At 55.1% G+C, this 71,058-nt stretch overlaps 1 protein-coding gene across 1 annotated transcript; it reads left to right on the forward strand.

The window, feature by feature from the left end:
• Positions 1–24,198: 24,198 nt before the first annotated feature.
• On the forward strand, positions 24,199–28,928 carry Irx2 (iroquois homeobox 2). The gene is made up of 5 exons (XM_042695206.1): positions 24,199–24,488; positions 25,587–25,989; positions 26,174–26,869; positions 27,457–27,532; positions 28,271–28,928. Exons 1-4 carry the CDS (start codon positions 24,237–24,239, stop codon positions 27,507–27,509), a joined length of 1,404 nt encoding a protein of 467 aa, XP_042551140.1. The 5' UTR covers positions 24,199–24,236; the 3' UTR covers positions 27,510–27,532; positions 28,271–28,928.
• The last annotated feature ends 42,130 nt before the right edge of the window (positions 28,929–71,058 follow it).

The raw sequence follows: 71,058 nt of genomic DNA on the forward strand, positions 1-71,058 counted from the left end.
ACCCTGCGTAAAATTAAAAGCTCTTCGGAGGGCCTCGCAACCACACTACCGACCCTGCCCCCAGCGCCCAACGCAGCTGCCACATTTCCCGGGGAGCCTTCCTTTGTAATCACACGATTATGCACTCCTTCACCTTCCCACCCCCGCCATTCCACCTAATGGTCTGAAAGGGAAAGGAAATTACTTGTCCTGGCAGCCAGCACTTGACACTTTTATGGGTCATTTGTAATGAAGCTATTCTTTGACGTTAATGGGGACCTTGATTCTGACCATGGTGAGTAATTGTCAGAAGGTGATTAATTAAATATTCACCACTCCCCTATAAAATTGATCAACATATTACATTACACTGCTCCAAAAGTTATTTTATTTCTTCATTCTCCTTCCAATTCTATGCATTTAAACAAGCTTTAAACTGGAGCCGTGTAATTTACTGCATATTAATTATACATACTTACTGACTAAAGTAAGAAAAAGGGTTTTACACCTTTTGTTAATTCCACAAACACAAGCGACCATTACTTAGAGCCCTGGGAAGTTCTGTCTTGAAAATGAAACATCCCATAATGTCATCCCAGGAGTGTTTGGATCAGCCGGGCCAGGAACCAGGTTCAAGGCTGACTAGACAGTGTAGCTTAACCTGAAATCAACTGCTAAGCCAAAGGTGCTTGCCCCGCTTTGTATGCAAGTGCATTTGTTTGAGGTTTAAACCTGTCATCTGGGGGTAAGACAGGACAGTGTGGTCGGAACCCCCTGCAGGCTTGGGGGGGGGGGGGACAAGGGAGTGCATAGGGCATGGCCAGACTGCGAACTTGACATAGAAGGAAGGCGGAGCCTCGTCCCCATCACCGCGGTGGCTCTGGCCTGGCAGTTGGCGTGAGCATGCAGGTGACCTGCTGCCCATCCCAGTCCCCGGCCTCTGCACGCGCCGTGGCTCCAAAGGGGCAGGTGGAGATCCTGCAAAGACGCAGCACCTCTCAGCCACGGCCAGCTGTCCCGACTGCTGTGGAGGAAGACATGGGAAGATTCGAGTCAGGGGGAGGGGGAAAGAGGCCCTCCAGTGATACAGCACCTTCTAGCATTTTCCATGCTCTAGGCCTCATCCCCAGAACCTTCCCACTCACCCCCCAAAATAAGAACCAAACAGCCAGCTTTCTAGAATTACACTCGATCTGAGAGAATCTCCTTGTAATCAAACCAAATTTTATTAACAAGGATAGGTGATGTGAGGCAAGGAGCTACATTAAAACCCATGGAAGTAAGTTTAGGGGAAGATTATGTAAAGTGGAATCAAAGTGACCTGGTTTTCTGTGGTCTGTGTTTGCTCACTCTCAGAAGAGCTGGCAAGGCTGGGAGAATGACTGCCCTGCCCACATGTGGGGGGGGGGCGACACACCCCCACACCCACACGTGGGCACGCGCACACATGCGTGTGTGTGGCACTGGGCCCTAGCGGAAGGGCACAGTTTCCACTGAGGACTCCCGCAGCCCACGTAGGTGCCCAGGCCTCCAACGGTCAACGTCTGTGTGGATTGTTCGAGGAAATGTTTTGAATGCAGATGACTAATTCCCTTGACCTAGTCTGCCCAGCTCTTCCGTCCTCCCAAGCTGCTAAAATGTCACAGAGTGGACATAGCAGATAAAAAAAAAAATGATGAGCAAAGCCCTGATATTTCAACTTGAACAAACTTGCTATCTGTCGGCTGGCCTGCATGTGTGTGCTGCGGAGGGGACGGGTCCACAGCACCGCAGGAATGAATCCCACAAAGGGGCTGAGTTTAATCATCCAATCCCAGACGGTATTGATTGGAGGGCTACTAGCAATGACTATATAAATAAGCCATTTCTCTGCAACTGTAGCTGCAGCCGGTCATGAACCCTAAACCTTCACAACCTGGCCCAAAGTGAATTATGCCCTGCAGAAATAAATTAATAAAACTAACACAACCGGGCTTCTCCACCAACTTATTTTCACGTTTCAAGAGCTTAAAAATATAAAATCAATAATCATTTAGTCATAAGGGTAAATGAAGTGACATAACATCAAAGTATACCCTTTAGCCATTCAAGTCATCGTAGGTAATTTATCTCATCAAAAGGCAGGGCAATCATCTTTTCCACCCCAAGACAGCCTGCCACACCGCTTCTGTATTATCCCAGAGTAAACAAGGTGGGAGAAAATATTAAAAATCAATATCTGCTTCCTTCTATCAGACCAGATGGTATCCATCATAAATCCGCCAGGTAAAGAGTCGGTACCAGGAGTGGGAACACGGGGAATTAACAACATGAAATGGAGGTGCGGCTCGATAGGACGCACGGGCCGTAGTTCTTTAAACATGCAAGGTGTTGCAATTGCGAGATGTTGCTGAAATTATAAGTACAGGAGGGGAGGTGTGACTGTTGTCGCTATAGGGTCTGGAGAGGAAATGATTAAAAAGTGGAACTGCAGACGGTAGCTCTCCGCGTGGCTACACTGGTTCAGTTGTGTGATTTGTCCATTGACCCGTCAGGGTCTCCAGCCCTGAGACTCACATCCAGGGCACCACACTGACCTGGCAGCCTGAAGTCTTCCCTCCGACACACCTCGGGGAGTGTGCACCTGCTACGGGCTGACCACCGAGCCCCACACAGGGGCCCAGCTGCGGCAGCGGAGTCCAGCAGCATGGCTGCGATGGTCCCCACAGAGGTGTCCTGCTCCGCTTCTTCGGCCCTGTGGGCAAGCACCAGACCCCATCCCTCCTGTGCCAGATGCCGCTCAGTTAACGTTAATGGAGCAGGTGCTGGGAGACCCCTCTCCAAACCAGATGACCCCAGAGTTGGAGGAAAGGGCTGTGTTTTATGATTTCTGGAGAGCGGGAGGCCGCAGAGGCGCCTGGCGAAGGTCTTGGGTCACCTCTGCCTGTTACTGAGGTGTGGGTTCACACGCACTGATGCTCACTGTCCACAGACACTTCAGAGCTGCTAGATCTCGGCCACCTTCGCTCTCTGGGAAGTTCACTACGTAGACAACACTTGCTTGATGAACCCTCTCCACCAGTTCCTCTTCATCTGCTCAGCTCAGCTCGGCCCACCACCAGCCTCAGCGTGGGTTGGCTTTCCACACATGCGTCCCCAAGCATCTCTCTCCATGGTGACAGAGCAAAGCCCTGCCCATAACAGGTCATGGGAAAACCCCAGTCTTAATTTTTAGTATGGCATTCTTCTGTTGCTTTATTTTTCTTCATTCTCTTCTAATACTTGTGCAGTTAATCACATCCATTTATGTGTGCAATGCTTCCTGGCTCCGTTTTCACATACATGCATGAGTCTTTGCACTGTGTTCATCCATTCTCCGTTCATCCCTACCCCTCCATCCAACCTCTCCCTGGACCCCATCCTCCTCAGAAAAGACGTGCTTCAGCTCCCTAACACTGGTCTTGTGAAACTGCTGGTTCGTTGTGCCGGGGGCACCACAGAGGCTCACCCGTGTACTCTGCCCCATAGTCAGTCTGAGCATGTGCAGGTGTCTGGCCTTTCCATGCGCTTACGTTTTAGGTCTGACTTTGGTATATGAGAGAAAACATGTGCCCTTTGTGTTTGGGGGCCTTGCTTACTTCATCCAATAGGATATTTTTCCAGATGCATCCATTTCCCTGAAAATAACATAATATTATCAGTGTAATATAATATATTATTTTTCTGACTGATGAATAAAATTTAGATATATATGATATAACAATTATAAAGATATAGTACCTATAAATATATATCTCATATTTTCCATATGAGATATAAGTTATATATGGTATATCTTCCCATGTATTCACATATATAAATACATGTGCATGACATTCATGTGTGTGGGCATATGCATACACATATTTGTATGCGCATATGTACCTAATATAAAGTATATATAAATAAATGCATATGCATTCACAGACATATTTTTGTCTCCATTTTCTTGTTCTCTGTCAGCTGAGGATCATCTAGCCTCTGTGCACAGTTCTTCAGTGGGCAGGGATGCACGGGTGCAGTCACTGTGCCCTGACTGACAAGTCTTTCCCAGAGCCGCGAGGAGGGGCGTCCGTGGATCACGTTGGTAGCATTATTGTCATTCTCTGAAGAACCTCTATACTGGCTTCCACAGTTCTTGCGTTAATTTGCATTCCTATCAACAGTGTGTGAGAGTTCATTTTTCCCAAATCCTCACCTACATTTTATTGCCAATATTCGTGACCTTCTGACTGGAGAGAGATAGAATCTCGATGTTGTTTAGATTTGCATTTCTTCATTTATGGCCAGGGGTGTTGAGCATTTCTTCATGTGTTTATTGGCAATTTTTATTTCTTATTCTGAGAAATGCTTCTTTAGCTTCTTTGCCCATTTATTAATTAGGGTGTTGAGTTTTTAGGGGCTTAAGTTTTCAGCGTCTTGTATATTCTGGTGGTTAGACTCTCATCAGCTATACAACTGACAAAGATCTCCAATCCTGTAGGTGTCTTTTTAGCTTGGTGACCATGTCTTCTCTGTTCAGTCTTGCCATATTCTGATTATGCCAGGTCTCGCAGCCTGACCCACAATCATGTGGGACCTGTACAAATGCTGTAGGTGTCTACAGATGCTCACGGGTTTGGAGGTCTTCCATGCTATCAGCGCGCCTATGGGCCTTGCACACCCCTAAGGTGTGAACGCATTTGTAGATACAAGCATGCACACACAGGCATTAGTTATGTGTCTTCTTGCACACACTTTGTCCCCAGCCCATGTGTGAGGCTATAGCCCCTGCTAGGCACAAAAAGCGGAGACCATTACTTCCAATAAACACAGCTGCATGCATGTGGTAAATGAGAAAAACTTACAAGCGTGTTTTAAATAAAAAGTCATAGAATCCATTGTTTTATTAAAGTTACAAATAGCAATGCTTAGAAAACTAGTGTTAAATCTGATGAGACACAAATAATGTAAAAATAGAAAGGCCTCCATATCTATGGGAGCACAAACGTGTATCTATCTGGGTCTTGCGTACGTATCTACACGTGCATCCATGTATTTAGATGATGAGAGCTGCTTGGAACAATGCACAAGCTAATTGTGTGGCTGGGGGATGGTTCATTGAGCGGATGCTTCCGTTAATATGTCCAGTGCCTCAGGGTTCATGACTGGCCTTTTTTAGATGAAGGGTCCTATCTTAGATGATCCTGGATTATGAAAGTGAGTCCTAAGTCCAGCTGTGCTCACAGGGGACAGAGTGTATCCTGGGCAGAACGGGACCGGGGCAGAGCCAAACCGGGGCAGAGCGGGTGCCAGGTTGTGCTGTGCAGCCCAGCCTCACGGCCAGGCCTCCTCCGGCCAAGAGGAGGTGAAAGGCTCTCCAGGATCCTCCAGAGGGCACTGTCCTGAGCACTGCCTGGATTGGACCTTGGGCCTGCAGACGGTGGCCATTGCTTTAAGTCACCAGATTTGTGGTAACTTGTTACGGCATCCACAGGAATCCTATCTCTACCAATTATCTACAAGCTGTTTGAAAGGCGATATAATCAAGTGGAAGTTAGGTAAGCAAACGGGCATGCTTTCACAATCTTCTGTGGCTTTCTGTTCAAGGCACAAAGCCAGAACAATGATTCACCCCTTCTCCTGCTCCAGGATCGAGTGGGATGGGGGCTGGTTCTGTGTAGACAGTACCTGGGTCTTGGTGCTGCTCATCCCCGTTGGAGGAGCCTGCCCGAGCCCCGGGGCCTCGCCATCACTGCATCCCAAGCAGACCAGGACACAGGGACATCCTGCCACCACTCATGAGAATGCCACCGGAGAGCACCAGACCCTTCGCCCAAATCCTGCTGCGTGACATGACCCCGCTTCACAGTAAGGAGTGAGGATGGAGGTCCTAACCTTGGCGGCCTCAGCTGAAGCCAAGGTTTTGCTGCTGTGGTGTGGTGTTTGGGGCCTGCTGATTTTGGCCTTTGGGGCAGGTTTGTGGTGGCAAGAGACTGGCAACCAGAAAGTGGGAGGAGCTGGGATCCCAAGAGGCAGACTCAGCCAGGAGGGGCCCGCAGAGGCCCTCCCTGAGCTGGCCAAAGAGAGGCCACACTGGGACACCAGACGGCCCAGCCCCCAGTCCTGAGAACCAGCCCTGCGCAAGACAGCTGTGTGCACACACAGAGGCTGTGTGCACGGAGGCTGTGCACACAGGGAGGCCGTGCACACATGGAGGCTGTGCACACACGGAGGCTGTGCACACATGGAGGCTGTGCACAAGGAGGCTGTGCACACAGGGAGGCTGTGCACACGGAGGCAGTGCACACACGGAGGCTGTGCACACACTGAGGCTGTGCACACACGGAGACAGTGTACACACAGAAGATGTGCACACGGAGACTGTATACACACATAGGCTGTGTACACACGGAGGCTGTGTACACGGAGACTGTGCACACAGGGAGGCTGTGCACACATGAAGGCTTTGCACACACAGAGGCTGTGCGCACGGAGGCTGTGTACACAGGGAGACCGTGCACACACTGAGGCTGTGCACACGGAGGCTGTGCACACAGGGAGGCTGTGCACACATGGAGGCTGTGCACACATGGAGGCTGTGCACACACGGAGGCTGTGCACACACAGAGGCTGTGCACACGGAGGCTGTGCACACACAGAGGCTGTGCGCACGGAGGCTGTGCACATAGGGAGGCTGTGCACACACGGAGGCTGTGCACACAGGGAGGCTGTGCACACATGAAGGTTTTGCACACACAGAGGCTGTGCGCACGGAGGCTGTGTACACAGGGAGGCCGTGCACACACTGAGGCTGTGCACACGGAGGCTGTGCACACAGGGAGGCTGTGCACACACGGAGGCTGTGCACACACAGAGGCTGTGCACACGGAGGCTGTGCACACAGGGAGGCTGTGCACACATGAAGGCTGTGCACACACAGAGGCTGTGCACACGGAGGCTGTGCACATAGGGAGGCCGTGCACACATGGAGGCCGTGCACACACGGAGGCTGTGCACACACTGAGGCTGTGCACACAGGGAGGCTGTGCACACACGGAGGCTGGGCACACATGGAGACAGTGTACACACAGAAGATGTGCACACGGAGACTGTATACATACAGAGGCCATGCACACATGGAGGCTGTGCACACACAGTGGCTGTGCACACACAGAGGCTGGGCACACACGGAGGCTGTGCACACACGGAGGCTGGGCACACACAGAGACAGTGTACACACAGAAGATGTACACACGGAGACTGTATACATACAGAGGCCATGCACACATGGAGGCTGTGCACACACGGAGGCTGGGCACACACGGAGGCTGTGCACACAGAGGCTGGGCACACACGGAGACTGTGCACACAGAGGCTGTGCACATATGGAGGCTGTGCACACACAGAGGCTGTGCTCACACGGAGGATGTGCGCACACGGAGGCTGTGTGCACACGGAGACAGTGTACACATCGAGGCTGTGCACATACGGAGGCTGTGCACACATGGAGGCTGTGCACACACGGAGACTGTGTACACACGGAGGCTGTGCACACACGGAGGCTGTGCACACACGGAGGCTGTGCGCACACGGAGGCTGTGCGCACACGGAGGCTGTGCACACATGGAGGCTGTGCGCACACGGAGGCTGTGTGCACAGAGGCTGTGTACACATGGAAGCTGGGTGTCCACAAAATCTGGGTGTCCACGGAAGCTGGGTACACACGGAAGCTGGGTGTCCACGGAAGCTGGGTGTCCACAGAAGCTGGGTTCCCGTGGAAGCTATGTACACTCGATGCAGAGACACTGCCTGCTCAGGGTCAAAGCTGGCTGTGTCTTCCCTACTTCCCACATTAGGCTTTTGCAGACATGCAATAATAAACACCTTATTATTCACACTTGCCTTGGGAACATTTCCACCACTTAAATTTCTGGGCACAGAATTGTCATATTAGAGATTCTGAAGACTTTAAATTTTGTCAAGGGTTTCAAAAGGGCCCCAAGACCACATCACAAAATGACATGAACCCACATGTGTGATTTCTGTGTCCTCCGGGTTTGCCAGCACACACTGACATCACACATCAGATCGGAGTCATTCCGTGTGTGCTTTGATACTATTCTTCAGTTCTATTTGGGTCATCTGAATCATCATTTATGACACTCTTATGGCCTCGTGGTCTGGTTTAATTTTGAGAATTACAAAATAATCTTGCAAGGCATTTGCAGTCTTTTATAATTTTTCAATGAGTTTCATAAACACACATTTTGTTTATTAAAATTTTACATACTAACATGAATTGTATATATAAATTTTTCTAAAAATATATATGCATATACTAATATACTAATATATAATATGTATGATCTTTTATACAATAAATATACGCATATACATAATTATATACAGATACATATTTATGTAAATATATATTTATATACAAATATTTACATAGATGTTTACATGTTTATATATAACTATACATAATGTAGCCATATATAATTATATTTAGGTATATATACATTGTTCCATTAATATATAATATAATATAATTATATAATATATAATATATAGCTATATGTTATATAATATAATATTAATACACATTAATATGTAATATTAATATACTAATATCAATATCAATAGAACATAATACATTATAAAATATTAATAGTTGTATTAATATATTAATATTGATATTATATTATATATTATATAATGTAAAATTATGTGTGCTACATTCTCTTATATAATATGTTAATATAATATATTATTATATACCATATTATGTATTGATAATGAAATAAAAGAAATATATATTTATATACATATAGACTAGTATATGTATATAAATATACAATTAATATTCATGTATTATATTATAACTTTATATTACATGTTAATAAAGCATGCATATATATTATTATAATTGCTTTATTATATGTATTTATATAATTATATGTAATGTTATATTGTTATATAAATCATACGATTATAGAATTATATATAATGTAATAAGATAATTTATAAATATATAATTATATACGTATAACATTTTAAATGTATATCTATACATACTTGCATGTATAAACATAGTCATAGATTTCTATGTGAATATATGTCTATATTCATGTACATGTATGCACATGCATGTATGTGCGCATGTAACAGGTGACACATGGACCTCTGAACAGTCATGTCAGCTCAAAGGCTTCTTAAGTGCCAGGTGGTGGTGGCCTGTGATTCTAGCTGAGAGCTAGATCTCAGGAGGCTGAGATCTGAGGGCTGCAGCTTGAAGCCAGCCCAGGCAGAGAAGTCTGTGAGTCTCTAATCTTCAATAAACCACCAAAAACAACCTGGAAGTAAGGCAAAAAAAAAGTCTCAAGGACAGTGTCCAGTCCCTAGGACTGTCACCGAAAACAAAATAAAACAAAAACAAAAATAAAACAAAAAAAACTTGTTAAGAAATTTCAGGCAGGCACCAACCAATGGCTCATACCTGTAATTCTAGCCATTCAAGCATCTGAGATATTAGGATTTAGGTTCAAAACCAGCCCAGGAAGACAAATCCATGTGACTCTTATCTCCACTTAAACAACCAAAAGTCAAAAGTAGAGCTATGGCTCAAGTGGCAGAGTGCCAGCTTTGAGTGACACATCCAAGTAAGAGTGCCAGGTTCTGAATTCAAACCCCAGGACCGTCACCAAAAGTAATAAAACACAATGAAATAAAATGGATTGTAGTCTAGCAGTTTGGCTGTGCATGGACGGCTCCTCAGCAGGCTTCTGGTCAGTGGTTGCTGGACTCTCGGGTGCAGATGGAGGACCTGCTTCCGTGGGGGAGGGGGTGCAAGGCAGGGAAGGGGCGTCAGGGGAGGGGGACCCATCTGGGAAGAGCAGAACAGGAAGTAGCTGGTCTGAGAGGAACTGTGGCCTGGTAAGATACAGGTCCAGGACTGAATTTGAGACCACCTCTCCCTCGCCGTAAACCGGGCCCACATCTCCTATCCCTTCCCCTAAAGTCAGGACACTGCGTGAAGGATAGGGAGCATGGGTTGAAAGCCGCACTCCCGAGGGAGCGGGCGCCCGCTGTGCCCAGCCCGGGGTCCAGGAGGCACCCCATGTACAGGGCTTCCCTCCAGGGAGAGTCTGGCTAGAAACAGGTTGGACCAGCTGTGCAGGGCTGTGCTTCTCACCTGCATCTGAGGTGAGTGAGACACATTCCAGGTGAGTGGACGCATTCCAGCAGGGCTGCAGAGGTGGGGGCAGCGCGGCAGGGCCGGGGGGCAGGGGGGGGTGCTGAGCCCAGCAGCCAGAGCATCACACACCAGGCCAAAGGCAAGCCCGGGCCTCCCACAGATCCCAGGACAGGCAGACAGGCCGCCCCGCCAATTTGTCTCCCAAATCTGAGCGGGAAGTCCTAAGGCCAGCCCCTTATCAGACTGGGAAGGGCCAAGGGCCTTGGGCCAAAGTGAGGTTGGTCAGGATGACCAGGGTGGGTCCTAGTCCAGAGGAAGAAGTCAGAGAGCTAGTCAGGGGAGGGCAGGGCCAAGCACCTCACACTAGAAACAGAGCTGTACCCCACCTGCCCACAGACCTCAGGAGGAGCTCACCCAGCTGACCATCAGCCAGCCCACACATGCCCTGGCGTGTGGCTCTGTGGCAGGCCTCAGCAGTCCTGTGAGGGTGCTGTCAGCACTGCTCCCTTAGAGAATAGCAGGATGGGGTGCTCTACCTCCCCCACTTCCAGCTGGGACCTGCGGCCTGGGCCAGGGGTCAGTGAGAGGGGAGGCAGGGGCTTGTCCTCAGCCAAGGAGGGAGCTCAGAGCTTGGGCTGCCCCAGGCAGCATGGGGCTGGACCCTGGGAGGAGAGGAGAACAGGGAGGGCAGTCCCCAGAAGCCAGGACAGTAAAGAGAAGGGTGGGAGGCAGCCTGGCAGGGCCCACCGTGGGCGGCCTGGGTGTGCTGATGGCACAGCTATTATCCCTCCCAGGCTTTCTGAGTCACCAGCCCCGGTGGTGAGGTCACAGTGCGCGGCCCAGCCAGGAAGCGCTGCGTGGGGGGGGGGGGGGATGCAGCTGCATCCCTCCATCCCTCCTCCTCACATCTGCCTCCCACACCCGGTGCTGCTGTAGCTGAGCCCCCCCCCACCTCCCTCCCCACCCAGCCACCTCCCTCCCCACCCTGCCACCTACCTCCCCACCCAGCCACCTCCCTCCCTACCCCGCCACCTCAAGATCCATGGGGCAGGGAGTTTGCTGCGAATATGACCACACCTGGAAATGGGGGCTTTGTGGAGAGCTCAGTGACATGTCCTGAGCGATGATGGCACCTCACAGAGGCCACTCAGCCCGAGGAGAAGGCCCGGCGCACGCAGAGGCCACCCGGGACACGTGAGGAAGCCTGCGGCCACTGGACCAGAAGAGGCAGGAGGAGCCGGCCCGGCCACTTGGAGGAATGAGGACACCTGGACTTCAGACTTGAGGCCCAGAAGGAGATTCTTGTTGCGCCAACCCACCTAAAATGTGGCCATTTACCATCACTCACAGGAACTAACACCCTGTGAAAACACCCGGTGGACCAGTGTACGGCCACTGTAAAACATGGAGGGGGCGGTCCTGCGTCCGCGGACACACCGCCCTTCCCCACCCCTTCCCCACCCCTTCCCCACCGCCCTTCCCCACCCCTTCCCCACCCCTTCCCCACCGCCCTTCCCCACCCCTTCCCCACCGACCCCCCCCTCCACACAGGCTTCCACTCAAGCGTCCCCTTTAGGAAGCGGGGTAGAGACGTTCCGAAGGCTGCCACAGGACAGAGAGCAGCGAGGAGAAGCCACAGGAGACACACCGGCAAAGTCACTCCTGAGTGAAAATGGGCTTGCTCTCTTAGCATTACGAGATCTATGAGAGCCGAGCACTGATGACGCAAGCCTGTAGTTCAAGCTTCTCAGGAGGCTGAGACCTGAGGGTCATGGTTTAAGTCCAGTCTGGCAGGAAAGATTCTTGGCTTACGTGGTAGAGTGCTATCCTGGAGCAAGAGCTCCAGCACAGCTCCCAGGCCCTGAGTTTAAACCCCAGGACTGTGCATGTACACGTGTGTGCACACACACACAGAGGAAAGAAAAACACACCAATGAATTTCAGAAACAATATGTAAAACCAAATTTACATCTAAAATATTATAACAAATGTGGTAAAGTATCAGCCCAAGAGAAGTCTTCTAAACAAGAGAGAAATCCAGGTACCTGAAAAGAAGAGAGAGCTACAGCAATAGCCAGCGTCACACGGCTGGCGATGGAAGCTAGAAAAGAACACAAGAGTTCTTCAAAGGGATGAGAGACAAGGCATCTGCCTGGATCAGGAAATGAAACTGTCCTCCCGTCAAAGGAACAAAGCAACAGCAGAGCAGAGCCACACCACCAAACACAGGCCCAATGTCTGCTTTTCAGAAGGAAAATCACCCCACGAAGAACAGCTAAGGAAAAAACACAGCATAAGGAAGGCATTCCAGGCCTACTCTAGAATTTGAGTGTCATGCTGGAAAGTTCACTCACGGGCTGTGCCTGGCCAGCAGACCTGGGGAGGAAGGCTCAGAGGAAGACCAAGCCTATGTCTAGAGGGAGGGGTACTCGTGTCACGGGTGATGTGACCTCAGGCCTGAGCTCGGGGAGAAGGCTGCATCGTCGCTGTGATCTTTCTGTGAGGCTAAATGTATTTCAAGACTACGGGGACATTTTTTTTTAATTCAGCAGGAAGATTACTTATATTCTTGAATTCTAAACTTTATCAAGAATCAATAAGATTGTAGGGTAAATATAAATACCTTGTCAGGCTTTCAAAATCTCGAAATTTATTTCTGGTAGCCTGTCCTTCTGCAGGTTGGGGAAATAAGAGTGGAGACAGGGAGGGGGAGGAGAGGAGACATGGGCTGCAGGGGGAACCCAAAGCTGGAGAGATGTGCAGCGAGTCAGTCAGGAAGAGGGGAGCTGGGGCTGTCCATCTGCCCAGCAGCTGTATATGAAGCTGGAACCCCATCAACTCAGGAGGTAGGCTTGACAAACAGGAGTTCAAGACCAGCCAGGGCAACGTATGGGCCCTACCTCAGAATAAATAAATAAAAAGCCAGGTGCTGGTGGCTCACGCCTGTAATCCTAGCTCCTGGGGAGACTGAGATCTGAAGTTGGCGGTTCAAAGCCAGCCAGGGCAGGAAAGTCCATGAGACTCTTATCTCCAATTCACCACCAAAAGTGGAGGTATAGCTCAAGTGGTAAAGAGCTAGCTTTGAGCAAGGCCCTGAGTTCAACGTCAGGACAGTCACACAAATAATAAATAAGTAAGTAAATAAATAAGTAAATAAATGGGCCAGGGGAATAGTTCAAGTGGTAAAGCACTTGCTTAGGGAAAAAAAGGAAGAAGGAAAGAAAAGGGAAAAGAAAAAGAAACAGCAAGGAAAAGGCAAAGAAGCTCTTCTGGGACAGACAAAATGTTCCGTGTACCCAGCGATTTGGAAGCATACTGACTCGCAGTGCTTCTGTTTAGATTTGAGCTAGTTAGGTATAACCTCCTAAGAGCTGAGGGAAAGGAAGAGCAGAGTCACTGTTAGTCCTTCCCGTCCAGTTGGCCCCTTCCTGGTTGACGTCTCCACCGATGGCGCCATCGGGAGCCAGGACTTGGTATTTGTCTGCTGAAGCAGTTAGAAGGTGGTGGCAGGTTGGTGTATGAAGGGGCGAGGTGTGTGAAGGAATCTGCACCCCACAGCCCAGCCAGTGCGGCGTGGGTGGGGACACATCCCAGCACCGCAGTGACAGGGCTGTTTATGTCCTTCACATCCACTCTAAAACTTTGCTAGAAATCAAAATCATAGCTTTTCGGGTTTACTATGAGAAAAGGGTTTTTTTCAGGGAAGACATTATGTAAATGTAACCAATTAAAGGTGAAACTTGTCACCCATTTGTATTACCTCATACTATTGAGAATAAATTCCAAATGAATAAAAACATGGTGAAAATCCAATAAATACATTTTTATTCAAGATGCTTGTGATTTTTAATATTTTATTTATTTATTTATTTATTTTTGCAGGTCCTGCGGCTTGAACTCAGGGCCTGGGCACTGTCCCTGAGCTCTTTGTGCTCAAGGCTAGTGCTCTACCACTTGAGCCACAGCACTACTTCCGGCGTATTCTGGGTAGTTTATTGTAGATAAGAGACTCATGGGGACTTTTCTGCCTAGGCTGTCTTCAAACTGCAATCCTCAGATCTCAGCCTCCTGAATAACTAGAATTACAAGTGTTAGCCACCGGCACCTGGCAGAAATAAAATTTTTAATCAATCAAAAGGTCATACTTGATAAAACATTAGCAGATTATGCTATTAAATTTCATTTAATTCTACTTAATTGTATCCTCTCGTATTATAGACAGTACTATATTATAGAGAGTATCATAGACATTACTCTATTACAGGACGGGACTGTGGATATAAAGTACCATCTAACAATGGGAGTGGCTCCTCTATCAGAGCTCTTTTTAGTGATGTTTCTTAAGTATATTTTCTTTCCGGATGCCATTTGGGAAGCTATGTTTTAAAAGGTGCCAGGTACCACCCAGTTTAAGAAGCTCAAGGTCATTAAAGCCCAAAACTACTAGAAAAATAGCCTTCACTTATTCAGATGCCAAAGGCTTACTGTCACAAGAAAGTTGTGACAGAGAACAATATTCAAACAGACAAAAAAGCAAAGGCACTGAGGAAACAACTCATGGGAGCGGAAAGATAATCAAAACATAATAGAAATGAAATCTGGAAGAGACAGAATGCGCACACACGGAGCTGCTTGCTGCCTGCTCGCGAGACTGGGGAAGATAAAAAATTAACCACGACTGTCCACTTGGGACAAGGGCTTCAGACACACTCCAGGTAACCCAAATGCAAGCTCCTTGGTGAGCATTCAACCCTTCATGTGTAATTTCCGTTAAAGTCTAGATTTTCGTATCACAGTATGATACAAGTTTAACATTTGGTTAACTGGCTGGTTGTGACTTCAGCTTGCCTCCTCCAGCCCCAGGTGGCAGGGCTGGAGCTGCGGCTGGTTCTGTTGACTTCCGTCTCTTCCGCTCTCCCGTTGTCCCCCTTTGACAGGTTCCAATGATCTTCTGTGTCTTCAGGAAGGCTTCTCTGTGTCGCTACCTGACTCTCCTCATTTGTAGAGATACACAGTAGTAGCCCTTTGCCCCATCCACCTCTTCCCCATCTGTATGTTCTCTTTGATGAAGGCATTTCCCAGGTCTATACCCAAATTCTAATTTTATTGTGTTTGGGGTTTCCTATTATATTTTGTGTGTTCTTTATTCTAAATACTAGTCCTTTGTCAGATGCCTTGTTTGTACACATTTCAGTCTCCATCAAATCATTTTAATTCGTTAGCCTGGTCTTTTCACAGAATGAAAGATTTACTCACAAATCAATTTCAATCACCCTTTTGCTTTTTTTTTTTTTGCTAGTCCTGGGGCTTGAACTCAGGGCCTGAGCACTGTCCCTGAGCTTCTTTCTGCTCAAGGCTAGACAGCACCACTTGCAGCTTTATCTGTTTATGTGATGCTGAGGAATCAAACCCAGGGCTTTGTGCTTACTAGGCAAGCACTCTACCACCGAGCCACATTCCCAGCCCCTACCCTTTTGCTTTTTTGGGGGGGCGTGGTCCGGTTGTGGGGCCTGAACTCTGGGCCTGGACACTGTCCCTTGGCTCTTCAGCTCAAGCTAGTGCTCTACCACTTGAGCCACAGCACCGTTTCCAGCTTTTTCTGCATATGTGGTGCTGAGGAATCAAACCCAGGGCCTCATGCATGCAAGGCTAGTGCTCTACCACTGAGCCACCTTCCAGCCCCCCTTTTGCTTTTGTAAGCTGTGTTTTGGAGTCTGACCTACAAAGTTTTTATTTAACTCTAGCTCCTAAGAGCTCCCTTCTTTTTCTTCTTTCAGTTCTGGAGTTTGGACTCACAGCCCTGAGTTTGTGCAGCATTGCTTGCTAGGCTGGTGCTCTACCGCCTGAGACGTGCTTCCGGCCCAGCTTTTTGCTAGGTATTTGTGAGCTTGTCACAGCTCTTTCCTGCTAGACTGTTCTCGACCCAGTCCTCCAGATCCCAGCCTTTGAGGGCTAGGGCTAGAAGTATAAGCCACCGGTACGCAGCTCTCTCACTTTTCCTAAGGTTTATCATTTCCCACTTCCTACTTGACGCTATGCTTTCGCTGTTTCATTTTTATATAAAATGATATGAACCCATTGCTCCAGGTGCATTTATGGAAATGGCAAAATTCCCCCCCCTTCCCATATTTGTGAAAATAAATAGGATCTATTCAAAGAGTGTATGTCTGGGGTCTTAGTTTTGTTTCATTGATTGTTTCCATCCTTTCCTCAACATAGACTCCCCTCGGTTTCCTAACCACAAAGAATCTTAGAATTAGATTGATTCCTCTCCCTCTATTCTGCCTTTTTTTTTTTTTTTTTTGCCAGTCCTGGGGTTTAAACTCAGGGCCGGGGCACTGTTCCTGAGCTTCTTTTGCTCAAAGCTAGCACTCTACCTCTTGAGCCACAGCACCACTTCCAGCCTTTTCTGTTTATGTGGTACTGAGGAATCAAACCCAGGGTTTCATGCATGCTAGGTAAACACTCTACCACTAAGCTACATTCCCAGCCCCCTCTATTCTGTTTTTTAAAAAATGTTCTATGTAGCCAGGCATCAGTGGCTCATGCATATAATCCCAGCTACTCAGGAGGCTGAGATCTGAGGATTGCAGTTCAAAGCCAGCCGGGGCAGGAAAGCCTGTGAGACTCTTATCTCCAATTAACCACCAGAAAAACAGAAGTGGTGCTGTGGCTCAAATGGTAGAGTGATAGCCTTGAGCTGAAGAGCTGAGGAACAGCGCCCAGGCCCAGAGTTCAAGCCCCACGACCGGCCAAAAAAAAAGTTCATAGAATTCATAAGCTTTATAAACATGATAGTGACAATTCGCCTTCTGAAGGTTAAAATGTGTTTGTGACTTTAGCTAAGTATCACTATCCCACAAGACGGTGAAATTTATGTAATCACTTAATCTCAATAAAGAAATTAAAATGTTTCATATCTTCTACAGGCTATGCTTTTTCCACATTTACTTTAGAAAAGACTTGCTTGCACCTAAATTACTTTTAAAGTCATATATTTTATTCCAACTTCAATTCTTCACTGAATTTTCATTTGCTTAACATTCTTATTCTCCAAACATTTATTCATCATTTACATTACTAACTGCACTGGGTCCTTGCAGGTCACATGGGGTAGAAAAATAAACACGCAAGCCCTCCAAGCGCCCCTGGCTCACGCCTGTAACCCTAGCTACTCAGGAGGTGGAGATCTGAGGATCACGGTTCAAAACCAGCCTGGGCGGGAAAGTCCGTGGAACTTTTATCTCCAATAAACCACTAGAAAATCAGAAGTGGCGCTGCGGCTCAAGTGGTAGAATGCTAGCCTTGAGCTGAAGAGCTGAGGGACAGCACCCAGGCCCAGAGTGCAAGCCCCATGACAGACCAATAAAAATAAAAAATGTTTTAAAAAATTTAAAAAGCTCACTTTTCTAAGCAATGAATGATATGAAGACAAATGCTAATTCAAGAACTTTTTTCCTCCCCAAGACTGGGACTTGAACTCAATATCTGACGCTTTCATTCATTGGCTGGCACTCTACCACCTAAGCCACGTCTCCAATCCCAGGAATTTATTTTGAATGTTAAAGCCCCATATCTATGGAGCTTTAAAAACGTAACCTCCATCTGGACTGAGATTTAACTGGGATCAATCTTGCTTCATACATGTCAGCCTGAGCTGCTGGGGACGGGCTCCCGGACCGGGGTGCTTGTGTGGCCCACCATGGTCAGAAGCCGAGAAGATTCTGGGTTGGGCAGGCGGCTACAGCAGTGCCCACACCACACTTCTGTTCCTGAGTCCCCACTGCATCTTCAGACAGAGAAATGAAGAACCAAGTGCCTGCCATACACATCCGTCCCATGGGTGCTTCTCCACTGCCCGCACAGGCTGGGGGTGTGCAACAGACAGTGGCCGAGAAGCCAGCAGCCTGGGCCACAGAGCTCCCTGGAGACTCCTGGGAAGAAGTGGGAGATTAGCTGGTGGCAGGCAGAGTGGCCTGTAGCAGGCTCAGAGTGCCAGGAACCCAGAGAGAGACAGAGAGAGAGAGATAGACAGAGACAGAGACAGAGAGGAGGGAGAGAGAGACAGACAGACAGAGAGAGACAGACAGACAGAGAGACAGGGAGAAAGAGGACAACAGGCCCACAGCCTGAGGCCACGCTGGCCCCTGGGCACACACAGTCTCCCCTCTACCCTGAACAGGTTGGGAAACAGAATAAACATAGAAAGACCAGAGCTCCAGACAGTCTAAATGCTGGGGCCCCTTCCTAGCGCAAGGGCTTTGAGCAGATTTGTGTGTGCCAAGCCCTGTAGAACTCCAGGGAGTACTGGAGCAGAGGGATGTTTCTAGGAGCCTCCAAGGCCAGAAAGGTCTGGGTGAGAATTCGGGGGCAGTGAGTGAAGGCAGCAAGGGAGGGGCGCAGCCAGCAGGGACTGGGACTAGCAGGTGGGGCTCAGCTCTGCGCCTGGCCCTGGCCTCGCCAGGCTGCAGTCCGCCCCTTCCCTGGCCTTTTTCTTACCTTCTAGTTCCCTTGCAGCCCTTCTCCCTATTTATTCAAATCTCTAAATGCATTCACAGTGCTATAAGGAGAGCTACACACATGGCAAAAGCTCTGTGCTCTTCGCAGAGGCCTGCAGGTGATTTGGGTTCAGCCTTCTTCCTCCAGAGCCCTGAACCTGCGTCCCTGGCTGCCACGAGCCGAGCAGAGCCCAGGCCCAGGGGAGCACCCTGCTCAAGACCCTGCCTCCCGCTATGCCTGGCAGACAAGGTGTCAACTGGTTTAACGATAAACTGAAAAACCCTAGACATCTTTTTATGTGTTATTTTCAGGGGTGGGAAATGGAGAGAGAAGAGAAAAAAATATGAAGGAAATGATTCTTTAAAAGTCAACTATTCCCCAGTGATCATATTATAATCCGGTGCCTGTGATGCTCCTGTTAAAGGCTCACACTTAATTTTAAATTTAATTTAGAAAACATAAAGTAGTTCACAGGAGATAAAAGTGCTGGGTGATAGAACCCCACACAGCTGGCCTTTCGGCTCATAACTTGGCGTCCTGCAACCGTTACTCTCAGAAATACAACATCACTAAAGATGGGAGCTCTATTCTGCTACCCTTCTATAAAAATCAGAAACAGAAGGCAGTCCCTGTGACGGGATGGAGTTTCCCTCCCAGGCCCCCACCCTGAGCCTGAAAACACAAAGCTTACTGCTGCTTGTTCTTAAACCCCACTGCCAGCACAGACCTGTATCTCCCTCCCTCCCTTGTCTCTCCAGATCCTCTGTGTCTCCCTTCCTTGTCTCTCCACTTTCAGCCCTGTCTTGTTGATGTGGTGTCTTCTGCTGCACCAGGGACACTGCCACTGGCGTCTCCCTGAGACTTCTACACTAACACCTGGTCCTGGACTGTGTTGCCTTCCTCCCAGCGCCCGGGATGAGCTGCCCAGGAACCGGAGCTCCAGGCAGACCACACCTGGCCTCTTGGGGTATGGCCGATGACTCCCCAATTCTCCCAAGCGATAGGAACTGGCAGAGCCCAGGGCCAGGGAGGCTCTTCACCCAGGCCTTGGTGTGGGTCTCCTGCCTGGAGGCCTGTCCCTCATGGATCACACACACCTCAGAGCTGCGGTGGAGCACCCCACTGGGGCCGGCCTCCCCTCCTCCCCCAGGGAATTCATGATTCTGCCTCTGGATGGCTCCATGTCACCCCACCGGTGCCCCATCCTGTCCCGCCCTACTTCTAAGTCCCTGCTTTAATAGAAAGAATCTTCCCTCTGCCTGCTTGTGCAAGCCATGGAATTGAGGAGACTCCACCCCCCTCCACCTGGCCCCTCCCCTCTCCTTCCCCAGGCCAGGGGCTGCCCCCCTTGCCCTTCCAAAGGAAGGGGGGGGCCCATACAGAGGAGGGCTTCGCCAGTGCCCTGCCTTGCAGAGGAAGAGGACAGACCCGGAGCCCCCACCAGCTCTAGGTGGCCGAGCTGCCTGGCAGGGCTGCTCTGCGCCCCTGGAAGGGTATGGCCGAGGACTGTCCACCCCTCTCCACAACAGGGCCGCGCATCCTCCTCAGCCCACCGCACCTTTTCTGCCTGGCTGCAGGCCTCGGGGTGCCCTGCCCCGCGTGGAGGCACGCCCAGGGTGCTGAGCACCCAGCGACCCAAGCTGGGCAGCCGAGGAAGGGGGTGCGTGGGAGAGGGGCGTGTGTGGAGAAGGGGCGCGCGTGGAGGAGGGGTGCGTGGAGGAGGGGCGCGGTCCGGCGTGGGGGTGCCCTCAGAGGCGGGGCACCTGCGGTGAAGGGGAATTCTTGCGGGGTTAAGGGAAGCAGGGAAGAGAGCAGCGGTCCTGGGACAGGCGGTGTCTAGGGGCCGCCGCGAAGCCAGGGCCTGCACTGGACCCCGGCTTGGCTGGCTTTGCATCAGAGCCTAGGCTCTGGATGAGGTAAAAGGACGCGGCTCGGTTCTCAAAAAGGAGAAGCACACACACTCCTGGCTCCCGGCTCCAGGAGATCCTTGTTTTTGAATAAACGGGACAGTGATACACCCCCATTTTCAACTCTGCCGCCTCGAGGAACCTGTGTCAAAGGAAGATATTTAGAACTGAAATAATGTAATTCTTTTGGAGACAACGCGAAGGCCCACAAAAATAAGCACCACGAGGAGGGAAGAAGGAAGAGAAGGGGGGTGCGGCAAAAATTCACGGTGAGGGGTGCACTGCGTTCATAAACCGCGTTGCACAACTAGTTAAAGACGACGAAAAATTAAAAATTTACCCTAATTACGAAAAAGACCCTGCACCCCAAACTCACGCCTCTCCAAACCGCAGTTTTACCATCCAACTCTGAAAACGAAACCCTTCCCGCGCAGCCCAGGTGAGAACAGAATGGGGGTTCGTTGGCGTCGTCTCGGGGTGGCTTTCCTTCTTCCCCGGGTGAAGCGGGCGCGTGGAGGGGCGGGGGCGGCCCGGGCGCGGGGCGCGCGCGGCGGCGCGGACACCCTGCGGCGGGCGCAGTCCGCAGTCGCGGGCCACAGCGCCCCCTCGCCGCCCGCCGAGTGATTCCCGGCCCGCGTCCGTCCTCGGCCTCCGGCGACCGGGGAGAGACCCGCACACGCCCCGTCCCGGACGCCCCCGGGCCTTCGCAGCAATCCGCGCTCCCCAGAAGGCGCCGGACCCATCCCGGGCGCCGCGCGCTCCCCGCGGGGCTTCGCTGCTCGCGCGCGCCAGCGCGGACCTGGTCCCAAGGTTCCGCCGCTAGTTGGAGGAAACGAACACAAGATGGAAACAAAAACAAGATCGTGTTAACTTTAAATCGGACGTGCAGGGGACGCGAGGCGCACACCCCTCACTTGGCTTCGCAGGCGCCGACTTTCCGGCCCTGGCCCGAGCACTTCTCCGTCCCGCCGGGGCGGCTGGAGACGCGGCCCGCGCTCCGCGACCTCCCTCGCCCCGGGCACCCGGAGAGCCTGCGCCGGGTCTCCGCGCCCTTAGCCCCGCGTCCAGGCCCAGCGCCCCGGCGGGGGCTTGCGGGCCGGACGGGGCTCTCGCGGGGACCCCGGGCGGTGCGCGCGCCAACCTCACCACCGGGCGCCCGTCCCGGGTTGCGGTGGTGTCCGTGAATTTACAGATCAGCCCTCCTCTGCGAAGTGGAAAAGTGATTTTACAAAACCCGGGGCTTTCGTGCGGACCGGCCCGAGGAACAGCGAGGGGCCCGGCGCAGGTCTCTCCATCGTCACCGTCACCACCGATAAAAACGGCGCGCGGTCCCGGGGCCGGCGTCACAGCCAGAGAGATGGGGCTTCCGGGTAACAGGCAGCAATGTGGCGCATGCGGATCTCCTTGGCGAAGGATAACCGCCAGGGAAAACACACGCCGGGCGGGAAGAGGCCTTCGCCCAGACTGGCGTCCCGCAGCCCGGGGGCGAGGCGGGCGGCGAGATTAGACTCTGCGCGGTCACGTGTGCGCGGCTGCTTACACAGTTAATTACCGTCACGCCGACGGCGTCCAGGCACGCGCTCCTGCTCCAAAGTGGGGAGTCTGTGCAGTGATTCCGTTAGTTGGGGTGTCAACAAATGGGGGGCAAGAAAAACCACCACGGGAAACCAATCTGCAGAAATGGCCACCGCCCACGATAGCCATCCTGGTGGTACACATTAGGAGCCATTTTAAAGCTGGAATCGGTTTGATTAAAAACCCGCCAGACCAGGTGCGACAGGACCCTCGCTGTTTGCGGGTGTGGCACTTAGGGCTTCACAGCAGGAGATTTCTCCCAGGAAGCCCACAGATGCCAGATTTATTTATTCACTCACTCATTCATTCATGGCTGCTGCACCAGGGTACACACCCTCTCCCTCCCTCCTGCCGTGGGTAACCGCTGACACGGGTCTCTCCTGGTATCTTTCTGAACTGGATTAGAACCCTCTGCCAGGGCCTTGGTGTTGTAGGCGCGGGCTGCTGATTCGGGCCTGCGCTTGGGTGTGGAAAGGGGGCCGTGTGTGTGTGTGTGTGTGTGTGCGCGCGCGCGCACGCGTGTCTGGGTGTGCACTGAGATCATGAGACCACGCACGCACCCAGCAGGAAGAGCAGCGGCGCGGCGGTGTGGGGCGGTGAGCCCCGACACACTCAAGGGGAGCCGGAGACTCCCTCCCTACGCGGCCGAACGCACCTGGCTCCCCGAGCCCGGGGGCAGCACACGGGCTGCGCGCGGCAAGCCAGTCTCCGCGCCCCGCAGGGCGGCCCCGCGCGGAGGCCTCGGCCTGAGCCCACCGGGGGCCGGGCGGTAGTGCCAGGGACACACCTGTTGGGAGGCCGCCCGTCCCCTCCCGGGGCCCCTCGGGTTCCCCCCCTTAGTTAGCCCCATGACCTCGTGAACAGGACCTCAACCGGGCAGGGGCGAGGCCGCGGCTGGGGTCCCAGGACCCCCCGCCAGCCGTTCCGCCGTGGGCCGCCCCGCCCCACTACCTGACACGCGCCCCGCACCTGCTCGTCGCCGGGGCCTCTGCTCCGCCGCGGGGTGGCGGCCGTCCAGTCGAAGGCGGCTCTCCGCGTGGATCCGAAAGGAGATGCAATTTAAACCGGAACGCGGGGCGTGGCTGGCCCGGGCGACTGGACCCACACTTGGGCGGGCCGCTGAAGTCCCAGCGCGGGCCGGGCCCGGAGCTCCCGGCCGGGCACCAGGACACCGGGCGCTGGGCACTCCGGCGGACCCGCGGGGAGCCCGGGCCCCGAGGCCCGGCGACTGCGGGAGGGAGCAAGGGGAGAGAGGGAGGCCTCGCGGGAGAGAGCCCGGTCCGGGCGCCGGCCGGCCGGCCACCTCGGCCCAGCCTCCGCGCGTGGTGAGAGGCGCACAGAGCCGCGCCAGGAGGGCCCGCCCGCGGGCGGCTGCTCCACGCGGCCGGTGCGGGCGATCGGGAGCGGGTGAAGAGGGCGCGGGGCGGTGGGGGCGGAGGGCTAGGGCGCAGGGAGGCGGCGGCGGGAAGGACAACCGTGGGAGGGGTCCGCGGAGGCGCCCCGCTCCGCCCGGCCCCGCGGCGGGGCCGCCGGCCGCAGGCCGAGGCTGGAGCTGGGGCTGGGACGCGGGCCGTGCGTGCCACAAAGCCTGCGCGCCCCGCCCTCCGCCCGCGCCCCGCCCCACGCCCCGCCCTCCGCCCGCGCCCCGCCCTCCGCCCCGCGCCCCGCCCCCGGGGGAGGCCGGGCGCCCGCAGTGGGCGGAGCCGGGCCGGGGCGGGCCCCCGAATATGCAGATGAGCGCGTGACGGACAGCTCCGCGTTCCAATGTCCCTCGGAAACTCGAGCGCTCCTTCCTCAACTCCTCACTCCCGACTCCAGACTCCCCCAAAGCCCGACCGACCGCCGGCCCGGCGCGCGGCTGCGCCCAACGGCTCCGCGCCGCCGCCGCCGCCGCCCGGCCTCTCCCCCGGCCCCGGCCCGCGGGCCCCTTCGGCTAGCGCCCAGGCCAGCCCGTCGCCGGCCCGCGGCCCCGGGGTCCGCCGCCGCGCCGCGCCGCGCCCGGGCCGGGCGTGGATGGAGGGTGCCGCGCGCCCTGCCCGCTGCTCGGCGTGACGCGGGCCGCGCGCCCCGCGCCCACCATGTCCTACCCGCAGGGCTACCTGTACCAGGCGCCCGGCTCGCTGGCGCTCTACTCGTGCCCCGCGTACGGCGCCTCTGCGCTGGCGGCGCCCCGCAGCGAGGAGCTGGCGCGCTCGGCGTCGGGCTCGGCGTTCAGCCCCTACCCGGGCTCGGCGGCCTTCACGGCGCAGGCGGCCACCGGCTTTGGCAGCCCGCTGCAGTACTCGGCCGACGCCGCCGCCGCCGCCGCCGCCGGCTTCCCATCTTACATGGTAAACGCGCGGGCCCGGGGGCGGCGATCGGGGCGCGGGGGTCGCAGGCCCGGGGGCGGCGATCGGGGCGCGGGCCCGCGGGCGGCGATCGGGGCGCGGGGGGCGCGGGCCCGCGGGCGGCGATCGGGGCGCGGGGGGCGCGGGCTCGGAGGCGGCGATCGGGGCGCGGGGGGCGCGGGCTCGGAGGCGGCGATCGGGGCGCGGGGGGGGGGGGGCGCGGGTCCGAGGACCGGGATCGGAGAGCGGCGGGGAGGGGGAACGCGGGCCCGGGGGGCGCGCGGGGCCGAGGGTCCGGGAGCCGGGCACCGGGAACGGGCAGGACAAGCGGCCCGCGCGCGCTTTCCTCCCCGCTCCCAGGGTGATCCCGAGGTGGGCGGACGCCGGGGCCGTGTGAAGTCGCGAGCCATGCGGGACTCCCACGTGCTGGCTGCCGCCGGCTCCGGAGCGGTGCGTGGCGCGAGAGTCGGCGGTGCCTGGGCCTCCCGGCGGCTTGCTGGGCCCGGGACGGCGGGTCTCTGAGCGGGGAGAGGGCGCGTGCCCAGGGCGGCTGCCCAGCCCGGGTCCTGGCCTGGCTCGCAGACTGGGTTTTCGGAAAGCGTGGTGGGCTCGGGGTCCGCCCGAGCCGCGGGAGGCGGACCGGCCCTGTGCTCCCGGGCTCCGCGGCGGGGCCGGGCCCTCTGCGGGATTTCGGGGCCGGGACGTAGCCGCCCGGCCGGGGCTGCCGCCGCCTGGAATTTAAACCCTAACGGGCGAATCTGAATGGTAATTGCCGCGCGCTTGGAGACGCAGAGCCGGCGGTGGGCCTCAAGTGGCGGATCTGCCTTGGCGGGCGCGGCGGCGGCGCGGGCGGGGTGCGGGCCCCGGCCGGCGCTCGCCCCGCAAAACAGCTGGGGGACAGGGGTCGTTCGGGAGAAGCGGGGCGGCTTTCGAATTCGGAGGGAGCTGCGGGACGCCCGCGCCCCGCCCTGGCCGGCCTGGTCTCCCGTGGCGGGAGGCCCGCGTGAGGAACGGCCGGCCGGGGCAGGCGGCGGGGAGGCTCGGGGAGGGGCGCCCGGCCCCCGGGCGGGCTTCTCACAGATTCGTGCTGTCCCCATCCAGAGTGCGCCCTACGACACGCACACGACCGGCGTGACCGGCGCCCTCGGCTACCACCCATACGGCAGCGCGGCCTACCCGTACCAGCTCAACGACCCGGCCTACCGCAAGAACGCCACGCGCGACGCCACGGCCACGCTGAAGGCCTGGCTGCAGGAGCACCGCAAGAACCCCTACCCCACCAAGGGCGAGAAGATCATGCTGGCCATCATCACCAAGATGACCCTCACGCAGGTCTCCACCTGGTTCGCCAACGCGCGCCGGCGCCTCAAGAAGGAGAACAAGATGACTTGGGCCCCGAGGAACAAAAGCGAGGACGAGGACGAGGACGAGGGAGACGCCGCCCGGGGCAAGGGCAGCCCGGGCAAAGCGCAGGAGGGCGCGGAGACCTCGGCCGAGGACGAAGGTGAGCCGCGGCGGGGCGGCCGGGTCTGGCCCTTTCTCCCCAGGCGGGCACGGGGCGGGCGGGATGGAGGCCCGAGCTCGCCGCCCGGCCCGGGTCCGCGCGGACCCCGATCCCAGGGCCAGGGGTGGAGACGGGAGGCGGAGGCTGCGGGCGCGCGGCCACAGCTCCCCGCTCGCGCCCGCAGGCATCAGCCTCCACGTGGACTCGCTCACGGACCACTCGTGCTCTGCCGCCGAGTCGGACGGGGAGAAGCTGTCGTGCCGCGCCGGGGACCCGTTGTGCGAGTCCGGCTCCGAGTGCAAGGACAAGTTCGACGACCTGGAGGACGACGAGGACGATGACGAGGACTGCGAGCGGGACCTGGCGCCGCCCAAGCCCGCCACCGCCTCCCCGCTCACCGGCCTGGAGGCGCCGCTGCTGAGTCCCCGGCCCGAGGCCGCGCCCCGGGGCAAGGCGCCCCCGGGCAGCCGGACGTCGCCGGGCGCGCCGCCGCCCGCCAGCAAGCCCAAGCTGTGGTCGCTGGCGGAGATCGCCACGTCGGACCTCAAGCATCCCAGCGCCGGCCCCGGCTGCGGGCTGCCGGCCGCCGCCGCGCCGGCCCCGGCGGGGGCGGCCCCGGGGGGCTCGGCCTACCCCGCCTCGCCGCTGCTCGGGCGCCCCCTCTACTACACGCCGCCCTTCTACGGCAACTACACGAACTACGGGAACTTGAACGCCGCGCTGCAGGGCCCGGGGCTGCTGCGCTACAACGCGGCGGCCGCGGCGGCCGGCGACGCGGGCCACGCCGCGCCCAAGGCGGCCGGCGACGCGGGCAAGGCCGGGGCGCACGCGCTGGAGCCGCACTACCGGCCCCCGGGCGGCGGCTACGAGCCCAAGAAAGGTAGGCAGTGCGGGCCCCGCGGGGTACTCACCACGTCGCCAGAGCCCCCCTGAAAGCCTGGGCGGGGGGGGGGGGCGGGTACCGAGAAGCCGGGCAGCCGGGGGTGAGCAGACCGCAGTCGGGGAGGGGACTGCAGAGGGCAGACCGCCGGCCGCGAGGCGGCCCGCCCCTAGGCCTACCCTGTTATTATTTACTCGTTAGTTAATTTAGTGTTAAGAACGTCATCGTGACTCTGTGGTGTTGGCACATCGCCACCAAAGACAAACCAGAGCCTGTGTCCCTCCGGGTGGCGGTGCGCGAGCCCAGGCCCGGGTCCCCTCCTGTGCCCCGGCAGCGGGAAAGCACTCCCTCCGCTACGCTTCAGCGGAGAAAATGAAAGCTTTCCCCCTCCCCCCGTTCGTTATTGGCCTCCAAGGCTCCTAATTCGGGGGACAGTCAGGTGACTGGAAGCCCAAAGTGAGAGAGCCTGGGATCATAACCCAGAGTGCCTCTCCCGTCCGTGGCAGCGGTGACCCTGTGTGTCCCGCGCCTGGGAGCTGGGCGGCCGGGTCGCGGCCCGATCTCACTCACTGCCCCTTCCCCGACAGAGACCAGCGAGGGCTGTGCGGTGGTTGGCGCGGGCGTCCAGCCCTACCTATAGAATGACCCAGCTCAGCAGTGCAAGTAAGTGGGCATCTGTGCTCCGCGGTGCGCCGCCCTGGTGTGCCGCGCAGCTGGTTGGCTTGTGCCTCAGGCCTCTGGGGAAGATCTGTTATGTGCTATAGACTGTATGTGTGTGTGTGATACATTTGTGACATATACATGTATGTGTATATATGTCACTAGCGCTCTTTGGGAAAATAGATGATTAAAATGTGGCATTCATTTGTTACTTGGAATGGTTTTTTCGCTGCTAAACACACACGAGAAACTTGGCTTGATGAGTGAGCTATAGAAAACTTGGATGTGGAAATCCTTTTTGTGTATTGCTTTCAGAGTCTCCTGGGCCTGTCCTCTTCTTCCCCCCCCCCCCCCCCCACTGTCCAAATGGGCTTGCAGAAGCCTGGACAGCAGTACATTAAAAACTCTGTCCCCAGACCTCATAGAATTCACAAGCTTTATAGACCATGATAATGACAATTTGCCTTGTGAAGGTTAAAATGTGTTTGTGACTTTAAGCATCACTATTCCACAATAGTGTGAAATATGTGAAATTTATGTAATCAACTAATTTCAATTAAAAAATTTTTAAAAAATAACTTGTTCCACTATTAACCCCAGATCAGAGATGGTAAAGAGGTAGAACCATTTGAGATCCATTCGGGTTTTCTTTTGGTTTTGGCTTTTTTTTTTTTTAACCTGGTGGGCATTGGTGTAGAAATGAAGGATTTACAATGATTTGGTCTTTTCCTTGGTCCACAGGTAGGTGTCACAATTGCTTTGGAAAATCAAAGTCAGGAGGCCATTCTGTCTTCCTAAGCTCATAAATGCAAAGATATATATATATATATATATAAATATATTATATCGATCTATCTATATCTATATATATATAAGGCAGATCTCTAAATCCGGACCACATCTGTGCCACTGTAAAAGAGAAGGACCGGTTCGGCACTGTCAACCCTCAGACTCTGACGGACTGGACACAGTGCTGGTGACAGCCGTGAACCTGTTGGCGTAGTGTAGCTTCCCTGATGTTTGTGTGACTTTTGGAAACAATCTGTTTTCTCTCAGGATATCTTGATCACTTCACAGCCACGGTCTATAGTCTATAGGTGTGATAGGATTTACTGTAAAAAAATTATTTGTAAAAGATGTACACAGTAGAAATAAAACGTGATTGAAGAACTTGAGTACTTCAGGCGTGGAAACAAATTTGATATTTATTTTTATAATGATATAGAGCTTCTAGTAATTTATGCAAGTTCTATTGCAATGCGATCTAAACTTTTTGTAAATAAATTCTGCCTGGTTTTTATTTGACCATTGCTGGTTATACAATCTTTGTTGGTTGTTTAACATGAATTCTTTACTAATTTATATCTTAAATTGTAAATAAAAACAGACTAGATTACAATCCTCAGGTGTTCCGGGCTCTTTATTCCTGAATGATGTGGGTCCGGAGCCCTGGGGACGGTAGCCTCCCGGTAATGAGTTCACCTGTTTAATGAAAAGCTGACCCTGTGAAGTCCTCTCTCCTTTATGCTCTCAGAGAAAAGCAGATGGGGGAGAAATACACAGTGGGAAGATTGAATTGGTTCTAGATTATTTATATATAAACGTATTACAAGAACATAGCAAAGAATTATGTGCTCTGAATATGCAAATTCCATGCTAGTGTAAATTTCTAAAACGTGGAAAAAATAAAATGATATGACACCCCTATGTATTTTATATTTATTTTGTGATGCTGGCTCATTGACTGTCCTCAGCAAACTAGATGGAAAAGCACAATAGTATTGATAACAGGGAGTTAAACTCCTCACAAGAAGTTACTGATGGAAATAATTGTCTTCAGAGGCCCAAATTATCTAAATTGGTGTAGATCAGTCTCTTTTACACAGCCCCTGTAAGTACATGGGGTGGGGGAGATTCTTCTCCGTTGCAATTACCTTCGCTTAGCCCTCGGGGAAAGAAAAGTTTAAGCAGCCCTGGCCGATTGTCTCTTTATTATCTCCTCCCTTCCTAATTATAGGACAAGTCTAAAATCTGCAGCCAAGTAACCCAGCCCCTGTCACTTCAGCCTTCCGAGGAATTATGTGGGCATCCATATAATATAATTTCAGGAAAGAAATGAACAATCATTTATTTCCTCTCCAAAGATAAATTGAGTGAATATAACTTAGGGTTATAAAACAAGAATAATGGCTTCTTAGAGTGCCCTTTAATCAATCATACACTTATTTTTCAAGAGGTTCTCCTCTTTTACTGCGTGATTAATAACTCGGTGCCAGGAAAGCATTACTGAGTCCCGGCAGGGGGCTGGTCTCCAGCGCGAGCTGCCTTGGAATGGTCAGTTGGGGTTCATTATGGGCTGCGATTGAACGATTTATAAAATCTTGTCTAAACATCTGCCACTCGGATAGGCTGATGTGTCTGAGGATGGGAAATTGCTGGACCAGTTGATATTGACAAACAGATCTCTCTGGTGCCTTTTTGTGTCATAGAAATATGTGGCTTCTTGCTGGGGTCTCCTTAGAAAGGGTATTTGAACGTAATCTTAGCTACTTGAAGCAAAGCCAGGGGACTCTTAAATGGACAGGCTGCCCCTGTGGAGGGTCGGCTGTGGGGGTGTCTGTGGAAAGAAGAGGCAGACTGCTGTTGGGGATTTTCCTGGTAGTACTTGTGATTTTGTTTTAAATATGTGCACATTGAAGGTTAAATGGAAAGTAAGTTGCTGGGGTGGAATGGCAGTGGAACTGTTTGGAGCCGAGCTGTCTGTAGACAATAGTGAAGATTTTCCATGGAGTTGGGGGCCTCCCCACCACAAGTGGGGTGGGGGGTGGAGGGGCACAGTGAGCTTGGATGTTCTTTTAGTTTCTGGTGAACAAACTTCGTAGGATTTTCACAAAGATGATTTTTTTTTCCTTTCCCAGAAGTAGTTTTTACATTACAATATGAAGGTATTCACGAAGTTTGCTCTACTATTAATCATAATTCCCCCCCCATGCTAGCAGGAGATAAAATGCACTGGGCAGCAACATCTCAGTAACGTACTAGCTACAGTATTTGAGAACTTGAATGAAAAGTACGGAAGTTAGCGTTCACGGACAGATCTACCCTAATGAAGATACAGCCTTGAAGGCGAAAGTCTGGCTCGTGGGCAGAAAATCCAGGCTCTGCTGGGTCTCTGAGTGATCTCGTCCAGAAAAGGAAGCCTGGCTGATGGTGGGGCTGGGCAGGGGGTGGCGGAGGTGTGACCCCCTCCTGGGCCCTGTCCCTGTTTGCAGCCGCCTGCCCCCTTCCCCGGACCCCCTGGTCGACCCAAAGCAGCTCAAGGAGATTAGCCCAGGCTAATGAAGCTTCTTTGATGTTTATACGCCTAACAAATTATCAACGATTTCCTAACTTACCCACCCACCTCCTGACCTGAATTTCTTCCTTTCTGGAAACCTGGTTTTTAAATATTCACTACCAACAGAAAACCTGCAGGTGCTTAAAGGGATCGTTTACAACGAAATACAGTGTTTGAGCTTTTCTCCATGCAGGTCATTAAGAAATAGGAGGGGAGGAAGAGGGAGAAAAAGGAGAGGGGGGAGAAGGAGGGAGAGAAAAAGGAGAGGGGGGAAAGGAGGGGAGGGAGAGGGAAGGAGAGGGGAAACCTTTCTGTCGGCGGCTCAGGGACTTTGCAGTTGCTGAGATTGGGAGGCAGAGGAAGAGGACCCTCGGGGTTCGGGGTTCGGGGCTCGGGGTTCGGGTTCCCTGCGATCGCGCCCTGCTGCTGCTGGGCCCAGAGTCTGTTGGTCCGTCGGTCTGTCGGGTGGGGACAGACCCCCGCCCTCCTGTTGATCGCGTTAACCTCAGGTGGGCCGCAGGCCGCGGGTGGGCGCGGGCAGGGGCGCGTTCGCCTGGCCCCCGCGCCGTCCAATGTCAACATTTGTTCCGAATAACAGAGTTATTGTTTCTGCCAGGCTGCCCAGCAACTGCCGCGGAAACTTGAAAAGAACTTGGTCCACCTTTGTCTGGTGCGAGGCGGGAGAGGCGCGGAGCCCCCCGCGCTCGGGGGCTGCGGGGGCAGCGCCCGGCCGCACTGCGCCTGCCCTCCCCGAGCCGGGGGCCGGGAGCGCGGCGCGGCCCGGCGCTGGGGCCCGGGCTGGGGGCATGCGGAGCTGGGCCGAGGCGCCGCCAGGAGCTCAGGAGACAGACTGGGTTCCAGCTGCGCCTTAGGGTCACACAGTCGCATTATTTATGAAAGAGGCTAAAAGTAACACCTACCCGGAAGAAACAATGTTCCAGAATAATTCTACACTAAATACTGTTGTTAGAGAACGGTGAAAACAGACATCAGTTCGGAGGGGGAAAAAACAAATCATTCCAAACCAATTTATGACCTGGTCAGAGACAAGGCATTTTAAATTTAAGTAGCGTTGCCCAGCAGAAACTTTCCCTCAAGTAACTATATGATGCTCAGCATAGAATTTTTGTAGTTACCCCAGAACATTGGAAAATCCCAAAGGAAAACATTTATCTAAACCCAAACTAAAGTCATAAATAGATCGGTTAAATATGTTTTAAATCATTTCCCCCCAAACGGCAGGCATTTTAAATATTTTTTTAAATGTGTTAACCCAAGAGGCTATTTTGGGAACAATACACAAAGTCTGTGATATGTGGCCATTATGATTAAGATCACTTGAATTCCTACAAATCACAAGAGGATGTGTCCCTTTGATGTATTTTCAAACCTTTATGCAAGTGACAAATCCCTACAGATGTTTTAAAGGCTTATTTCCAGAAGAAGTAATCTATGACAATATTATTTTCCACTTGGTGAAAGCTACTTTTTATTGCTCTTAATGAGAAGCCGCAATCACCTCCGAAACCTCAATCAGCCCCCTCCCCAACACACACACACACACACACACACACACCCTTCACTCTGACCAGAGCCTTGAAGACCTGCCAGTCAGCAGGCGTTTATTTGGGTCTCAGCCACGGCCCCTTGGGCCCCTTCAGGGCTCCAGCACCCTCCCGCCTGCCCTTGATTTCGTTGTCCCCTCCCACCCCACGGGCTCCCCACAGCTGGGACCAACTGATCTTTCTAAGAAAGATGAAAATGGAAGATGTTCCATTTGCTATACTGATAGTACCGGGAGAAGGGGTTGTGAAATGTCCGCTGGCACGTTCTTTTTCAATCCCAGGTAGAAGGGAAGGAGGAAGAATGTTTTGTGTTTGTTTAAATCTGGCCCAGAGAACAGGGGGAAACTTAAGCCTGTTTCCAGGTTGTTCCTTGTGGGACAGAAAACAAGTTCAGTCTACGGTTCTGAAGGAGCAGGAAGGAGCAGCGGGAGGGCGGGCTGCCTCTACCCCAGGTCCTCCCAGAAGTGCCCAGGGGGTCAAGAACCGGGAGCTACCCAAGCCCGGCCTGTGGAGATAAATTGACAATTTATTGTTTGCAATGCCTGATCAATTATTAATCCTTCGTGTCAACAACGGGGTTATAATTACCTTGGGTTATTTTAAGAAATATTTGCTTTTTCGTTTCTCTGATCTGGTAATTAGTTAATGCTCTTGGGGAATGGATTCCGGGAAGCCAGGCCATGCCGGACTCCTCCGCCACCCCTGCGGGTGACCTTTGGAGAAAACCTGCGACCACTCCGGGTCTCGGTCTAGGACAGTCTAGGATGCTTCCTCCCGGCCTCTGCTACCAGCGAAGAGCCCGCGCCTGGGGAGCCTGGCCCTGCGGGGCGCGGCTCTCTGCCTGGCTGGGCCAGGTTCCCACAGACCCCACAGGCGCCAGAGAACGGGAGAGCCCCGACTCCCGGCCAGGAGCTGGGGCCTGCTCCGCCAGCCCTGCGACCAGGCCAGGGCCTAGCCAGGTCGGTGGAGACAGCCCTGGTTCACCCCGCACGGGTGCCGGGTGCCAAGCCCTCGGCGGCAGAGAGGAGGCCTGGGTGGGAGGCTGGGGGGGGGGGGCGCGAGGCTGGATTGGGCTGACCAATGGGGACGGCCGCGGGGGACGGGAAGCCGGGCCGGTTCGGCCTGGGCTGGCTGGGCCTGCCTGGGCTGGGGGACCTGTCCACCCACAGCCCTGGGGACCGCGTGCCCAGGGCTGGGCCAGCCAAGCTAGGGCCAGACCGAGGCTGGCCACCTCCTTCGGGGGCGGAGGCGCTTCCCACTGGGACTCAGGCTGCTCCCTGGGCCCGGCTCACATGGGGCCAGGGGGGGGTGGTGGGAAGCCTGAAGTTGGTCACGTCCCTAAGCCTGCACCAGTGCCAGTTCCAAACACACGCGTTCAGAAGCTACAGACATCTGTTTTCAGGGCCTGTGCTGCTGGCCCAGCCCCTGGGCCGGCCTCAGCTCTGTGTGTGTGTGTGTGTGTGTGTGTGTGTGTCCGTGCATGAGGGCAGGGCCTGCAGCTGACCCCTGCTGACCTGCTCCCAGGACATGTGGCTTCCCTGTCCGTTTGTCCACTCCGGGGCCCGGAGCACCCCCGCCCAGCAGGCGGGTGCACAGTAGTGGCCGGGAGAGCACAGTGGTCCTGGGCACGGTGGGGGCAGGCCCCATGTGGCCTGTGGAGAGGATGAGGGACAGGGCTGGGCCGGCCCCGGGGGCTCTGGTGGAATGGATGGTAGAGCAAGGATGCGAAGCTCACGTTTCTTCTCCCTGGTTCTCAAGCAGTGGAAAACAAATCGTTGGCTATGATTCTGCAGTGTCAGCCTTCCTATCAAGTGCCTTCCCGATGCAGAGTGGGCACACACAGGAGTGGGGGCTGGCCAGCTGGGAGGGGAGGGCAGGGGGCCCTGGAGAAGACGGGCTGACACAGGTGTTTTCATGGTCCCGTGCAGCGTGCCCTGCACAGGAAGGGCTGGAAAGGCTGTGCTTTCGGTAAACTCTCAGGATATGGAGCCTCAAACTTTACTCCACACACCTTTCTTCTGCCCCAGGGCCGTTAAGAAGCAGCCTCCCAGTGCCGTCGGGGGCCAGCCCTGGTCTGCTGGGCCCCTAGGCAAGGTGGCCAGGCTCCCTGCTGGCGGAAGGAGGTGGTGCACGGATGGAAGCTCAGAACACCTCTGTGGGGAGCTACCCAGGGAAGCACTTGCCCATCCGAAATCCACCTGTGCTGGCCAGCTTTGTCCAGCCTGACGTGGCGCCCTGGGAAGGGAGGCAGGGACAGCAGGTACGGCCACCATGGAGCTGTCGCCTGGGTGTGCTTGGCAGGTGATGGCCTCTGGCTCTTGTGCCAGGACAGCTCTATGACTGTCCACAGCCCTGGTATAGACACAGCCCTGTCCAGCAGCCACAGGTACTACAAGTGGCACTGCTCCTGGCACTCGAGACCTCCTGTGCCCAAGGCCAGTCCCACTGTGGCTCTGGCGAGGAGGTTGGGTGGCCGCTGCTGTGTGCTGAGTCAGCAGACACAGGCACGACCCCTCTCCCCACTTCCCACCGTGGGCTCTGTGTGCTCAGCTGGACACCTTGGCCAGGCCTGTCCTTCCTCTTGCCCCAGCCTGTGTCTGAGCTCTTGTGGGGGCCATTTCAGAGCAGGAAGGGAATATTCCTGGGTAGAAGCCCTTGGGGCTGGGCCGAGGAAGAAGGTCCTAGGCCTTACTGACCTTCACATCATCACTGCCTACTGCCTGCCCTGCTCCAGGGCAGTGGTTTCCCTACGGATGAGAATGAAAGCCAGGCCGGTGGCTCACGCCTGTCATCCTAGCTACTCAGGAGACTGGGATCTGAGGATTACTGTTCAAAGCTAGCCCGGGCAGGAAAATCCTTGAGACTCTTATCTCCAGTATACCACCAGAAAACCTGGAAGTAGCACTGTGGTTCAAGTGGTAGAGCACTTGCCTTGAGCTGAAGAGCTGAAGGACAGCACTAAGGCCCAGAGTTCAAGCCCCATGAACAACCAAAAAAGAAAAGCATAAACAAGCCCTGTGTCTGAAGCAAGGTCAGCACAGCACATTTCACCTTGTACCTCAGAAAATGTTTCATGTGAAGATAGCCCAAGCCTGTGCACAGTGTGGTGCTGGATGGAGCGGGGAGCTGGGGAGTGGGCTGGGGGCAGAGGTCACTGTGCCGGTCAGCTGTTCTATACTAAGAGGAACAAGATTGGAGTTCATAATATAAGCAGTAATTCATTGGTAATCAAGATGTTTCACATAATTTGTGGTTTCACAACAGTGATTAAAAATGCATTTATATTCATGGTATATTTGGATAAGCCAGGTGTTAACAACAAAAGCAGCCAAATTATTTGCTGTTTACAGAAATAATTTTTTCTAAAATATTCCAAGGGAATCCATTAAGGAAACTATGCACATTCCAATTTGTAAACATCAAAACCGTAAATGAAAATTTCAAAAGTGAAACGAGGCAGTGGTAATTTTCAAAATTCAATCCTGAGGTAGAAGAGGTAAAAGATAAAAGCATCCAGGAGTGACAGGGAGGGATAAGGGCGGAGGACGGGGTGGAGTCCCACGGGAAGCCGCCCGCAGGAGTGGAAGTGCCCTGCTGCTCAGCTCCTCCTCTCCTGCTGGTACATGGGCACAGCAGCCTCTGGAGGGCGTTGGGAGGAGGAAGAGGTGCCAAGGTGTGTGGCACAGGACACGGGAAGACTGGGAAGGTGGTCCTAGCCAACCCAGCATGGGTCCTGGTGAGGGGTGAAGCTGGGAGGAGAGCGCCCAGAGCCAGGGGAAGGAAATTGCTAGAGTTCTGATCTGATGGACAGCTGACGGGACCTTCCACAGGCAGGGTCTGGAGGGAGGTTTCCCGTCATTTGGGGATGGTGTGCCCAGCTCCTACTTCCTCCCCTTCCACCATGCGCATCCACCATGATGGCGGCTCACCTCAGGCCCAAGCAATGGGACCAACTGGTCAGGGACTGAAACCCCAAAACCATGAGCCCTGGCCTCGGGGTGCAACAGAGGAAAGTGCCTAAACCCCAAACACCTAGACTCCCAGCACCCCCTGCAGTTGATGAAGGGAGGAATGTTGTCCAGACAGCAGAGCACTAACAGAAAGAGGAAGGGCAGAGTGTGGAGAGCATGGAGCAGATTTCTTTTCCGGTTCCAGCTCCTACCTCCTCCCAGTCTCCTGAGGCACAGCTAGACTTTAGAGGCACCTTTGGCACAGTCAGGATTTCCGAGTTCTGGGTTTGGATCTGGATGACTGAAGGCCAGTGCTAGCTCTCCAGCATCTCATCACCACCCACCCGCTCCCCAGGACACGCTGCCATGCTAGGCAGCCAGTCTGCCAGCGCTGCCTCCTAACCTCACACCCAGGGAACTGGTTTCTGTTGGCTTTGTGGACAAAGCCAGACATACCAACATGGACACACGCAGTATGTCTGTCTTTTGTTGTTGTTTTATATAGACTTTATTTCAGAGCGGTTTTAGGTTTGCAGACAAGTTGCGTACCATGTACAGAGTCTTCGTATATTGTCCATGTGCAGGGTCCTCTGTGTTAAAAGCTTGTGGCTCGTGTGCATGCCTTGCACAAAGGATTCCACTGTGATGTTTTCACATATAACATAGAATATACTTGGGTTGCATTTACTCCTCTGTTGCTTGTTCTTGCCCTCCATTCGCCTCTCTAGTTTTGTTTTCCCTGCAGTTTCAGGATTCCCTTTGCATATGTGCACATAACATGTTCTGAGCCTGTTCCCCGCCTCACCCTCTCCGTACCCCTCCCAGTGGCTCTTCACCTCCCCGACTTGAGGGGTAGGAAGAACTGTGTTACTCTATTTTTCAGGACTCCAGCACTCGTGAGAGAAGACGTGTGGCCATTTGTCTATCTCAGTCTGGATTATGTCTCTGCATATGATCATCTCCATCTCCGTCCACTTTTCTGTAAATGACATGCATTCGTTCTTCCTTGTGGCTGAGTCCTATACCCGTTTATCCACCGATGGCCGCGTAGCTTGACAATAACTCAGCTGCTGTGAACCATGTTCATACATGTACACGCACGGGCCTCACAGTGGTGTGTGTGCTGGTTCACGTTCGTGTGGATCATTCGGAGTTCTGTGTTTTCTATGTTCAGGTTTTGTGCCTTCATACTGAGTCCTTTTCCACCAACACTGTATGACTTTCTTTTTCTGACATTAGTCTGGCACATGTGTTACAATCAATGAACTAATATCACACTATTATTAATTAGACCAACATTATTATTATTGATTAAGTTCATGGATTTTATCAGCGTTCACTTTTGAATTGTACATTGTATGAATTTCGATTTTACATAGCACAGAATAGACTGCTTCCTGATTATATGGTTATATCTTAAAGATCCAAGAGGAATAATGTATTCATAGAACAAAAGTGTGCTACCATAACAATATGAAAAACAAATATTCAAACGTGAATAAATATGTATATATATATATAGAATTTAATTGCTGAAGGTAATACAGGAATGGAGTTACATTTAAATTTTAACTGGGAAACATTTGCATGGCCCACATGATGGGTGCCATATGCTTACTCTAAAAAGTTTTGTGGGATAGTGGAATTTTATTTATTTATTTGTTGGTTGGTTGGTTGGTTGGTTGTGGGGCCTGAACTCTGGGCCTGGGTGCTGTCCCTCAGCTCTTCAGCTCAAGATGAACACTCTACTACTTGAGCCACAGCACCACCCAGCTTTTTTCTGCTTATGTGGTGCTGAGGAATCGAACCCAGGGCCTGGTGCATGCAAGCCAAGCACTCTGCCACCTTCCCAGCCCAAGCGGAATTTTAAGTTTGACTGGGTATTACTTATTTTTATTTCCCAAACCTAACAATGGATGAATCCATTTTCTCCCTGCGATGGAAGGTCTGAGAGAATCCATTAAAAAGAGGAAACTTTGGCTTTAGCTTGTCGTTGTCCTGGAGGTTTCAGTCCAAGGTCCGATGCGCTCACTAGGCTGGTCCTGAAGCCAGACAGAATAGCCTAGCCATGGGAGCATGGGGTAGAGCCTGGGGGGAGGGGTACACATCCCACCCAGGCTGGGAGGCTAAGGAAAGAAGAGCAGAGGAAGCCCGGCGCCGGTGGCTCACGCCTGTCATCCCAGCTACACAGGAGGCTGTCATCCCAGCTACACAGGAGGCTGTCATCCCAGCTACACAGGAGGCTGTCATCCCAGCTACACAGGAGGCTGTCATCCCAGCTACACAGGAGGCTGTCATCCCAGCTACACAGGAGGCTGAGATCTGAGGATCACAGTTCAAAGCCAGCCAGGGCAGGAGAGTCCGTGAGACTCATCTCCAATAAACCACTAGAAAATCGGAAGTGGTGTTATGGCTCAAGTGGTAGAGCACTCGCCTTGAGCTGAAGAGCACAAGCACAGAGTTCAAGCCCCATGACTGACCAAAAAAAAAAAAGAGGGGAAAGGGGAGAGGAAGGGACAGGAAGGGAGAGCAGGGGAGAGCAGGAGGAGGGATTGGACAAGACACTCCTCAAAGGCAGATCCTAGTGACCTGTTTCCTCCAACCAGGCCCCAGTTCCTAGCAGCCCATTCAATAGTGGGCGAGTCCCCTACATTCCCCAGCACTCTGGGGCCCCAGTCCCTCTCAGTAGCACCCCTATCCGGAGACCAAGCCTTCAGGACATGAGCCTGTTGATGACATTTTGTATGGAAGCCACAACAGGTAAGCTTGATATTTATGGGACACACCCTAAAAGCAGAGCCCTGTCTCCAGGCGGCCTGGGAGCCGGCGCGAAGCTGGGCCGTCACAAGCCGGGCTCACAGGGATGGGGAGGAGGCCAGACGTGTGCTCGCACTACTGGGATCGTCTGGGGCAAGGTAAGAAGGAGGCTCCCTTGTCTTTCAGCACGGACACCCTCTGTTTGGGTTTGCAAGCTCCCCACACCTTGAGCCGTCTGCCTCCTCTCTATGGAAACTTCTAGCATCTTTCCATCAGGAGGTGCTCCTCTCAGCGGACAGTCACCGGCCCACAGAGTGAGGGTCCAGTGGGGCCGCCTTCCTGGGCCGTGGGGGCGCAGCCTTGGCCGGGTGGTGGAGAGAGGCCCCGGCAGGTGTGTGGAATTGCCTCTGGCCCCGGCCCTTTTTAAAAGGTGGTGGATGGGGAACGAAAAACGGGGAGAGAGCAAAAGGAAATGACTTAGTAACTGTAACTTAGTAACTGTAGACCCCTGTACACCACCTCTATCACAACAATTAAATGTACTCACTACCTGACAGTAACTATAGCCCTCGGTACACCACCTTTATCACAGCAATTAAAGAGTTTTAAAAAGGCGATGGATCAAGGCTGTGAAAACAGGAAGGGAAATGCCCGGGTGGATGCCAGGTGGTGAAGCAAAGCGGTGGGGCTCCTGCTTCTGCGCCAGGGAGATGGACCTGGAAACTGTGACCTGCCGGCTGCCCCTGCCCGGGCCAGGCCCCTCCCAAGTCCACTCTCCTGCGTGTCCTGGGCTCCACGTGGTCAGCTAGTTTGGGATGACCCGGAACACGCCCGGTGGGTGCGTGTGCTCTCACTACCGCCGCCTGCAGGTCAGGCGGCACACAGGGAAGAGGTCACACAGAATGGCCTAGTGAAAGCAGCAGCTCGGGTCCTGCGTGGGGTGTCCGCTGTGCCCCGGACCCTCACCCCGCTGCACCCCGGTAGGTGTGCAGAGACACGGGCCGCAGGAGGGACTGGAGTTCTCGTGAGTGCCCACCTTGATGCCCACGCATGGCTGGAGCTCCCAGTTCTGTGCTGGCTCCCACGGTGTTGCCGAGTTACCCACTGAAGAATCCGGGAGCGGTGCTGTGCTCTGAGAACTGGAGGGGCCTCGCGCTTCTTACGGCCCCGGGCCTACAAGGGTTACGGTCAGCGAGCATCCTACACCGTGGGTTGCCCACAATGGCTGAACTTTAGACTTGGGGTTGGGCCAGCACGCCCGTGGCACTCCCGCACCAGAGCCCCAGCTCACACGCTGCTCTCTGCCCTCACTGGCCCCTGAGGGCGGCCCAGAAAACAGCAAGGGCCACAAGCACGTCTCCAGGGTCCTCCCTCTGCACTGCCCTTCCTCCTCCCTCCAGAGCATCCTCAGGCTGACCTCTCCACGCTGTGATGCACACCCCCCAGCCCCACCCCTGCTGGTGACTCCTCCCCCAGACAGACCCTGTCTCCAGGCTTCCTCTGTCCACACCTCCCTCCTTACCTCGTCTGTGCCTGCCGCCCTGTGGCACATTGCTTATCCCCAGAAAACACACCTTGTTGCTGGGGCTCCGTGCAGACTGCCTGCTACCGGACCTGTGCGCGCCTGAAGGCTGTGCAGACGGGGCAGGAGGTGGGGCAGACTGTGGTGGGCATGCCCTAGCTTCAGCCCCCATGTGGGCAGTGCCTCGGCCGGCATCCTGCGCCTCTTACCTGGAGGCTGCAGGCTGCACAAGGGGAAGCGATTGCCGCTCCTCACAACCCCGCAACCTGCACACTCATGCCCAGAGGCCTCCCAGCCTCCTGCCTTCCCAGGAATCTCAGCTCCTGCTCCTGGTGGCTCACGCCTTCTTCCCACGGACAGCCCCAAGTGTTTCCAAGGACATTGTGCAGTAGGCTTAGTCATGGAAATGTATTTTAAATACACGTTCTTAATAAACACTGGCCAAGTATTCACAAGGTCCCACAGTGCCGAAGCCGGCTGAGAGGGTTGCAGGGTGAGGAGGGGGAGAGTCGGGAGAGGCAGAGGTGGGGAAGGGAGGTGGGAAGGGGGAGAGGTGGGGTGGGGCTGGTGGGGAGGGGGAAACTCAGGGGGACAGGGGAGGGGAGTTCTCCCCAACCCCACCCACCCTGCTCCACACTCCCCTTCCTACTAGGGAGGGAGGGAGTTGGAGCATGTTTTTCTGAGAATCTGTGCCAGGACTTAATGCAGCCCGTGCCAAGCTGAGGATGTGACTTGAACAGCCTAGTGACCAATTCCCTGAACTCAAGCTCTCTGCAGCCCAGCTTACAGGATGGCTTTTAGCAATGACATCAATTAAGCTCACAGTTCAGCACACAAACACACCGTGTGTACACTGTAGTACAAGATGGAAGGCCACGCAGAGCAGTGTGTGCACCATGTGCACACGTGTGCTCTCACACACTCATACATGTGTGTGCGGCCATGAGCCTGCCTGTGCCTCTGACACACGTGAAGGGACCGTGGAAGGATGTGTCCGAGTCCAGGCCGTCTCCCCGTTCATTGGCCTGGGCACATGGACACCCTGATAAAGTGCCAGGCTCAGAGATGCCAACGATGAACCTTGGGAAATTCAAACCCTTTTTATTAACAATCAATCACTGCTATTCATTTTAACGAGTGGTCTGACAGACTTTAGGCAAACAGGTCAGACATGTTCTTTCTTTAATTGCTAACTGCTGACATCACAACACGGATCGTGGACTGGGGTCTGGAAGAGGAACACATATACACCTGGCTTTATGTTTTGGGGGCCAGGGGCGCTAGTGGTGGGTGTGAGGAAAAGGGGGACATTCGGGTGCCTAATGTAAGGGTGCTTGCTGCTTCCCAGGCCCTGCAGTTTAGGGCAGAGGGCGGGGTCTCCTGGGATCCACGCCGGCTTGATTGACAGCTGTAAGGAGGAAGTTTGGGCAGTCCTGTGTCACGTGCGTACCGGTGGCTCATCTTTAGCACAGTTGCTGGGGCCCATGGTGCTGTGCTTGTTAGCCTCAGCTGTCTGCTATGACCAATGCTGTGTGCTAGTTAGCTCTAGCGACAGGGGGCAGAGAAGGCTGGTGGTTTGTGCAGGTGGTCCCCGCCGCATTAGCGGGTGTCACTCCTGGTGTGGCTGGCTCACCTTAGGGTGGGATTAGGTCAGACTGAGCCGTTTATGGAGCACTTTCCCTGCTGGCAGGGCTGATGTTTCTTCCTTCACGCGGTTTTCTTCCACATGATCTTGGAAGGACCCGGCTGCTGGTGTGTGTCTAGTGCCTACTTGCTGTACACACACCTCGCAGGATCCCACCTTCCTGGGATGAATGGATCAAGAAAATGTGGTATATATACACAATGGAATTTTATGCCTCCATCAGAAAGAATGACACTGCCCCATTTGCTAAGAAATGGAAAGGCTTGGAAAAAATTATATTAAGTGAAGTAAGCCAGGCCCAAAGAAACATAGGTCCCATGGTTTCCCTTATTTGCAACATCTAGTATATGTCTGAGTCAAGCAGAAAAAGTCAGATAAGGTGATGTTAGGGAAATGAACCCTAAGATATGTATTCAAATTTTTTTTTCTTTCTTGCGATTGTTTCTAACACATTTATAAGATTATTTCTTTGTTGCTTTGTATGTCCCTCCCCCTCAGTATAACCCCTGCTACAGACTGGACGCCTAAACATTCCCACAGTCAGGAGAGAAAACGAGGCTGGCAGCCACCCAAATGCACTGAGACAGGCACTGTCCTTGCCTCCCCGGGAAAACCTTCCAGGCCCGGCCCGGGAGGAGGCACCGCCCTGTGTTCCCCAGGTCTTCAGGCTGGCTTCTTCCTGCGTGTGCTGCCCACCCACAAGCCTCCCTGCCCGTCCCTCTCTCTGTCCAGCTAGCTGTAGTTCTGGCTGTCTCTTTGGCTGCCCTTGCTGCCCACTCTCATCTACCTTTGGTCAAACGAATGCCCCAGATGAGGTGGCCCTCGATGCAGAGTCGCTGGGCACAGGGCCGGCTCCATCCTGCCCACAGGAGGGGCCTCGGTGAGTGCCTCAGGACTGCATGTGTGAGACCATGCAGCACTGCAAAGTGAGCATACACACAGACTGTCCACACACAGACTGGAAGGGCAGAAGGTCTTTCCTGATTTGAGAGCATCACTGCTAGCCTGGGTGGTTTTCTTAAGTAAATCTGTGCGCCATTCATAAAAAGAAAAGGCATTTCAGAGATTTCCAGAAACAAATGCCACAGCCAAAAGCCACTGTCACGGCAATGGCAAGAAAATGACGGTGCTCTCACCTAGAGCACGGGGTGAGCGCCGGACCTTCCTCCAGGGCGAAGGAGAGCTGGCGTGGCGTGGTTCTGAGGGACAGGGCACTGGGCTGCAGGCTCAGTACACAGCACTGGTGTAGAGAGGCCCTGGGCTGCAGGCTCAGTACACAGCACTGATGTTGGGAGAGGCCCTGGGCTGCAGGCTCAGTACACAGCACTGGTGTAGAGAGGCGCTGGGCTGCAGGCTCAGTACACAGCAGTGATGTAGAGAGAGGCCCTGGGCTGCAGGCTCAGTACACAGCACTTGTGTAGGGAGAGGCCTTGGGCTGCAGGCTCAGTACACAGCACTGATATAGGGAGAGGCCCTGGGCTGCAGGCTCAGTACACAGCACTGGTGTAGGGAGAGGCCCTGGGCTGCAGGCTCAGTACACAGCACTGGTGTAGGGAGAGGCCCTGGGCTGCAGGCTCAGTACACAGCACTGGTGTAGAGAGGCGCTGGGCTGCAGGCTCAGTACACAGCACTGATGTAGACAGAGGCCCTGGGCTGCAGGCTCAGTACACAGCACTTGTGTAGGGAGAGGCCCTGGGCTGCAGGCTCAGTACACAGCACTGATGTAGGGAGAGGCCCTGGGCTGCAGGCTCAGTACACAGCACTGGTGTAGAGAGGCGCTGGGCTGCAGGCTCAGTACACAGCACTGGTGTAGAGAGGTGCTGGGCTGCAGGCTCAGTACACAGCACTGGTGTAGGGAGAGGCCCTGGGCTGCAGGCTCAGTACACAGCACTGGTGTAGAGAGGCGCTGGGCTGCAGGCTCAGTACACAGCACTGATGTAGGGAGAGGCCCTGGGCTGCAGGCTCAGTACACAGCACTGGTGTAGGGAGAGGCCCTGGGCTGCAGGCTTAGTAAACACCCACTTTGCTTCCAGTTCCCAGATTTAAAGCCAAAGCCCCAGCCTGGATCTCTTTTTTCAAGAGCCTCCCTGTTTGACACAAGCCCACCTGATTCTATTACATCTATATTTATATCTTCTACCTAGGCATCTTATATTCATACTGTCTATACTTCCTTTTCTATTTCTCTATATATTTCTGTTTCTTTATAAATTATGTGGGTGTCTATACACACTTCTGTACCCACCTCTCTCCTATCATGGGTTGAAAATTTTAGAAATAAAAGCAACTCTGAAAGGGAGATGAAGCACATGACCGTGGCTCCTACCCACTTTCCTTAACTCATTCTTCCAGTCTTCTAGCTGACATAGGCTGGCAAGGCACTGACCAGACTCTGTGTGTGACGCTGAGCAGAAGAGATAGCCAAAGAAGCACAGCAAATCCTTTCCCGTTCTCTATCTGGCTTCCTGGGCTCCAAACTTATTTGAAGCTCCTTACATTTTTATCAGTTATGCGAATGTCTTTGTCCTTTGATTACACACACACATGCACACGAATGTGCAAACAGTTCTACCACCCTTCTCCTGATGGAACCAGGCCCACTCCCCTCATCCCACACAGCTCAGACTCCTGCCTTCCCTGCATGAGCTAATGTCGGAGCAGGAGTTACGTCTAGCTTCTTCTCCTGGATTCACAGCCCCCAAACTGGACAGTCAGGTTGAACAAGCATTTCAAGAGAATTCTGGGCTTGTCCATCATCACCAGCAAGCAGCAGCCAGGACATTCTCCCCAGCACCAGCCGCGTGGAGAACACTCCTACAACGTTTCTTTCCTTAGTAAGCGGACTCTTCAAGGGCAACTGGAGCTGAGTCAGAACTACCCCAGTCTCTGCAGACATGCGTTGCCAATATTGGAGCACAAATAAACGGTTGGAATTTAGGACCATTGGCCAGGTGCTGTCTGGGAGCGCACAGCGCACGTGGCAGAGGGGATGGTGAGCAGGACCCACGCGGCCTTCTTGTCACCTCCCACCGAGTGACCTCATCCCCCAGTTCCCTGGCTGGTCCTCGGGAGCCGGGTGCACACAAAGCCAGCCGCCTCCTGGAGGAGGCTCATGCCTGGGGACAGCCCTTGGGCCTGTCTTGAGTTCGTAGTGGCATTCCATTCCTACAGACTCATCTTCAACCCTGCACCAGGGCCTCCTGGACCAGACTGACCCTCCTCCCGGTGTCTGCTTCCACACGGGGAAGCCCAGGGCGCGACCTCTGGAGTCATGGTTACACTCCATGTGTCAAGAATGCATTGTAAGTGTGTGTTTATCAGAGAGCTGGTAATCTGAGAAGAGGCAGGAAATCTCTCCTAAAGCCCGTCCGCACAGGAGCTGTGACTCACTTCCGTTTGTGGATCTGACTTCTAGGTAATGCTACAAAACTCGCACTATCAGACAACATAATTGGCTTATCAGCTGGAATGAAAATTGGGTTTTGACGCAGGCTACAGATGGATGATCATGGCCACCCATCTTTGGAGAAAGCAGTGTTTAAAATAGACCCTGTGCAGGGCAACGCACACGGGGGTCAGAAGATGGATAATGCTGTTAGAAGTTATTAAGCACATTATCAGGTTCTTTGAACATTAACTTTATTGTGCTGTTTTCAGAGTTTTTAGCCTGTGGGATAATTTACAATGGTTAATCAACTTGGAATATAAATGAGTAGTCTGTATGCTATTCATGAATACAACTCTGAAACTCCAAAGCAACCTTCATAGAGAGAAGGAGAGCTGGCCCTCCATTCGGGCACGACCCTCGGTGGAGGGAGAGGCAGAAGGTTGAGAATGGTGGTGTAAATAGAGATGGTGGGGGCAGCACTGATTTAGGCCTTTCCAGGGTGACACAGTTAAATACATGGTGACCAATGCTGTGCTCTGGTCTCTGTGTGGCCGGCCGTGGCCTCCTGCGTGGGCCTCTAGCTGGAGACTCCTGGTGTTGTCATTAGCCAGATCTGTATTCCCATGTCCCTGCCCCACACAGCACACAAGAGAGGAGCTGTCATTCTTGAGCACACGGGCCTTTGTCCTCAGAGCTCCAGACATGCTCCGGCAGCCATGGGGGGAGCCCGGTGGAAGGCAGCCCCCCATTCACGCGTTTCGGAAGCAGGGTCCGGAGGCCTTAGGTTACCAGTGTCATCCTGAAGTGTGGCACAGAGCAACTGCACCTGCTCGCTGGGAGGCGGTCACCCTGATGATAGCCGATGGAATCCCAGCAGGCACCCGTACTTTCTGAACCCCAAGCTGAGCTTTCTTCTCCTGGAGAGCACCCCCTCTTTTCAGATTGCAGCGTTTACTTGACAGGGTTGGAAGAAACAAACTGAACACGATCAAGGGGATGGTTTGCCACGTCGGAAACACGGATCCTCCAGGAGTTTTCCCGGAGAAAGGAAGCTGGCTCAGCGCAACTCTACCGCTGCGGCAGGGCTAAGTAATGGAGGTTTTGAAAGACATTTAAAAATACTTTTCTGAGCCAGGCGCCGGTGGCTCACGCCTGTCATCCTAGCTACTCAGGAGGCTGAGATCTGAGGATTGAGGTTCAAAGCCAGCCCCAGCAGGAAAGTCCATGAAACTCTTTTTTTTTTTTTTTTTGGTCGGTCATGGGGCTCATGATCTCTCCTGCCCGGGCTGGCTTTGAACTGCGATCCTCAGATCTCAGCCTCCTGAGTAGCTAGGATTACAGGTGTGAGCCACCAGCACCCGGCTCCATGAAACTCTTATCTCCAATAAACCACCAGAAGACTGGAAGTAGCGCTGTAGCTCCAGTGGTGGAGAGCTCGCCTTGAGCTGAAGAGCTGAAGGACAGTGCTCCAGGCCCAGAGTTCAAGCCCCATGACTGACCAAAAAAACAAAAAACAAAAAACCTTCCTGAGACAGCCGATGATGTGGGGATGTGGGGAGGCGGGAGGGTTTAGCATGCTAGCAGAGAAAGTTCTTTATTGGAAAAGCTGTCAGGGGCTCGATTTGTGTGAGAAAAACCAGCCGTCATTAGCCCGAACCTCCCCGAAGGCCTGACTGTTCACTGGTCATGGGCACCGAGACCTGAGCGCGCAGCGCCTTGCTCACGACTGCTCCTGGCCGCTCCCGGCACCGTCTCCTGGCCCCCCTCGGAGGCATTTTTCTTATTTGGGGGGATGTGCCGCACTTCCGGGGCTTCTTGTTTCCACCCAACCCCATGGAAACAGAGCTTCCTGAGGCAGGTGCGGTGAGAGGCGCTGGTCACGGGCCTCCATCAGGGAAGTGGCAGTCTGTAGCCCTGGCACCTGTGAGCTCAGAGGCACGAGCAGCCTGGGCTGCTCCCACGTGGCTGGGTTGGTGTCAGGACCTCTCCCAGCACAGCCCTCCACACAGAGAAATCCCCCGAATAGAACGGCGCTGGTCCAAGGGGCACTGGATCCTTCCAAAGATGCGGGGAGAGCCAACGTCGTGGGGGCGATCCTGGCTCTCTGTTCCAGCCGGGTTTCTCACCACATCTTAGGAACAGAGACTGGAGGGGTGGGAATGAACGCCTTCCAGACTGATCTTTGTGGGGAAACCCACCGGGGAATATCAATCTTGTTCTAGTTAATCGCCACATCGGAACAATGAGGATTTCTCTTCATTAAAGTGCTCAGGAATTCTGGCAGCCGTCTCTTGTCGCCTGGCTGAGGCGGGGAGGAGGTGGAGCAGCCATCCAATGCCGGAGCCCTCCGCAACGTTCTGATGTTCTCTCTCTATGATTCCTCTGCCCAGAGCCGAACCCAAGAGAACTTTGTGGTTCATAGACTTAACTATGACCTGATTTAATTCCTATTACAGACACAACATCTCAGAGACTGTAGAAAATGCTTCAAGTCTTTCTTGTACCAACTACGTTTGCCCATCAAGGCCTGTGGAGCTCGCAGCCATTCCCAGTGGCAGGGAAGACCACTGGCCAGCATGCCACACATGGTCACCTTGGCCAGCATGACAGGTGCCCAGTGTCCAGGAGACACTGCTAATTTTTTCTCATCGACTTACTTGGAAGATGGAGAACGCTTTTCCTCAAACATAGTCAGTGCATTTTGCTTCCTTCATGACAGGAAATAATCCTGGACTTCCAGCTACCCTCAGAATAGCTGAAGAGGAAGTCAAGTCCTCTGCTCAGTCAGTACACCTACGTCTCCTATGAGCCTGGCACAGCACCACGGGCGCTCCGGTGGTCCCAGGGGTGGCCATGGTGTCTGAGGAGCCCTGACCTGGGTGGGTGGTGAGCCTCCAGCTTGTCTCCCTTCAAACTTCTTTCAGAGACTGACACGCCACCCTGAACCTCAACCCTGGAGATGGCCACAGTGCACCCAACCTTGCGTCCACTGGGAAGGAACTCTGTCCTGTGCAGTGCTCTGGTAACACAGCAGCTCCTTACGCGGCTGTGGTGGGTGCTAGGGCTGTTTCCTGTGGCCTGGCTGCTGCCTTTGAGAGGAGGCTGGGGGGGGGGGCATGTGGCGGTCCCTCTGTCGCCAGGGGGTGGGGGCCCTCCAGGCTCAGAAGGGACTGGGGCGCACCTGTCCCAGCCAGCTCCCAGATCCCGGCCTGCAGTCTAGTCAGCACGGCGTGACCTACATGCTGACCATGCATTGCTTATTTGCTTGTAGATTGCCAAAAGTTATAAAACAGAGTGACTTCTAGTTTTAAATGTATGGACGGAGATACTTTAGTCAAGAGATTCTATGGTAGCATCCCTGAGATAACTCTAAAGTTATAAGGTGAAGTTTGTAATTCACTTTATGTTGGGATTCTAAAAAAATTCTTTTAAAACATCCATTTGAATTTTTGCACTGTCGCACAACAGGTAAATGTACTTAACCTCATGGTCATTTTATTCTAAATGAATCACGGAAGGCTTACCAAGTATAAAAATGTGGCCGTGCCTTTGCATCACTGAATTATTTTCACTTCTGACTTGGTGGTGTCTGCAGTGTGAGGAGCACAGAGCCGGGTTAGGAGAGGGGGCTGCGGGGGGGGCTGGGGGCTGGCTGGGGGAGCCAGGCCGGGCCAGAGAGCCAGGACAGGGAAGCCAGGCTGGCACTGGCTTCCTGACTGTTGTCCAAAGCCCTCATCTTTGCCGTTCCAGACAGAAACAACTTGTTTTATTTGTTTGCCAGTGCAAAAACTAAACATCTTTCCCCATGGACTTTTCCCTTGTACTGCAATTAAAAAAACATCTGATTTGGACCAATGAGAACGATTTTCAGCTGGAATACTAAAAGTCTGTAGAGATGCTTCCGCCCTGAGAGGTGCGTCAGGCCTCTCCTGTCTGGAAGCGGGAGGAGCTGCCTGGACTGGCCACGCGCCCTTCCCTTCTGGAGGCCCAGGAGGGGCAGCATGGGGTCCATGACAGCAGCGGCCGTCTACAGAGGGCATTCCAGCAACCCGCCCAGCCGGGGGTCCGTGTGCAGTGTCTATGCATGGCTCACAGCAGAGGGACAGCCTCCAGACCCAGGGAGGGGACCTGGGCAGCAGGCCGGGGCCTCGGGGCCCCTGGACACGCTGCTGGGCCACCTCTTGGTCGCACAGCATACACCTTTGAGCCAACGCAGCTGGGACATGGCCGTGGCGCTGGCCCTGGGCACCTCGAGAATGACGCAGAGCATGGCTGGGGGTGGTGGCTGGAGATGTGTCGGGAGCGGGGCTTCTCTCCTGACTCCTCATTTTCTGGGGACCTGCCCTCTCCCCTCCTTCCCTGGGGCAGCTGGGGCGGTGCAGCCTGCCAGGGAGGCCCGAGGTTCTCACAGGAGGGAGGCAGGGGCTCTGAGTGCGCACTCCCCTGCCCCCCCCTCCCTGCTCCAGGCCACCCCTCCCCCCCTCCCCCCCTGCTCCAGGCCACCCCTCTCCTCCCCCCTCCCCCGCCCCCACCCTGCTCCAGGCCCTGTGCATTCCAGGGCCTCCATGGAGATTGCCCTGGGGCATGGCGCCAACCTCAGGGGACAGAGGAGCAATGGCAGTCACATCCTCCCCGCAGAGACCTGGGCGTCCTGCGGGGGGACCCCCAGGCCTGGGGGAGGGCTGGCTGGGGCGTGGTGGGTGAGTGGAGTCCTCGCAGCCTGTAGGTGTTCAGCAACCTTTCTAAGGAATGGGATGAACGGACTTCTCTGTCTTGCTGTGCTGTCCCCTAATAGCTCCAGTTGATTTTCTTTTAAAAATTTGTTTTAGCCACATGTCGCTGGCTCTCACCGTAATCCAAGCTACTCAGGAGGCCGAGGTCTGAGGATCGTGGTTTGAAGCCAGCTCTGGTAAGAGAGTCTGTGAGACTCTTGTTTCTCATAAACTACTTCCAAAACAGCCAGAAGTAGCGCTCTGGCTGCAGGGGTAGAGTGCTAGCGTTGAGCAAAAGAAGCTCGGGAACCGTGCCCAGGCCCTGCGTTGAAGTCCAGCATCAGCATAAAACATTATTTTAAACGGATACATAAAGACAGTGTACAGAGTCACGGGGCAGCAGGTGCTGCTGTGTACGCGCACGAGGAGGATGTTTACATCAGGCTAACCCATTTCCTCAAACATGTCTCATTTCTTTGCATACATCCGAAGTCCCTCGGAGCTTTTCAGAATGTATGGCACACGCTGTCCCCGGGCCTCACGCCACCGGGCTGCTGCACACGGCAAAGTTCCACACGGGAATTTGTACCCCTGGTGCCAGCCAGACAAAAAACACCTGAACAAAAACACTTCACGAAGGGGTTTTTCTTTTTTCTTTTTTGGCTCAATCTATCTTGGCATAGAGGGAAGTTATGGATGAACCGAGTAGCTCTCATTATGGTGGACAAGAAAGTGAGGCAGAGAGAGAGAGAAACTGAGAGAGGGAGAGAGAATCTGCACTGTCTGCATTCTCCTCTCCTCCTAGTTAGTCTGTCTGGGCCCCAGTCCATGGCACAGCAACTCACACATTCACACTCACACACTCACACTCACACACACGCACTCACACACACTCACACACACATTCACACTCACACACGCTCACACACACACTCACACACACACTCTCACACACACGCACTCACACACACTCACACACTCGCACACACACTCACACTCACACATGCACACTCACACTCACATACTCACACTCACACATTCACACTCACACACATACTCACACTCTCACACACACTCACATACACACTCACACACACTCACACACTGATACACACTCACACACATACTCACACTCTCACACACTTACACACATTCACACTCACACTCACACACACACTGACACACACATTCACACACTCGCACACTCGTACACACACACTCACACTCCCACACACACTCACATTCTCACACATTCACACACTCGCACACACATACACTCTCACACATTCACACACACTCACACTCGCACACACATAGTCACATTCTCACATTCACAAACACACACTCGCACACACACACTCGCACACACTCTCACACACACTGATACACACTCACTCACACACATTCACACACTCACATACTCGCACACACACACTCATAGTCACATTCACACACACACTCACACACTCGCACACACACTCACACACTCGCACACATACACTCTCACACATTCACACACACACTCCCACACATACTCACACACGCACACATACTCACACTCACACATTCACACACACACTCACACTCACTCACACTCACACACTGATACACACACTCACACTCATACACATTCACACACTGACTCACACACTTGCACACACACACTCACACTCTCATTCACACACTCGCACACACATACTCAGACTCTCTCACACACACACACTCACACACACTCACACACTGACTCACACTTGCACACACACTCACACTCTCATTCACACACTCACACACTCACACACATTCACACACTGACTCACACTCTCACACACTCACACACACACTCACACACACACTGATACACACTCACACTCACACATTCACATACTGGCTCACATACTTGCACACACACTCACACTCATTCACACACTCACACACACATACTCTCACACACACACACTCACACACTCGCACACTCACACACACTCACACACACACATTCACACACACTCACACACTCGCACACACACACTCACACACACATTCACACACACACATTCACACACTGACACACACTTGCACACACACTCACTCACACACTCACACACTCGCACACACACACACACACACACATTCAGGACGGCCGTCTCCTCTTAGCGCCTCAGCTCCCACGCACCTCTCCATCTAACGAAGTTTGCAGTCGGGACAACCCTCACACCGCCTGCCTGCTCTCCGCTCTCCCGTCCCCTGCACCGTCAGCTTGCGATCCACACCGGGGGAGGCCTCGTGGTCCTGGCCTTTCTGTTCCAGGCTTACGTCACTGGACACAGCGTCCAGGTCCACCCATATTGTCACACCAATGGCAGGGTTTTGTCCTTTCTTGATGGAATAGTACTCCCTGTGACGTGTTCCTTATCCGTTCACCCGTGGATGTGCTGCAGTTGGCACAGAGCGGCCAGGGCCACTTCCTCCTGACCACGTGGGGTTGTCAGTCGGGAAGAGGTGGACAGAGCTCGGGCCCTTCAGCTTCTTGGACTGCAGATGTGGCACCTGCCTTCTCTGTAGCAACCTTCTCCAGAGCTGCTGTGCTGGGGGCCGGATGTGGTGCTCTGGGGGCTCCTGGGGGGCAGGTGAGCATGTTTGCTGTGTGTCCCTGCTCATCCTCTTCCCTCCCCCTCATCCTCCACGCTGCTGTCACAGCAACCTCTCTCTGACATGGTCTTCCCCAGAGCTCCGCTGCCCTGGAGTTTGTTCTGAAATCTGACACACTTGATTCTTGGCCTAAGAAGCCCTCCAGCCAGGACTGTGGCTGTGCGGTACTGAGTGCACAGGACTCTGTGCCCTCTTTCCTGTCTCAAGTCCAGGGAGAAAGGGGCAGGTGGACGGCAGGGCTGACCTGGGCCTCTTGCTCCAGACTTTCTTCCTCTCCTTTCTGGAAAAGGCAGCCTGTGCTCTCCTGTGGGCAGACAGAAGGCTCTTGTGGGAAGCACACTCAAAACCTGGTGGACTCCATTTGACAACCACACTATGGACACACCGGTTTCTCTGTCCCTTTCCCAAGATACAAGCTTTCTCCATTCAGGGACAGGCTCAACAAAAATGACCAGCTTCTCGACGTCAGGAATGGAATGAAGTCTGGAGAGGAAGATGCTATGAATACGAACGCCAGGAGCTTCCCTGGGAGTGGCTGGAGCCAGAGCTCATGGGTGGGGTGATTGCTTCCTTCTCAAGAGCAACTCATAATCCATCCATTAACCCATCTAGCCACCAGCCCCTCAGCATCTATCTGTCTGTCTATCTGTCTATCTATCTACCATCTATCATCTATGTTCTCTCTGCTTATCTATCTGCCATTTATCTACCAACTATCTATCATCTATCTATCTATCTATCTATCATCTATCTATCTATCCTCTCTCAGCTTATCTCTCTACCTACCTATCTACCCATCTTTCACTGGCCACCTGTGTCCCTTCATGGCCAGGCCCATAAATTCTCTCGCCACAGTCTGCTCTGGGGTGGATGATGTGTTAACTAATGAGTTAATTAAACTTCTCATGTACACAGAGAGCAATTTACTATTCTACACCAACTCCAAGTGAGCTACTTCAAGAGATACTTTTCCCTTGTGATCAGGCAGGGTGAGTGGGAAAGCAAGCTCAAATATCACTCAGCGCCCTCACAGAGCGTGGATGCTTCAAAATGACTAATTGTTCATTCCGAATCGGAAGATACTTTGAAAATGGCATAAGCATTAGACTTCATAGCATAGCATAATGAGCAGAGCAGAAAGAACCCTGAAGAAATGCTTTCAGAGCTCAAGACTTAAGCCTTTCAAAATCGCTTTTTAAAGATAAAATTTCACTTTATGGAAATTGTGAGCCATGTCACTACAAACCCGGCATACAGAACCCCATCACCTTACCTGGAGGTAAGAAAAGAAAGTTTACTGCTACTGAATTACTCTAAAATATTCATCTGTCAGTACTTTGTCAACCACGGTTTTGATGGCATTTAAATTGAATTTAATATAAATTTAAAGTTACCTCCATTTGCTGTAATGAATAATGCGCTCCCCCATCCCTGTGGATTTTAATACCTAAGTGCAGCAAGTTGGGAGGCTTGGAAATGACCGGTTATTATGCACCTATGCATATGTACACACGCTGTGTTAGTTTAAATTGGCAAATGGTACTGAGGCCAGAGGTGGGCCCAGCACTAACCACAGCTTCCGGAAGCTGCTGGGAGCCTTGGCCTCCAGGCCTTTCACAGCCCATGGCCGGAGAACAGTGCCCAGGCTCAGTGGCCCTTCTGAACCGCTTCTTTTAAGTGAGCCAGTGGCAGGGCTTATACAAGGCCTTGAACTCTGGGCCGGGTGTTGTTCCTCAGCACTCTACATCTTGAGCCACAGCACCACTTTCTGGCTTCTTCTGTGATTAATTGGAGATAAGAGTCTCACGGACTTTCCTGCCTGGGCTGGCTTTGAACCGAGATCCTCAGATCTCAGTCTCCTGAGTAGCTAGGATGACAGGCGTGAGCCACTGGTACCTGGCTTCCCCTAAGTATTTTATACTCGTAGCATGGGGGGGGGGGGGAATCTGTTCTTCTGTTTGCTTTTTTCCCCTCAACTATTTTATTCCTTGTAATTTATTAAAAGAGAGAGTCTGGTTAACTTCACGTGGGAATGAGCTCATTCCGGACACAGGTGTGGGCCGGAGTTGCTTTTTGGGGTCACTGTGAGACATGTCTTCTGTCTTCGAAGAGAAGAGCAGAGGCGTGGTGAGTGGGCAGTGGTGAGCGTGTGCGGTGAGGTGAGCGGGTGTGGTGAGCGGGCAGTGGTGAGCGGGCGCGGTGAGCATGTGTGGTGAGCGGGCATGGTGGTGAGCGGGCGCGGTGAGCGGGCGCGATGAGGTGAGCGGGCGCAGTGAGCGGGCATGGTGGTGAGCGGGCGCGGTGAGCGGGCATGGTGGTGAGCGGGCATGGTGGTGAGCCGGCGCGGTGAGCGTGTGCGGTGAGGTGAGCGGGCAGTGGTGAGCGGGCAGTGGTGAGCGTGTGCGGTGAGGTGAGCGGGCGCAGTGAGCGGGCGCGGTGAGCGGGCGCGGTGAGCGGGCACGGTGAGCGGGCGCTCATGGGAGCTCATGGGCGCGCATGGTTCTTGGGCTCACTGTCTGGCAGGCTGGTGAGGCTGCTGACCGGTGGGGACAACGCTCCTCACCCGGGCTGCCACCCAGGCAAGGAGGACGATAAGACAGACCAGTCAGGTAACCGTTTGCATGGGTTTGGACTCGGGGAGGCTGGCTGACAGGCCCTGGGAAGGCTCGTGGGTTTGCGGTGTGACAGCAGGTCCTGGCGGTGGGAGGAGGCCGGGGCAGAGACGCTGCTGAGGCTCCGCCGCCTGAGGCTGCAGGGCCGGGACAAGGGGTTTCTGGAAAAGATGAGCAACAGCCCGGAGCGGACAGGAGGCTGTCAGAGGAAAGACTGACAGAGGGGTGACCGGCACAGGGGTGACCGGCACAGGGTGACCGGCAGAGGAGCTGCAGGAAAAGCAGGAGCATTGTTGCCAGGAAGAGCTGTGGCTCCACACGTGCTTTCCGTCTGTGGGGACGGGTGTGTGGGATCTCCGTCTGTGGGATCTCCGTCTGTGGGGACAGGTGTGTGGGATCTCTGTCTGTGGGATCTCCGTCTGTGGGGACGGGTGTGTGGGATCTCCGTCTGTGGGGACGGGTGTGTGGGATCTCCGTCTGTGGGGACGGGTGTGTGGGATCTCCGTCTGTGGGATCTCCGTCTGTGGGGACGGGTGTGTGGGATCTCCGTCTGTGGGGACGGGTGTGTGGGATCTCCGTCTGTGGGGACGGGTGTGTGGGATCTCCGTCTGTGGGGACGGGTGTGTGGGATCTCCGTCTGTGGGGACGGGTGTGTGGGATCTCCGTCTGTGGGATCTCCGTCTGTGGGGACGGGTGTGTGGGATCTCCATCTGTGGGGACGGATGTGTGGGATCTCCGTCTGTGGGGACGGGTGTGTGGGATCTCCATCTGTGGGGACGGGTGTGTGGGATCTCCGTCTGTGGGATCTCCGTCTGTGGGGACGGGTGTGTGGGATCTCCGTCTGTGGGGATGGGTGTGTGGGATCTCCATCTGTGGGGACGGGTGTGTGGGATCTCCGTCTGTGGGATCTCCGTCTGTGGGGACGGGTGTGTGGGATCTCCGTCTGTGGGGACGGGTGTGTGGGATCTCCGTCTGTGGGGACGGGTGTGTGGGATCTCCGTCTGTGGGATCTCCGTCTGTGGGGACGGGTGTGTGGGATCTCCATCTGTGGGGACGGGTGTGTGGGATCTCCGTCTGTGGGGAGGGGTGTGTGGGATCTCCATCTGTGAGGACGGGTGTGTGGGATCTCCGTCTGTGGGATCTCCGTCTGTGGGGACGGGTGTGTGGGATCTCCGTCTGTGGGGACAGGTGTGTGGGATCTCCGTCTGTGGGGACGGGTGTGTGGGATCTCCGTCTGTGGGGACGGGTGTGTGGGATCTCCGTCTGTGGGGATGGGTGTGTGGGATCTCCGTCTGTCTGTGGGGATGGGTGTGTGGGATCTCCGTCTGTCTGTGGGGACGGGTGTGTGGGATCTCCGTCTGTCTGTGGGGACGGGTGTGTGGGATCTCCGTCTGTGGGGACGGGTGTGTGGGATCTCCGTCTGTGGGGATGGGTGTGTGGGATCTCCGTCTGTGGGGACGGGTGTGTGGGATCTCCGTCTGTGGGATCTCCATCTGTGGGATCTCCGTCTGTGGGGACGGGTGTGTGGGATCTCCGTCTGTGGGGACGGGTGTGTGGGATCTCCGTCTGTGGGGACGGGTGTGTGGGATCTCCGTCTGTGGGGACGGGTGTGTGGGATCTCCGTCTGTGGGGACGGGTGTGTGGGATCTCCGTCTGTGGGGACGGGTGTGTGGGATCTCCGTCTGTGGGGATGGGTGTGTGGGATCTCCGTCTGTGGGGACGGGTGTGTGGGATCTCCGTCTGTGGGATCTCCATCTGTGGGATCTCCGTCTGTGGGGACGGGTGTGTGGGATCTCCGTCTGTGGGGATGGGTGTGTGGGATCTCCGTCTGTGGGGACGGGTGTGTGGGATCTCCGTCTGTGGGGATGGGTGTGTGGGATCTCCGTCTGTGGGGATGGGTGTGTGGGATCTCCGTCTGTGGGGACGGGTGTGTGGGATCTCCGTCTGTGGGATCTCCATCTGTGGGATCTCCGTCTGTGGGGACGGGTGTGTGGGATCTCCGTCTGTGGGGACGGGTGTGTGGGATCTCCGTCTGTGGGGACGGGTGTGTGGGATCTCCGTCTGTGGGGACGGGTGTGTGGGATCTCCGTCTGTGGGGATGGGTGTGTGGGATCTCCGTCTGTGGGGACGGGTGTGTGGGATCTCCGTCTGTGGGGATAGGTGTGTGGGATCTCGGGCATCAGCTGGAGACAGCCCTGAGGGTCACAGCATTGGGTCACGCCCCGGACACCATGGGCAGGTCTCTGTGATCCTTGAGGAGATGAAGGAAAGTCCCCCAGCCCCGAGTAAGGGTCCAAGAGCAGGCAGCTGGAAGGGAGACGGGAGCGGGGAGGAAGGGAGGCAGGAGAGAGATGCGCAGGCCCTGCCCAGGTTCAGGCCTGGCCAGGGGAGAGGTGGAGAGGGTCCTGCTGAGAGCGCGTCCCTGAGTGTTGGTCTAGGGGGTCAGAGGAGCAAGGGTGACGGCTGGAGGGGTTCAAAGAGAAGCAAGGGGCTGGGGATGGTGGCGGGCTCTGTGACACAGCCACTCAGAAGCGAAGGAGGGGCGAGGAGATGCCAGCGAGGGGTGCTGTGCATCCTCCCCTCCTCCCCTCCACCCGCACCCCTGTCCTCCCCTCCTCCTCTCCTCCCGCACCCCTGTCCTCCCCTCCTCCTCTCCTCCTGCACCCCTGTCCTCTCCTCCTCTCCTCCCCACACTCCTGTCCCTCCCTCCTCTCCACCCCGCACCCCTGTCCTCTCCTCCTCCCCTCCACCCCACACCCCTGTCCTCCCCTCCTCCCCTCCACCCGCACCCCTGTCCTCCCCTCCTCCCCTCCACCCGCACCCCTGTCCTCTCCTCCTCCCCTCCACCCGCACCCCTGTCCTCTCCTCCTCCCCTCCACCCGCACCCCTGTCCTCTCCTCCTCCTCTTCTCCCGCACCCCTGTCCTCCCCTCCTCCCCTCCACCCGCACCCCTGTCCTCCCCTCCTCCCCTCCACCCGCACCCCTGTCCTCCCCTCCACCCGCACCCCTGTCCTCTCCTCCTCCTCTTCTCCCGCACCCCTGTCCTCCCCTCCTCCTCTCCACCCCGCACCCCTGTCCTCTCCTCCTCCCCTCCACCCCACACCCCTGTCCTCCCCTCCTCCCCTCCACCCCACACCCCTGTCCTCCCCTCCTCCCCTCCACCCCACACCCCTGTCCTCCCCTCCTCCCCTCCACCCCACACCCCTGTCCTCCCCTCCTCCCCTCCACCCCACACCCCTGTCCTCCCCTCCTCCCCTCCACCCCACACCCCTGTCCTCTCCTCCTCCCCTCCACCCGCACCCCTGTCCTCCCCTCCTCCCCTCCACCCGCACCCCTGTCCTCCCCTCCTCCCCTCCACCCGCACCCCTGTCCTCCCCTCCTCCCCTCCACCCGCACCCCTGTCCTCCCCTCCTCCCCTCCACCCGCACCCCTGTCCTCCCCTCCTCCCCTCCACCCCGCACCCCTGTCCTCTCCTCCTCCCCTCCACCCACATCCCTGTCCTCCCCTCCTCCTCTCCTCCCCATACTCCTGTCCTCTCCTCCTCCTCCTCTCCCGCACCCCTGTCCTCCCCTCCTCCTCTTCTCCCGCACCCCGTCCTCTCCTCCTCCTCTCCACCCCGCACCCCTGTCCTCTCCTCCTCCCCTCCACCCCGCACCCCTGTCCTCTCCTCCTCCCCTCCACCCCACACCCCTGTCCTCTCCTCCTCTCCACCCGCACCCCTGTCCTCTCCTCCTCCCCTCCACCCCACACCCCTGTCCTCCCCTCCTCCCCTCCACCCCACACCCCTGTCCTCCCCTCCTCCCCTCCACCCCACACCCCTGTCCTCCCCTCCTCCCCTCCACCCCACACCCCTGTCCTCCCCTCCTCCCCTCCACCCCACACCCCTGTCCTCCCCTCCTCCTCTCCACCCCACACCCCTGTCCTCTCCTCCTCCTCTCCACCCCGCACCCCTGTCCTCTCCTCCTCTCCACCCCACACCCCTGTCCTCCCCTCCTCCCCTCCACCCCACACCCCTGTCCTCTCCTCCTCCTCTCCACCCCACACCCGTCCTCTCCTCCTCCTCTCCACCCCACACCCCTGTCCTCTCCTCCTCCCCTCCACCCCACACCCCTGTCCTCTCCTCCTCCCCTCCACCCCACACCCCTGTCCTCCCCTCCTCCTCTCCACCCCTGTCCTCTCCTCCTCTCCACCCGCACCCCTGTCCTCTCCTCCTCCTCTCCACCCCGCACCCCTGTCCTCTCCTCCTCCCCTCCACCCCACACCCCTGTCCTCCCCTCCTCCTCTCCACCCCACACCCCTGTCCTCTCCTCCTCCTCTCCACCCGCACCCCTGTCCTCTCCTCCTCCTCTCCACCCCGCACCCCTGTCCTCTCCTCCTCTCCACCCGCACCCCTGTCCTCTCCTCCTCCTCTCCACCCCGCACCCCTGTCCTCTCCTCCTCTCCACCCGCACCCCTGTCCTCTCCTCCTCCCCTCTACCCTGCACCCCTGTCCTCTCCTCCTCCTCTCCACCCCACACCCCTGTCCTCTCCTCCTCCTCTCCACCCCGCACCCCTGCCCTCTCCTCCTCTCCACCCCGCACCCCTGTCCTCTCCTCCTCCTCTCCACCCCTGTCCTCTCCTCCTCCTCTCCACCCCACACCCCTGTCCTCTCCTCCTCCTCTCCACCCCACACCCCTGTCCTCTCCTCCCCTCCACCCGCACCCCTGTCCTCTCCTCCTCCTCTCCACCCGCACCCCTGTCCTCTCCTCCTCCTCTCCACCCGCACCCCTGTCCTCTCCTCCTCCTCTCCTCCCCACACCTCTGTCCTCTCCTCCTCCCCTCTACCCCGCACCCCTGTCCTGTCCTGTGGAAGAGGTGTGTGCAGAGCCGGTCAGTGGCCCCTGACTGTCACAGGACAGTGTGCTTGGTGAACACGGCCTGTCAGGAACACGGCCAAAGGCTCTGAAAATACATAAAGCTTTTGCCTCCATGGCCACTAGATTTTAAGCTTTGAAGAGAAAAGTTTCAGGCTGGAGCTTGCACTTTACTTGGTGTGAGATGAAACACACCTGTAACTTATCTACGCAGGAGGCAGACAGGGTTGTAAACTCCAAGGCAGCTGGGCAAAACCTTAGGGAGATCTTATCTTAAAAACTTTATACAGGGCTGCGGAGGTGGCTTAGCGGCTGAGCTCACCTAGCACCTGTGAAGCCCTGGGTTCGATTCCTCTGTACCACATAAGCAGAAAAAGCTGGAAGTGGTGGTGCTGTGGCTCAAGTGGTAGAGTGCTAGCCTTGAGCAAAAAAAGCCCAGGGTCAGCACCAGGCCCTGAGTTCAAATCCCAGGACTGACAAAAAAATCTTTACACATACACACACAAGTCTAGGGGGTGGGTATGGCTTGAGTGGTAGAATGCTTACCTAGCACATGAAATGCTCTGGATACAATCTCCAGTAGAGGAAGGGGAGGAGAGGGAGAAAGGGGAGGAGGGAAGGAGTGAGGTAGGGAGGGAGAGAGGAAAGGAGACAGGAGAGAGAGAAAGCAGTAAGGAGGAAAAGAAAGAAAAAGACAGAACAGGAAAGGGGGGAAGGGGGAGGATGGAAGGAAGGACGGGGCAGGGAGGAGAAGCTGTCTTATCATGCTGCACATTTGCGCACGATGCCAGAGCTTGTGCCAATGAGGAAGAAGCAAGCCCCCCCTCCCAGGGCTGAGCCGGCTCCCGGCAGGACGGGCTCCCTTCATCCGGGCACCAGGAGCTCTGTCCTGTGGGCGGGCCGTCTGCCGTCCAGGGCCAGGCACGGCCCAATCGCTGTCCTTGTTCTGTATCAGCGAGGTGAGACCTTCCTAACATGTTTCACTTGTGATCTTTTAAAGCTGTCAGGCCAGAATGATTTTCAGTCATTTTTCTTGGGAGTGGATTTAAAATCATGTCCCAAAGGTGGTAGATTAATAGATTAAAAAGGCAAAGTATTAATCTCGCACCTCGTCCTGTCTGCTCACCCTGCAGATACAGTATAACTGTCACCGGGGCCTGGCAGCTCTTCAATGAGGCCGCAGCAGCCTCCGCAGGCTCCAAACGCTCTGCCGGCCTCAGGCCGCCCAGGCCCCCAGCGCCCAGGGACCAGCCGGGGCGGGGATGGGAGTGGGGGGTGGGGGGGGGGGAGAGGCTCTCCCTCCTCCTCCAGAGTGTGCCCGGCCCTGGCACCGTGGCCCACAGGACACAGAGACACACGACCTCCGTCTGACTCGGGGGCGCCGCGCTGTGACGCTGTGCGGCTCCTGGAAATAAAGGACATTACTCTCCCTTTCTACGTGGCGTTCCAGGAATGCAGCAAGGGTCTCTAGGGACTCAGGGTTCCTGCGGGAACGTAGGAGTTTGGGTCAACCACCGTCTGAAATCTCACCAGCTTAGGAGGATTTCCTAAAACTGGACTTCTAAACTACAGCTGGGTTTGAGGAAGGCTGAGGTTTTAGGTCCTTTCCTTCCATTTTGCACTTTACTGCCTAATTTCTAGAACCATCTGGGACAATCTAGACAGTCTGAGGAGAAGATAGCGTTAGTTCCAGTCCCGGGAAGACAGAGTGCTTCCTTCAGAGTAGGGCTGGTGGGCAGGGCCAGCGCCTCGGGTCAAAGCAGTCGGCCTTGCGTCCCCCTGCCAGCGGGGCACACAGTGCGGATGGCGTCTCTTTGCTGCACACCCCAGTGTGAGCCTCCTGCAGCATACGGCCGCTGCGTGCCCACGCCTCCCTTCCCCCAGCCTGGTGCGTACTGGGTACACAGTTGGTGCTCAATAAACACTTCATGCTCAGCAGCATGTCCAACTCACCCCACAAGCCTGCATACTCCATCAGGGACACAGCCTGGGCACCACCTTTGTAACCCCCCCCCCATGCCACACACTGTTCTAGAACGTTGGGTCTTGATTGTGTGCTTTCCAGAGCTTTGTCCCGATGCCCCTGAGAGCCGGCTTGCCTGGCACGGTGCCGCCCCACGGGCCTCCGGCCGCCCTGTCCCCAGGCCGGAATCTTCCGTGCTGGCGGCAAAGTCGCAGCTCAAAGGCAAATTCTTTTCTTAAATTTCAGAAAGGAAGAAAGTGCCTCCAGAAGCCCCTCAGCAGTCTCGCCTGCTAAATCAAGGGGCTGTCTGAAGCTCTGCGTCGTGAGGCCATGTTTTCTGTGGTGTCCTTTCAAAGTGAGTCCCTGGAAAAGTACTTTGGAGGCTGAATCTGAAGGTCTAAGGAATTATTATTATTTTCATTGCTCCGCGAAGCAATGGGGCAGAACAGGCCTCGAGGCCGAGTGCCAAGAGGGCCCCCGCAGGTCTCCCGTGACGGCTCTGCGCAGCCGCGGCCGGGCCCCAGGGCCACGGCCTGCCGACGTCTGGCCGAGGGACGCTCTGGGGCCTCGCTCGGGCCAAAGCCAGGCTCTACGAGACGCCGACAGCTCTTCCCAGAGACAATGAGAACCCAAGTTTGGAGGCTCCATGACGTGTATCATCCATAAACCCTGCTGCTAGAGCCCCAACCAAGGTCCCCAGCAGCTGTGTGCCCCTCTGCTGACCCGCACGGCTGCCCAGCCCGAGCCGGCCTGGCCTGGGGAACAGCATGCTCCCTGCCAGGAGGCTGGAGGGCCACAGGGACTCCTGGAGCCAGCTGGCCGCCCTAGAGACAGGCGGCTGGAGTGCAGGCCCAGCACACCCTGCTCCTAGTGCTCTGGTTCTGTGGAAGGCAGATGAGTGGGCCTGAGGTGGACACAGAGACATGTGCCCACAGAGCTGTGCTGAACACACAGACATGTGCACACAGATGTGTGCTGAACACACAGACATGTGTACACAGAGCTGTGCTGAACACACACAGACATGTGCACACAGAGCTGTGCTGAACACACAGACGTGTGTACACAGAGCTGTGCTGAACACACAGACGTGTGCACACACAGATGTGTGCTACAGACAGAGATGTGTGCACACACAGACATGGGCTCTGTACTGGCATGCACACACAGAGAGATGTGCTACATATAATGAAAACGTGCTACATACACAGATATGTGCGCACAGGCATGTGCTCTGTACAGAGATGTGTGCACACACAGACGTGTGCTGTGTACACAGAGACGTGCTGCACACGGACTGTGTGTCTGTGGTCTGAGCACTGAGGTCCTCTGCACGGTCAGGCCTTCATGTTCACAAGAGCATCATGTGGGCAAAACCAGCCTTCTCAGCTCTGAAAACAAAGTGTTTGCTCTCTGATTGTTTGGGCGTTAAGTTCCTGTTTGGCTGTGCATCATGCTGGCTGTGAGGACTTCAGTCAGCTTTGGTCTGCACACTGGTCCTGAACTCTGGGGGCTGCTTGCTTGCCCACCTCTCCTGAGCATCTAGAGGAGAAGGGAACTGGCCTGTCACTCAGCTAAGTCTAGGACCATGAGTGGAAGGAGGGAGGGACGGAGGGAGGGAGGGACGGAGGGAGGGAGGGAGGGAGGGATGCAGGCAGGCAGGCAGGCAGGCAAGCAGGCTGTATCACCAAGTAGTAAAGCGAAGCCTTGTGCTTCTTTTCTCAAAGGCTCCCAAGGTGCCCGCTGCCCTGGGTGCCATGCTGTGTGGGCTGGATGCAGTGGCCTGGACTAAGATACAAGAAGATCCTGGATTATTTTTTCTGGTGTTTTCCAGGAAATCATGCTGACCCTGTGTAGAGGCCTAAGCCGGGCTGCCCAGGGCAGCGGCCACCTCCATCACAACAATGCAGGCTGCTGATGTGGGACCTTGGAATGTCATGTCTCAGAATATGCCAGAAACACCAATGCACATGCCCCACAGTGCCCGTGTGGGAGAGTAGAAGGGGACCACAAGGTCCAGAGACGGAGCAGGACCCGGGGTGTGCCTGATGTGGGATGCACTGTGGGCAGGAAAAGGCTGGCCCTGGCGGGGGAGGGTGAAGTGGGAGAGGGAGGAAGGATGCTAGGGACATGGCTGGTGTCTAAGGTGGAGGCCTCTGCTGAGGAGCGAGGGTTGGGCTGGGAAGAACCAGCTTGGCGAGCAGGGCTTTGCGGAGACACTGGGTTTCAATGAGAGGCACGTTGTTGGTGATGTGCTGTGGGCAGCTCAGTGGGTTCGTGTGTTGTTTGGGAAGGGAGTGGAGGGGGCCTTCCAGAAGCTAGGGGAGACCAGAGGCCAAGAACGGGTCCTTCAGGAGCCCCAGCATCTCACGGACCAGAGTAAGTAGATCCAGCAAAGACGATAGCAGAGCTCGCAGAGGGCTGGAGATAAAGCAGTAGCAGGCAAGGTCCTGTGGTCACAGGCAGAGCTTACTGCCAGCAGAATACCATGGAGCCATCCACAGGGCCTTGAGACTCATCAGAATGGACGCCCAGGACCAAGAGAGCAGCTGGACCATCTCATGTCGCAGGGAAGCAGAAGTCTCGCAACAGAGAGAAAGGATGGTCAGATTTTAAGGAATGTTTTAAATGACCAGCTACAGAGTGTGACATGCTCGTGCACGTCTGGCACAAGAAGGCAGATCCCTTCATTCAGTAGCTTTCCCAGACTGCAGAAGGCACAGACGCTTGTATGGTTGCACAGTGGTCCTCCAGCCTGAGAGACAGAGAAATTCCCAGCATCCCATGCACCTCCCACCAGGAGCTGGTAGGTTCTCTGCGTGGTCTCCTGGTGTCAATGTCAGCTTCTCCTTGCGGGCACTGCGGCGGCAGGTTGGCAGGGTGGGCCCGGCTCTCCTCACAAGGGCGGCTCTTGAGAGAGGATTTGCACAAGAGGCTCCTGGCTCCTCACCCAGGGCTGGCTCTTGACTGGAGGTTTAATTATACATGGGAAGAAAAAGCTGGGGATGGTTTTTCTCCATTTCAGTCGCAGGCACGGTTCCCAGACCTCAAGCGGATTTCAAAGGCATCAAAGCAGAGCCGTGTGCCTGTGGAAGGTGGAGGGGCATGGGTTGGCGGGGGCGGCAAGGAGGGAGGAAGGCACAGATAAGAGCCTCTGAATGGAGACCCACGAGGAGGGCCAACTCAAGCCCTGAATGGGTCTTGTTACTCCCCTTCTCCCATGGCCCTTCCTGCTCCTCGGGTAGATGGTTGGAGAGAGAGAGCCCCTGGAGCTTCCGCTGGATGCACTTCTACCTCAGAAGCGCCAGGCACCTTAGGGAACGTCAGCGTTGGGTTTTATTCTGATTAATACGTAGGCATGCAGATACTGCCCGCTGCCATCCATCGCTCTGACTCTGTACCCAGGCTGTGTGACGAGCATATGCTCATGCAGGGGAGAGATAAGCGGTGGGTGGGGCCATCCGTCTTCTCTGTGCTCTTCTTGGAAGCCCTTGATCTGAGCGCTAGAATGCAGACTTGAGGGCAAAGAGGCACCACCGGTGCCGTCCTGGGTCTGGGAAGTGCTGGTGTCGCCCTGGTGGGAGCGTGTTCCTTGTGAGCGATGGCCGGTCAGATGTGGGCCATAGCGGCGTTCTTCGGCGAGGGCTGCCTTGATGGTGGATGGAAAACCAGCAAGGACTCAGCTCCCAGAGCTGATGTGTGTGTTCCCTCCTTCCTTCCCTCCCTCCCTCTTGTTCTTTATTCTGGTACTAGGGCTTGAACTCAGGGCCTTGAGCTCTTGCTTAACTTTTTCCACTCAAGGCTGGCACTCTGCCACATGAGCCACAGCTTTTTGGTGGTTAATTGGATAAATCTCATGGTTTGTCTGCCTAGATTTGCTTTGAACCTCAATTCTCAGCTCTCATGTTCCTGAGTAGTTAGGGATTCAGGCATGAGCCATCAGTGCTAGGCTAAGTTTTTGCTTTTCTTGGATGCCCTGTAGGTGGCAGAAAGACGACCAGGAACTGCAGCTGGCAGACATTCTGGTACATTCTGGAGTTCTGTCAGTCCAGCTCCCAGTCTGTGCTGGGTTTCCCTGCTACGTCCATTGTCTCCTTACCTCTGGGGTTGGCTGAAACAGGAAGGGGCCCCTCAGGTCCACACTGGTCCAGGACTGTGGGCTCACGTGTGGTCAGGAGTCTGATGATATGCTCAGGCCTCCAACAGCAGATGTGCCCTGGCCAGGCTCTGCAGGCAGCCCAGCAGCTTGGTGGGTTGGGGGACAGGGGCTTCCAGCAGAGAGCAGGTGTTGGTGTGTTGAGGGAGAAGATAGGGCCAGTGGCTCACCCAGTACTGGTGGCCTCTTGACGTGACCAGCTGGAACTAGAAGGAGCTCTGGGCCTGGGCCCCATAACATAGCAGCTGGCTCTGCCTAGGCTGACCACCATCACACTCCTCTCTGTGAGTCCATAGTTTCTCCATGCCCACACGCCCTTCCTGCCCCATGTGCCAGGCAGCTGGGTGCTCAGGCCCATGGGACACTTTTGTGTGGAGAACCCAGGAAGGGGAAACTCTCCTGAGCATCCTTGCTGACCCATCTGGGTGCATCCAGGTGGTCTCTGCTACTGGCGCTCCATCACAGCAGGCACTGCAGCGCGACAGGTGCATCATCACAACAGGTGCTGCATCATGACCGGAGCTGCATCATGACCGGAGCTGCATTGCGACAGGTGCTGCATCGCGACAGGTGCATCATCACAACAGGTGCTGCATCATGACAGGAGCTGCATCATGACCGGAGCTGCATCAAGACAGGAGCTGCATCGTGACAGGTGCATCATCACAACAGGTGCTGCATCACAACAGGTGCTGCATCATGACCGGAGCTGCATTGCGACAGGTGCTGCATCGTGACAGGTGCTGCATTGCGACAGGTGCATCATCACAACAGGTGCTGCATCATGACCGGAGCTGCATCATGACCGGAGCTGCATCAAGACAGGAGCTGCATCGTGACAGGTGCATCATCACAACAGGTGCTGCATCACAACAGGTGCTGCATCATGACCGGAGCTGCATCAAGACAGGTGCTGCATCGTGACAGGTGCTGCATCGTGACAGGCACTGCATTGTGACAGGCGCTGCATCGTGACAGGCGCTGCATAGTGACAGGCTCTGCATCGTGACAGGAGCTGCATCGTGACAGGTGCTGCATCGCGACAGGAGCTGCATCGTGACAGGCTCTGCATCGTGACAGGCTCTGCATCGTGACAGGTGCTGCATTGTAACAGTCACTGCATCCTGACAGGCACTGCATCCTGACAGGCGCTGCATCGTGACAGGTGCTGCATCGCGACAGGTGCTGCATTGTGACAGGTGCATCATCACAACAGGAGCTGCATCGTGACAGGTGGCGCTGCATCGTGACAGGAGCTGCATCGTGACAGGCTCTGCATCGTGACAGGTGCTGCATTGTAACAGTCACTGCATCCTGACAGGCGCTGCATCCTGACAGGCGCTGCATCGTGACAGGCGCTGCATCGTGACAGGCGCTGCATTGTAACAGTCACTGCATCCTGACAGGCGCTGCATCGTGACAGTCACTGCATCGTGACAGGCGCTGCATCGTGACAGGCGCTGCATCGTGACAGGCGCTGCATCGTGACAGTCACTGCATCGTGACAGGTGCTGCATCCAGGGTGATAAGTGACTTCATCTTGATCACTTACCCAGAAACTCTCTGTCTCCAAACAAGGTCACATGCTGAGGCTTCGGCTGCTGTGTCTCAGCCGTCCACAGATCTGCCCCCAGATGCCTCGCTCATCGGTGGCACCACTGGAGATGTGGGATGCCATGGAGGCCCGTGGAACACACGGTGGCCCCCGGGCCGCTCTCCAGAGGGGCCACTGAGAGCCAAGTAGAAAGAGGCTCCTTGCCTTTGTACACATTAATTTTGTCCAAACACTAGCTCCTGAGAACACACCAGTCTGTGCAGCTTTCAAGGCAAGGAAAGAAAATCAATTCACCTATTCAAAAATCAGGTATGGAGAGATGTAGATTTCTGGAGCTCCCTAGTTACCAAAGCCCCACACATCTGCCGGCCGTGTGTCGGGAGTGCCCATGCAGGGCAGGAGGCCAGCGAGGTCTTTCTGCCCTTGTCTCTCCTGCTGCTGCTGCTTCTCTCTTGGCTCATCAAACCTGGAGCTGTGGACGAGAAGCTGCCCCGCTGGCTGGGTGAGGGTCAGGCAGGTCGCCACGGTGGCCACTCGTCCACAGGGCTGCTAGCATGGCCAGCCTCCCTCTGAGAACCTCCACGGCCAGGTGTCTGCTTCTCCTGCGTGTCAGGGCTCTGGAACCCCCGTCTGCTCCTCCTCCACGCGTCTCAGCACTTCTCACCCATTCTCTGTCTCCTCGGCAGCGCGTTCACGCAGGCGAAAAGCAGCATCTGCAGACTCGCGTCACACTCCTGCCCAGACTCCAGGGGGCATCTGAAGAACAAGGTGCTGGCCCACATACAGCTTTGGCCCTAATACGTATGCACAACCATCGGCTTGTGCACTGGTGTGCTCACGCCTGCACGGGTGCGCTCACAACGCTTCCTCATAGTGCACTTGTGTGCTCACTCTGCCACCTCACACGTTCACAGAGCAAACCTCCGAATCATCCCTGGGTCAGTGTCTCTTGCCTGTGCCTCTGGTTTTCCGGCGAGTTCTACTGGACATCGTGAGGGCCTTCTTCGCGTGCAGGTCGTGGCTGGGGTTTTGAGCGGGGTTCTGTGATTTTGCTCGCTGTGTGAGCCCTCCAAGCCCAGCCTCGCCAGCTCTGCCTCCCCACGCTGAGCAGCCCTGCGGAGGCAGAGGGGGTGGTGGGGTAACAGGCTCCTGAAAGATCCTTCCAGCAAGCCAGGGCTCTTGGGTCACTTTTTCTGGACTCGACCTCATGAGCATGGCTTCCTGTATGCCGGTAATTCCTACCCATGACCTCATGAGCGTGACTTACTGTATGCCGGTAACTCGTACCCATGACCTCATAAGCGTGACTTCCTGTGTATAGGTAACTCCTACCCATGACCTCATGAGTATGGCTTCCTGTGTGCAGGTAACTCGTATCCATGACCAGCATGAGCGTGACTTCCTGTGTGCAGGTAACTCGTATCCATGACCAGCATGAGCATGACTTCCTGTGTGCAGCTGACTCCTACCCATGACCTCATGAGCATTGACTTCCTGTGTGCAGGTAACTCCTACCCATGACCTCATGAGCGTTGACTTCCTGTGTGCAGGTAACTCCTACCCATGACCTCATGAGCATGCCTTCCTGTGTGCAGGTAACTCATATCCATGACCGGCATGAGCGTGACTTCCTGTGTGCAGGTAACTCATCATATACACGACTACATGAGCGTGACTTCCTGTGTGCAGGTAACTCGCACCCATGACCACACTGGCATGGCTTCCTGCTGAAAGTAGTGGACCCGTTTGGCAGAATTCTGGTGAGGAGAAGGAAAGTGGGAACAGAAAGGGCTGGGAAGACCCCAGGCCTGAGTGGGGAGAGACCTGCTTTTGTCTCAGTAGGAGTCTCTACTGCCAAGTCTTTCTGGAAGTTTCCTAGCAGCAGGGAGGGAGCAGGAATCACATCCCTATGGAGTATCTTAGGTGTACTCTCACGTGGCTAGGCTCTGCCAGCCTCTTGGTGCCACAGTGTGGAGCTGCCACATAGGAAGCAAGCATCTGCACAGGAAGCAAGAGTCTGCACAGGAAGCAGCCTCTGCACAGCCTTGGGCCATTTCCCCATCGGAAAGGGGTGGCTGGTCAGGGTCCTCCCACTGAAGGGGCCTGTGAACTCATTTTCCCTCCTCTCCTCCCTCTCTCCTGCCTTCCATCCCTGCCTCCTTCCCTCCTTCTTCATTCTCTCATCCCTCCCTCCTTCCCTCCGTCCTTCCCTCCTTTCCTCCTCTCAGCTCTCCTTCCTCCCGTTCCTTCCTTTCTCTTGAGGAGAGCCTGTCTAGGCTGGCCTGGAACCCTCCATCTTTCTCTTGAGTGCTGGGACCACAGGCATTGAGCTCATGCTTGAGTTCACTCATGGCGCACCCACGTCCAGGATCTTACATTAGGCTCCCAGATGGGAATCTGACCTGCCTGTGTGACTCAGCCCTGGTCTGGATAGCAGCCTTGGGAGGATGGCCACGGGGAAACTTGTCTGCCACCTCCAGGTGTTCCCTACCCTTTCCTCCACACCACCTGGAGGGGCCACACAAACAGAGAGGAGCCTGTGCTTAGAGCTCCACAAGCAGAAACCATGGACCAAGGAGACAGGAGTGAGCGTGGAGGGTGTCCACTCTAACCTGTCAGCTCTCGAGCATGGAACAGCGTCTGGGTGTCCACTGCAGCCCACCCGCCCTGGAGTCGCCCTGTGTGCCATCATATCTACCGCCTACTGCTTGATCTACTCTCGCTCACTCTGTCACAGGCCTGCCCCTGCGTGAACCCTGGAGTCACCTCTTCTCGATGACTAGGGTGACTTTCTCCAAGGTAGGGTGACTGTTTATGGAGGGGCTCTGCCATCCCCGCCACTGGTTTCAGCAGCAGATGTAATTA

This window comes from Dipodomys spectabilis, unplaced genomic scaffold (genome assembly GCF_019054845.1).
Source record: "Dipodomys spectabilis isolate Male_0828 unplaced genomic scaffold, ASM1905484v1 ptg000179l, whole genome shotgun sequence".
Classification (NCBI taxonomy): Eukaryota; Metazoa; Chordata; class Mammalia; order Rodentia; family Heteromyidae; genus Dipodomys; species Dipodomys spectabilis.

Bases quoted from the DNA above. Each gene is read 5' to 3' on its own strand.
- Irx2 (XM_042695206.1), top strand. From the start codon at position 24,237: ATGTCCTACCCGCAGGGCTACCTGTACCAGGCGCCCGGCTCGCTGGCG. The intron at 24,489-25,586 runs GTAAACGCGCGG...GTCCCCATCCAG, and splicing joins CCGGCTTCCCATCTTACATG to AGTGCGCCCTACGACACGCA. The intron at 26,870-27,456 runs GTAGGCAGTGCG...CTTCCCCGACAG, and splicing joins CGGCTACGAGCCCAAGAAAG to AGACCAGCGAGGGCTGTGCG.